The sequence below is a fragment of the Cavia porcellus genome, unplaced genomic scaffold, assembly GCF_034190915.1.
Source record: "Cavia porcellus strain 051 isolate PalLab524CR breed Dunkin Hartley unplaced genomic scaffold, mCavPor4.1 scaffold_36, whole genome shotgun sequence".
NCBI lineage: Eukaryota > Metazoa > Chordata > Mammalia > Rodentia > Caviidae > Cavia > Cavia porcellus.
In genome coordinates this window covers 274,589-346,677 of record NW_026947519.1, presented here as the reverse complement: position 1 = coordinate 346,677, position 72,089 = coordinate 274,589, and the positions used below count along the sequence as shown (strand labels likewise).

General features: G+C 39.3%; 1 pseudogene; it reads left to right on the top strand.

The window, feature by feature from the left end:
• The first annotated feature begins 28,077 nt into the window (after positions 1 to 28,077).
• On the top strand, positions 28,078 to 63,161 carry LOC134474724 (uncharacterized; annotated as a pseudogene).
• Positions 63,162 to 72,089: the final 8,928 nt, after the last annotated feature.

The following is a 72,089-nucleotide window of genomic DNA, read 5'->3' as shown; positions in this document are numbered from 1 at the left end:
TGAGTGCAGGGGACATCCCCTACTGCTTTACCTCCAGTCATTTCTGGACAAAGTTCTTCAGGGTCACACTGGATTCCCTGAGATGCAGCAGTGTGTCCTGACCCTTGCTGGTTCCAGATCATACGCAGGTTAATTCCTGTGTGTCCACTCATGCAGAAATTGAGTGAAGGGGAAACCCTGGGGGCAGGAATGCTGGTGACTGCACACCTAATGAGTGTTCTCTTTTATGAGTAGGGAGAGTTCAGCTAGTGGTGACTCCTACGTGAAAGCCCTCAATTTCTTGGCACTAAAGCCAGTTGCAAAAACTAGAAGACATGTGACTTGCACACTCAGTTTTTGAAGACTCTTTTGAACTCTAAGGCACAATGGGACAATTTCCAAAAACATAAGCACTGTGTTCCTGTGGGATAGGCACAGTAGGGAAAAGGCCAAAAAGGGTTTGATCTCTGTGGTGCTCATCTATTACAGTCTTGGAGGAGAGTGGGGGTGTACTTTGGGCTGAACCATGGGCATTTGGGTACAGTGGCCCCCACACTACCCACAAGAGTGTCCTTGAAATGGGCTGCACATTCACATGGCACATGCACATTTCATTAGGAGTGTTCCTCTCCACAAGCTCAACCCCTACAATAGAGGAAGGGTAAAGAGAAGACAAGTGTATTTGCCTGGCAAGTTCACAATCAGGTGTAACCAGCTTTAACCAGGCTGAGAATGAGCTACTGCTTTACCTCACTGCCCTTAAGGCTAACAGTGACAACCCTCACTGGAAGTTGAAGTCACGGGCCTGCTGTGGTAGAAGACCAGGAGCCTGAATGGAAGTCAGCGAAATCAGCTGGGAGATTCAGGATTGAAAGAATGAAGAACAGAAGGAGAAAGGCAGAGTGAGTTAAAAGCAGAAAGTGAGAAAGCATGTGTGCTGTGCTGAGTACATTCTTGACCCAGGGCTGTTTCAGAGGCTGGAGCACCAGGATTTGTGCCCATGTTAATTTAGAGAACCGTTTCAGGTTTATGATTGCTAAGCTGTCTTGTCTGTATACCCATATACCTTTTTGTGACAATGAGATGACACCCTTATATTCCTAACAACCCCATGTAGAAGGGAAACTTTTGTAAACAGGCAATGAAGGGAGTGCCAGCAAGGAGCAAAAAAAGCATGGGGTCTGCTAGTGCTGCTGTGGCCTCTATGACAAGGGAGGGTGGGCTGCCTGGGCAGAAGTGACCAGGCACAAGCCTGGAAGAAATTGTAGGCAAGGAAGGGTTTTGGTGCCATCTTCCAGACCACCCAGGGTGTGTCTCAAGCCTGAACTGTACCCCAGGATGCTCTCAGAAGCCCTCTAGCCACAGGGTCCAGGACCGGCAACACAGACAGGCCTGCAAAGCCACATTATATTTCTGTCTGTGGATTTGGTGTGCCTTCCTGGGACTTTTTTGGAGAAGCACCCCATGTGAATAGTCACATTCCGTCTGAATGCTCCTGACGTCCAGAGTAGCACCACAATTCAGCAGCACAGCCTGCCTTGCTCCTGCCACACAGTCCAGGAAGACCTCGGACCTCTCAGGAATCTGCCCCACCTGGGTCACTTATAGACAGCAGCTATGGTACCTGCTTACCTGGGTACCTCAACTCTGAGATCCTCAGCAGAAGGGCATGGCCGTAAGTGCAGCTTCAAAGGTCTCAAGGCCTACACACCCAAAAAGTCCTTGTCCTCAGCCCCTTGATGCCCAGTGTGGTCTCCTTGCTCCCAGTTCCACCTTCACTGATGCCTCACTGTTCCCTGATTTCAGGCAGATGACAGATCTCCCTGCAATATCTGCCATCCTCCTAGACAAAGTGCTTCCTTCAGCCACCTGAAAGTTCCAGGATCAGCTGAGAAAGGTCTTGGAGAAGTGTCACCTGCCATTCAGTGGAAAAGTGAGGAGGTGGGACATAGCCTGCCCCCACACTCCACCATGGCTTCCTTCAGCACACCCAGAGAAGACAGGTCCAGGTCTTGTACCTGGACCAGCATTTGGATGAACTGCGCACCAGCCAAAGTACACCCTTAGTGTTGGATGGTCCTTTGGCAAACTGCTGTGCTTCTGCACTGAATTCCTCGTGAAAGCACAACAGCTCAGCATAGCTGGGAAGAAGTTAGGGCTGAATGGCCTGTTTGGGTTTTCAGAACCTATGATAAAAATTGCTGTGTATTCATTTGTACTATTCTTTTTTTTTTTTTTTTTTTTTTTTTGTCTTTTTCTTTTTTATCGGTACCGGGGGTCGAACTCACGACTGCCTGCATGCAAGGCAGGTGCTTATGCTGCTGAGCTAAACCCCCAGCCCCCATTTGTACTATTCTTGCAGGGCTCAAAGCCTCTCTTGTACAGAGGACTACAGGTTCTGGAATTGTGAGCAGGGGGTCCACATCTATGTATCATGGTCGTGGGAGCCTGTCCTGTTCCTCTAGTCTTGGCCCACAAGTATCCTGGAAGGATTGATCCTGCTAGAACTCCCTTCCTTGGTGTATTCCTTACTTCCTGATAATTCCGGTATGCACCTGGAGCCAACCTGCCCATTCAGTTTTGCACAACCTTGTAGCAGACTGGAGACTGAGTCCCCTCTCTAGGAAATATGACCTAGGGGCTAAGAAACCCAGTAGAGAGAAGACTGGGATGCTCTGATGTATGTTGGTGTGACAAGCCAGTTCATCCAGTAACTGGCATCTCTAGCATAAACAGAGATTCCAAGAGGTTCGGTGGTGGGAGAGCAGCATTCTGAAGGATGTGCACAGCAATTAGGAAGGTCTAGGCAAGCACTAAGCCCACAGTGTGATTTGCCCTGGCAAGACTCTGATATACAGGCATCTAACACACTTAGGCCTCCATATGGCTCAGCATCTTTGCTCTCCTTCAGGTTAACCTTGCAGCATGTTCACCGCCTCAAACCACCCAGCTGAAGCATCATGGTACTTGACTTCTCCTTAGGACCTCTTGTATGTGTAGATCTCCCTCATTGCCAGTCAGTGTTTTATATATGAAACCTGTGGGCATGACAAGGCAGGGAGCATCTTGCAGCTTGTGGGGAGCATGCTACAGGTTTTGGTCTACCTTTGAGGCTCAGATGAGGCATGGTGGTAAGCCCCAATGTACATGTCCCACAGTGTGTCAGACAAAGCCATCCTTGTATGCACAGGGGTCATCTGAAGAATCCAGAGGCACAGGCATTGTCCTCCTGCTGCAAAGAGGATATTTATTTATGTTTGGACCTATAGGCATATGGTGTCCCTCAATGCATAGGTTGTCCCAAAGCCATGATTCCTCGATGAGGGTGTACAGAGATGCTGGTCTCCAGTCTGAGGGACCGGGTCTGGCCTCCCACTATGGAAGGGGTGACTGATTTTGAGGTTCTCTCACAGAGACTAGAAAAGAGGAAGGCTGTCCTTCTGTCAATAATCCTACTGAATGCATAATGTCCTTCAAATGACCTCACAGGGATGCAAGCACTCTGTCCTCCAGTGTGTTCACTTATGAGAGGTAACTGTCCAAGCTAAGTAATGATTTCATTTGGGCTCAGGCTGCTTTTTCTTTGACACCACATTTCTCCAACTTGGTCCGAGCTGTGTACTAGTAGGACAAAGGTCCTCTAGGAAGCAAGCTTCTACCCATTTAGGCTTCATGGAAGCACAGGATGTCACCAAGTGCCATAGTTAGGCTTTGGAGTTAGGCTTTGGGTAGCAGAAGGACACTTCCCTTATGATGCTCATGCTGGGAATTCAGGGTACTCTCGAGAACCACAGCACTTCCTCATGGCTACATGGTGCTCTTTCTTTCTTTGGAGTTTCTGGCAAGGTACTGTTGCATGCTGGCTGCAGCACAGGCAGATGGAGGGAAAGTATGAAGCCTAAATTGTACTTGTGAAAATCTGCAGCCAGGAGAGCTCACACCCGCCCCTTCGTGGCAGAGAAAGTAACCTGTGCCTTCCCAAATGTTTCATGGTGTTGTCCAGCCAGTGATAGTTTTGTGGTTCCTAAAATTGGGGATTACCTCACACCTCATAGGAATCCTTTTCTTGTGGGTAGCCACTATGTCAGTGATGCACACTCCCCTTACCTACTCTGCACCTAAAGTGAATTTCCATAAACCCAGACTCTTCAATGTGAGGTGTCCCTCTCAGTTCAGAGGGTGGCATGGATGATTGAAAGGAAAGATCTGCATTTGCTTGAGTTCTGTTGGAAAGAATGTTGGCCAGTCATGCACTAATGCTTCCATAATGTGCAAACTTGTTGGAAACACCTGCCCAGGATACAGATTAATTCTTCTACTACAGCTAGTGGCAGAGGCTGTGTTGTGTTACCCAGCCCTTCTCTGTTTCTCCTGCAGATGTTGTAGATATGGCTTACACTGACTTTTCCTAGACCTTGTACATTTCCTACCCCTATGTCCATTTTGGGACATTCTGGCCACCGCTGCTCTTTGAAGTGAGCATTTGCTGTTCCAGCTGCCCAGTCCCTGTGCTTCCATAAGACACTAGGGCAGAAAGATACTCAGGTGAGTTTATCGGACCTGTGATGGCAAACACAAGTGTAAAAGTGTTTTGTGATAGCACTAGAGAAAGTTTCAAACTGCAAGACCAAACTATGGGTCTCTGTCTTTCAGCCCCATGCTGACCACAACTGTTGTGGTATAAAGCCTGTGACTTTCTTTGTAGATTTTGGTATCAATGTGTTGGTGGTCATTCAGCTAGTTGTCCCACTTTTAGACCAAAGGATATGAGTCCAAGAGGCAACTGACTGGTCTTTGAGATTATTTTGTGTTTGTTTCCATGACAGGTTAAATTAAGTAGTAATCTGGCCTGTGGACCAATCCGTGGGGTGTACCTGGAGTGGGAAGGGGGATTAAATAGTGACATGGGGGAGACAGAGAGAGACTGAGGCAAATTGAGAGAGTCTATCCAAGCCCTGTTTATTCTGGAAGTGATTACATCTTTTATAGTCTAAGGGCAAGTATGGGGATGAATACAACAGTGTCATCATCACATCCAGGTATGTGACATAAGCAGGATAGGATTATTGTTAATATAGGCAGACACATTGTGCCCATAGGAGAGAGAGAAAGACAGGGAGGCAGTAATGGGGCTGTCGCACAGCTCCCTACATCTCCCTTTTTATATTATTTATTTAGGAGTTTAGGCCCTGTGAAGACAGCATCTGTCTTAGGTCAAGGACCTCATTACATGAACCCAACCAGGCCTTACCCGTCATCGGCTTGTGGGACAGCCCTTGGTCCTATGCCTGTCTTAGGTGGCCAATGGAGTTAACATGCATGTCCTAGTTGCCCGTCTCTGACTGCCTGTCCATTGCCCCAGGGCAGTTGGGCAACATTTTCATATGGGCCATTTGTGGGAATTCCTTCCCAGTAGGTCTGTTGATCTGCCATCTCCAGCTGATGATAGTGTACCTGAATGGGCTTTGCCATAAACGCATCTATCGGATGATTAATGAGTGTCATAGTCCTCTGAAAAATACAAGGACTCACAGAAAGGAGAAGCAATAGGGCAGCTAGAGGACCCAAAAGGGGTGCTAGGTAAGGTAAAAGCTCCCCCCCACACACACACATTGAGGAGAAGGGGTTGGAAGCCATTTGTTGTTGTCACTGTTGAAGTTGTTCTATTTCGTGGAGCTTGCCTCCCATAACACCGGATGTAGTCTATTTGGCTGATTTATGTTCCTCCAGACTGAGAAGAACCTCCTCTGCAGTCACAGGGGTTGTGTGCATGGCTTTCAGCAGTTGTTGTCTGTTTGGTGCAGGTCTAAATCCACCATGGGTGTGGTACAGTCTGAGGAGAAGGCTGAGTAGGCAGCATAAGGCTCCGAGGAGTTGTGTCATCTGTAAGAGAACACAGGGGATTGTGCCTCAGGAAATGACATTATTCCTGGGCATTGCATGGGGTCTTGGAAGAACTGTCTACTTGTTTTACAAGGTGCTCAGGTAGCCAATCGAGCCTCTCTGACTTGTTGAGAGTAAACACATACTGAACTGCATCTGCATATGATAACGGGGTCAGGGCCATGTCATGAATTAGTCAGGGGGATTCTCCATAGTACAGAAGCAAACCACTTTTGTGTTTTAGTATGCCAAAAACACATGGCTGCTGACTGTCCAACAGCATCCAAATTTAAGAAAATTAAGAATGAATAAGGCATGAGATAGAATATTTTTAGGTGTCCTCCTTGTGGAGTACCATTTTCCCTTTTTTATTTTATCAACAGTGAGTTTTAGGGAAAGATGTGCCCTTTTAACTATGCCTTGACCTTGACGGTTATAACATATGCCTTTTATATGATAAATATTAAAATGTTGACAGAAACGAGCAAAGGCAGAACTAGCATAGCCTGACCATTATTAGTCTTTAATTGTTGTGGGCATCTCAGAACTGATAAGGTAGTTAACATATGGCTAATAACGTTTGGTAGTTTTGCCAGTTTGGGGAGAGGTATAAATGAAACCACTATAGATATCTATAGTTAATGAACATATTTAAGATTGCCAAAGCTCAGGAATGTGGGTGACACCCATCCGCCACAATGTATTGGGGATAAGTCCTCTAGGAACAACCCCAAAGTGTGGAACTGGGGGGTGCATGGCACAAGAAAGGCAATTTTTTACTATCTGTCTGGATTGTTTTCTAGTGATCTTAATACAGAATTACAGAAAAACAAACAGTAAGAAATCAACAGTTAATAAGTTACATATTGTCATCTTAGATATAGTCACCCTGGCCACAAAATCAAAGCATGCAAAGTGACATTCAAATAGTAACACTGCCAACAGCTCCACCCAATGATCCAACAAAAACCCAGTAACATGTTTATCAGTCCCACACACCTGCGTTCCATCTCAAAGAGGGCAAGATCAACCATATCAAAACAGAACAAAACAGTTTTTAAAAAAAGTTTTAAAGAAATACAGATTTTAAAGCAAGTCTATTGGAGATTTTTACTGTTTATCTAATTGTCTCTAGTTTCCTCCAAACAGCTGTGCCCATCTTTACACACATTAAATATGCACTGCATATTATAGAACTAATCAAATATTTTTTTTTGTTTTTTAAACAAGTACATTTATTAGAAAAGAAGAAAGTTTTAAAATATCCTCATATCTTTCCTTTAGAAATTAAAAGACAGAATAAAACCAAAAACAAATAGAAGAAAATAATAAAGATCTAAAAACACAGTTCCTTATCCAGCTGCCAACATCATTTTTCATAAAGATTAACATTTTGATTCTTACACTTCTATAGAGATACAAAAGACTCCAAATAGTCTAAACAACTTTGATAAAAGAACAAAATTAGGGCTTCAACCCTCCCCAATCCCATGGCTTATCACAAAGTCACATCAATCATGACAAAATGGGATTGATTTGAAGATGAATAAACCACCAAAGTATCAATATAAAGTCCCAAAATAGATGTCCACATGATAGACAATTGATTTCTGGCAAATTACAAATTGTGCTGCTATAAACATAGGTGCACATATATCCCTGTGGTATGATGCTTTCAGTTCCTCTGGGAATATGCCTAGAAGTGGAATAGCTGGAATAAATGGGATTTCCAGTCCCAACTTTTTGAGAAACCTCCAGACAGACCTCCACAAAGGCTGTACCAGTCTACACTCCCACCAACAGTGCAGGAGAGTTCCTTTTTTCCCACAGCCTCTCCAGCATTTGTTGTTGTTGGTTTTCTTGATCCTGGCCATTCTTTCAGGAGGGAGATGGTATCTCAGTGTGGTTTTAATTTGCATTTCTCTAAAAACCAATGATGATGAGCATTTTTTCATGTATTTATTTGCCATTTGCATTTCTTCATCTGAGAATTGCGTATTCATCTCAGATGCCCATTTTTGGACTGGATCTTTGAATTTTGGAGGTCTGAGTTTTCTTAATTCTTTATATGTTTTAGACAAGAGTCCCTTGTCTGAGACAGAGTTCACTAAAATCTTTTCCCAGTTTGTGGGTTTTCTTTTCACTATGCTGGAGATTTCTTTTGACATGCAAAAACTTTTTAATAAGAAGTGGTCCCAGTTATTGATTCTGGGAAGTATTTCCCATGCAGTTTGAGTCCTATTCATGAATTCTCTACCTACTCCTATGTCTCCAAGTTTTCTACCCAATTTGTCTTCCAATAGATTTAGCGTTTCTGTTTTAATATTCAGATCTTTGACCCATTTAGATTTTAATTTAGTACATGGTGATAGACATGGGTCTAGCTTTAGTTTTCGGCAAATGGAGAGCCAGTTTTTCCAGCACCGTTTATTAAAGAGACTGTCGTTCTTCCAGTGAACCTGCTTGGCTCCTTTATCAAAGATAAGGTGGTTGAGTGTGTTTGTAGTTGTGGTTGTATCTTCTAATCTATTCCATTGATCTTCAGCTGTGTTTTGATTCCAATACCATGTTGATTTTACTACTGTTGCTTTGTAGTATAATTTCCAGTCAGGGATTGTGATGCCTCCTGCTTTGTCTTTGCTGCTTAGAATTGCTTTTGCGATTCTAGGTCTCTTCTGGTTCCAGATGAAATTTAGGAGTGATTTCTCTAGATCTATAAGATATGTTGATGGTATTTCTATTGGGATTGCATTGAATCTGTATAAGAGTTTTGGGAGAATGGCCATCTTCACAATGTTTGTTCTTCCTATCCATGAGCAAGGGATGTCTTTCCATTTTCTGTGATCATCTTCAATTTCCTTTTTCAGTGTATTATAGTTTTCACTGTATAGGCCTTTCACTTCTTTTATAAGAGTAATTCCTAAATATTTCATTTTTTTGCTTGCTAATGTGAATAGTCCAGTTTCCCTTATTTCCCTCTCTGTGGTTTTGTTGTTTGTGTATAGGAATGCTATTGATTTCTGAGTATTGATTTTGTATCCAGCCACATTACTGAATTTATTTATTGTATCTAAGAGTCTTTCAATGGAGCTTAGGGGGTCTTCTATGTAGAGTATCATGTCATCTGCAAACAATGACAACTTAACTTCTTCTTTTCCTATCTTTATCCCTTTTATTTCTCTTTCTTGCCTAATTGCTCTGGCTAGTACTTCCAGTACTATATTAAATAGGAGTGGTGATAAAGGACATCCTTGTCTTGTGCCTGATTTTAACGTAAAGGCTTTCAATATTTGGCCATTTAGTATGATGCTGGCTGTTGGTTTGTCATAAATGGCCTTTATTATATTGAGGTAAAGACCATCTATTCCAATTTTCTGTAGAGTTTTTATCATGAATAAACGTTGGACCTTATCGAAGTCTTTTTCTGCATCTATAGAAATGATCATGTGATTCTTATTTTTGGCTTTATTGATATGGTGGATTACATTTATTGATTTGCGTATGTTGAACCATCCTTGCATTCCTGGGATGAATCCCACTTGGTCATGGTGTATAATCTTCTTGATGATTTGCTGGATCCTATTTGCCAATATTTTATTGAGGATTTTTGCATCTGTGTTCATAAGGGAGATCGGTCTATAGTTCTCTTTTTTAGTTAGGTCTTTCTCAGGTCTTGGTACTAGAGTGATATTTGCTTCCAGGAATGACTTAGGAAGGATTGCTTCCCTTTCAATTTCATTGAATAGTTTGAGGAGTGTTGGCATTAGGTCTTCTTTGTATTTCTTGTAGAATTCTGCAGTGAATCCATCTGGGCCTGGGCTCTTCTTGGTGGGTAAGGACTTAATTACATTTTCAATTTCAGTAACCGAGATTGGGTTATTCAACAATTTTACATCCTCTTGATCTAGCTTTGGCACTTCATATGCTTCTAAGAATCTGTCTATTTCTTCTGTGTTATCAAACTTTTGAGAGTAGAGGTTTTCGAAATAGGTGTTGATGATCTTCTGTATTTCTATTGGGTCTGTAGTGACTTCTTTTTCATTTCTTATTGCATGAATTTGAGCTTTTTCTTCCCTTTTTTAAATAAGGTTGGCTAGGGGCTTATCGATTTTATTTATTCTTTCAAAGAACCAACTCTTTGATTTGTTGATCCTTTGGATTGTTTTCTTAGTCTCTATTGCATTGATTTCTGCTCTGATTTTTATAATTTCCTCTCTTCTTTTGGCTTTGGGCTTGACTTGCTCTTCTTTTTCTAGCTGTTTGAGGTGTAGCATCAAGTTATTTATTTGTATTCGTTCTGTTTTCCTGATGTGGGAACTCAGTGCAATAAATTTTCCTCTCAGGACGGCTTTCATTGCATCCCACAGATTCCGGTAAGTTGTATCTGCATTTTCATTTTCTTTTAGGTATTGTTTGATTTCTTCTTTAATTTCTTCTGTGACCCACTGATTACTCAAGAGTGTGTTATTCAGTTTCCATGTGTTTGTGGGATTTTTGCAGTATCTTTTATCGTTAATTTCTAATTTCAGAGAGCTGTGATCTGATAACATGCAAGGGATGATTTCAGCTCTTTTGCACTTGTTTAAATATGTTCTATGAGCTAATATATGGTCTATTTTAGAAAATGATCCATGTACTGCTGAGAAGAATGTGTATTCTGATGATGTTGGGTGGAACATTCTGTATATGTCTATCAAACCCATTTGTTCACAGGTATGATTCAGTTCTGTTATTTCTTTACTCATTTTCTGTCTGGTCGATCTGTCCCTTGGTGTCAATGGCGTATTAAGGTCTCCTGTTACAATTGTGTTACTGATAATTTGAGTTTTCATTTCTGTTAATAATTGTTTTATATAACTGGGCGCTCTGGAGTTTGGTGCGTATATATTTAAGATAGTTATCTCTTCCTCTTGGAGTTTTCCCCTTACGAGTATGTAGTGACCTTCTTTATCCTTTATGGTCATTGTTGGTTTAAAGTTCACGTTGTCTGCAAACAGAATGGCGACTCCTGCCTTTTTTTGGATTCCTGCTGCATGAAGAATTGTTTTCCATCCTTTGACTTTCAGTCTGTGAGTATCCTTCTGGGTTAGATGGGTTTCCTGTAAACAGCATATGGTTGGATTTTGTTTCTTGATCCATTCTGCTAGTCTGTTTCTTTTGATTGGTGCATTGAGACCATTTAAATTAATGGTTATTACTGTTAAATGTTGGTTAATTGTAGGAATCTTACCTCTCTGCTGTTGCATCTTTATCTTTCTGTTCTGTTTAATTATTTGCTTTGCTTAGTGGTTTTTTCCTTTGTGTATCTAAACTGTCTTTCAATATTTTTGCAGGGTTGGTTTGGTGTTCATGAAGTTCTTCATCTGTTCTTTGTCATGGAAGTATCGTATTTCACCATCTATTTTAAATGATAGTTTTGCAGGATATATCAGTCTAGGTTGGAAATCATTTTGTTTTAGAATCTGGGATACTTCACTCCATGCTCTTCTTGACTTTATTGTTTGTGATGAGAAGTCTGCTGTGATTCTGATAGGTTTTCCTTTATACGTGATCTGTCTTTTCTCTCTGACAGCTTTTAATAATCTATTCTTGTGTTGGATTTCTGGGATGGTGATTATTATATGTCTGGTTGTAGTTTTATTTTGGTTATGACTATTTGGAGTTCTATATGCTTCACTGATCCTGATGTCAGTTTCTGATCTCATGCTTGGGAAATTTTCAGCTATTGCTTCTCTAAATATCCTCTTGATATCCTTTATGTTGTCTCCTTCTTTTTCATTAATCCCTATCATTCTTATGTTATTCTTCTTTGCATCATCTTGCAGTTGTTGAATTGTTGTTTCCTGATTCCTTGTTATTTTTAAAAGATCTTTCCTTTCCTGTTCACTAGCTGCAATCCTGTCTTCAAGGTCTGAAATTCTATCTTCACTTTCATTAAGGCGGTTTTTACAACTTTCAGTAGAGTTTTTTATTTCCTGTATATCTCTGTGCATCTGCATTATGTATTCTGTTTGTTTCTTATATTGCTCATTTAGGGATTCTATCTTTTTGTTTAGTTCCTCCAATTTTTTATCTGTGTTTTCTTTAGATATATTTAGAATCTCTTTCACTTCTTTTATCATTTCTTCTTTTATCTGGGATATTATTTCGAGTTTGAATTTCTTTAAAGCTTCCTGGAGTTGCTTGTCAACTTCAGTAGCTATTGTGTCTGATATATGAGGAGGATGGGATATATTTTCTTCTAAATACATAACTCCTAGGGTTTCCTGAGAGGTTGTAATTTGGTCTTTCGTTTTGTCATTTTCCTATATTTCTGTGTTTCAAGTGTTATTTGAAAGCCTCCTCAGGATCTGTTGAAAATCCCCTTCTACGTTTGCAGCTACTGAGACTCTGGCAACACTCTACCCCAGGCCATTGGGCCTGCAAAACCAATGGCCCTCCTCTGCTTGTTCAGAACTCCGAGGTTCCAGACAAGCTGGGCCTCAGGGACATTGTGCACCCACCTGCCCCTTGGTAGATCCACAGCTCTTGGATCGCAGCCGGGTTAGGGTACTTACCACAGGCCATAGTGCCTCAGGAGCCTGTGATCCCTCCCTGCTTGCAGAGATATCCACAGTCCTCCAGACAAAGGAAGGGCCTCCTGCGGGCACTCCGGATCCACCCAGCTCCTCCTCTGCACGCAGATGGCTAGGCGCGGCTGGGCACAGGCCGAGGTGCCTCAGGAACCTGGGATCCCTCCCTGCTTGCAGAAATATTCACTCCTCCAGACAAAGGAAGGGGCTTCTGCAGGCACTCTGGATCCACCCAACTCCTCCTCTGCACGCCGATGGCTATGCGCGGCTGGGCACAGGCCGAGGTGCCTCAGGAACCTGGGATCCCTCCTCCTCCAGACAAAGGAAGGGGCTTCTGCAGGCACTCCGGATCCGCGCAGCTCCTCCTCTGCACACCGATGGCTAGGCTGAACAAATCAAATATTACAAGATGATGAAGGCTCCTTCGGTTTTCAAGATCTGAGATTGGGGAAGAAAATAATAACTACCATAGTGTCTCTCATTCTCCTTTCAGCAGCTGTCCCTATCCTTACATATGCTGAAATTAAACTTAAGAGACTAGACCAATATCACTTTGATCAGTTAAATGAGTCAAAATAATTGACTTTGGAATCTCTATCTCTGGAGTCTTTTTGTAAAATGACCAGTCTATAGGTTTATGCTTTTGAGATAAGAACTGTCCAACTGTAAACCCCTGAAAGGCAGCAGCCACACAAAAGGTGTATATATCCTGTTAGGCCTGTTCTATTATTAGGAGGTCTGATAATGGCCCAGTAGTTGGTGCTGGCGCCTTTAAAAGCCAGCTGTTTAACAAAATCAGTGCCTGCATCAGCGCAGCCAAAGACTCCGCTAGCAGCAGCAATTATACAATCAACAAATTCTGAAAAGAGTTTATCTGGGCCTTGCTTAATGCTAGTGAGAGAGGAGGTCATATTATCTTTTGCAAGCAGCTTTTTCCATGATCGAGTAGCTGCTGTTTGAATTTGAGTGAAAAGTGTTGGACTAAACTCTTTTTGAGCCTTTCTACATGCATAAGCATCTTCCACTATTAACATATTAAGATCTCACCCATTGCCAGCTTGTGTATTGCACCTCTTTGCAATTTTTTGTATATTCTGATTTTTACAAAAGATTATCCCCACCCGAAAAAGTCACTCAGGTCAATCTTTGCCAATCTGTAGGTGTGAGCCAGCCATCAGCCAGAGAATTTGTTACAGCAAGAGTAAAAGCAGCTGTAAGGCCATATTGGACAACTACTTTTAATTCTTTTAAAGCAGCCACTATGAATGGTGTATGAGTCCTAATGACTTGTGGAGCAAGACGGTGTAGTGCCCACACCGTCTTGCAGCTGTGTGGTGCCATCTTGGGGAGGTACATTTGTTTCTGTCATGGGAAATGCAATTTTGGGGAGGGACCCATGCTGATAGGGCGGAAGTGAGGCAAGCATCATTTTAAGAGTGTCATGAGGCCTGCCGGAGGCAGGAGCCATCTTAGAGCCACTATAAGGCTGTGTAGCTCGGAGGGCCTTGTGCGACCATCTCTTCAATCTTAGGAATGGCATGCCGCTGGGCAAGCAGCTCAGAAATTAAATTCCAATATGCAAAGGTGGTCACCAGAACCTTTTCCAGACCAAAAACCCTATAATAATCTTTTAAAGCATCTCTTACTCTTTTCCACCTCTTGGTATCTATAGAACCCTCTAGGGGGAACCGAGGGCAAACCTTATGAATAAATTGAAAATACTGCAACAATTCTTTTGTTCTAACCCTTACCCCTCTTGTCTTTCATGCCTTTAAAAGGCCTCCCACGAACAATTCATGTTCGTTCAATGATTGACCCATGTCTGGGAAAGGCAATGGGGTCACCATTCACTCATCATGACTCGCGCGGTACGTCGGGTAGTCATACGTGCAGGCCTCAGTCCTTGACTTAATGTCCTTTTGCTTTTAGCCTTAGTCTTTAATTTAGTTTGTTTTTCCTTTCGCCGTGGTCTTTGGTTAAATTTGCTTTCACTTTCAGCTGACTTTTTCAAAGGGCTCCCTCATTGACTCCCCTGTGCCAGGAGCCACCACTCTGGGCGCCACTTGATCCGGCCCACAGATCAATCCATGGGGTGTATCTGGAGGGGGAACTGGGATTAAATAAAGACATGGGGGGAGACAGAGAGAAATTGAGGCAAGTTGAGAGAGTCCAAACAAGCCCCATTTATTCCAGAAGTGATTACATCTTTTATAGGCCAAGGGCGGGCTGGTGGGACAGGAAGAGGCTACGGGGATGAATACAACAGGGTCATCGTCACGTCAGGGTATGTGATGTAATCAGGAGAGGATTATGGTTAATGTAGACAGATGCATTGTGACCATAGGAGAGAGAGACAGGGAGGGAGCAATGGGGCTGTTGCATGGCTCCCTACAAAGTCAGCAAATAGTTTCTGCTTTGTGCTTATGCCTGACAGTCCTTTTATTCTCATGCACCAAGATTGTCTTTGTAAGCTTCAGGCACAAATCTCCTTTACCTTTCCCTGGAGACCATTTTGACTACCAGGTGTAAGTCCCCACCAAAAGCCTACATTTTGACTCTTACATTTTGTCCAGACCAACACCTGCTGTCTGTTAATGCTTTGGTTGTCGCCTTTCACCGTATTGCCACAAATCCTCATACTTTGCTTAAACTTCCACCTTTTCAAACCTGGTATACTATGTTAGGCTAAAAAGGTGCTGTCATGTTTTGTGTCTGTGGCCCTCAGGCCTCATGTGCTTGCATTGTGCAATTGTGATCGGTTTATTGTCTAGTGCTTCGATTGATGGTGTCAGTGCTACACTCACAAAGGGGTGGAGCCAGGACATAAGGTAATGGCAGGAAGAAGGCATGTCTTACTCTTGCCAGTTTTGGCCTTGCTGTTTGCAGCTCCATGAACTGCAGCCCTGCCACGCCAGCCTGTCTTGGAGCCAACTGAGCATGGACTGAAACCTCCAAATACTGTAAGAAATAAACCTTTCTTTTCCCAACTTTGGGCTTCAGGCATTTTGTCTCAGCGACAAATAAAAATTAACTAAGACAGGTGCTTTCTTTGTCTGTGGGTTCCTAAGAAGTATGTGCTTTTAAGGGAAGGATTCAGACAGAGGGAAAAAGTGCCAACTGTCTTGGACAACTTTCTGATAATGCAACTATGTTGTGTTCTCATTTCTCACTTTGATATACAAAGGATACCCAAAGTACTGTTTAATACACTGGTGTGTGCCTTGTTTGCTTCTTGAGTAAGGCTAACACCATCTCAGCCCTGCCACATGATTCTGTAGGCTGTAGCCTCTGCCGACAATGGCTCTAGAAGCCATTTTGGGTCTGATTCCAGCAGAACACACCTAAGGGAAGAAAAAGTATCTGAAAGGCAGATAGAGGTGTTTATGGAGATAATGTAAAATTGTTGCTGTGTGGATTTGTGTTTCAATGTATTAGAGAATTACCCCTTTATTTGAGGAATCTGTTCAAGTTTAAAGCCATGTCTAAGAACCTGGTGACTTTCAGCAAGAAATCTTGCTATTTCCTTGTTACAATATGTAGATGACTTTCTTTTGGCTGCCAACACACAGGAATCCTGCTGGGAGTGGATGAAACAACCATTGGGACTGCTGCAGAAAAAGGGATATCAAGCATCTAAAACAAAGACTCAAATTGGTGTTTAGTCAAATAATTTCTCAGAATTATACTAACAGGCAGGACTCATGCTAGCAGCATGCAGAACCTAGGTCATCTGTGAACTTGGAAAGCCTCAAAGTAGAAAAACCCTTACAGAGTTCTTGGGAACTGTTGGGTCCTGTCACATTTGAAGCTACTGGGTATTAAAAGGAGGAAATAGCTACCCACTTAAATGGGGTCCTGAGCAACAATTAGCTGTCAACACCCTGAAGGATCCACTGATTAGTGTACCTGTCTTAGCACTGCCTGATACTATGGAGCCCTCTCAGATGGATTATTCAGGAAAACAAAGGCACTGCATGAGGTGTCTTAGCCCAGTCTATAGCACCATGGTGCTGCCTAGAGGCCTACTAGCCATGACTTTGGACCATGTGGCTGCAAGTGGGTTCCCCTGCTTGCAGGGAACTGCAGCCACCAGGGTTCTAGTCAGAGAAGCTGCAAGATGACTTTGGATCAGAAGTGGGTGTGGAAGTGGGTGTCCCACACACTGTTTAAACCTTCCTGAAAGGCCCAAATGGAAAGCCACTTTCCAGAGCCAATCTCATTCAATGGTAGGGGATTATTTTTAGAAGTCCCTCGACTGATTATAAAAATTGTTCATGTCATTTACACTGCTTAAGGTTTTCCCACGTCTATGGAACCATCTAAATGTATGTGTTCGGAGGTAACTGAGATAGCCCACTCCACACCAGGAGGTTTGCAGAACACACTGCTCCAGAAGACTGAGTTGACTCTGCATTCAGATGGCACCAGATTTACAGAACACTACCTCCCACATCTGTATTCAGATGGCAACAACATGGTGAACAATAGGGTATGGAAGGCAGGACATTGGTCATTTAGTTAGGCATGAAGTTCTGTTCCTCCAGTTTCTGTGAGACGTGAGACATGTGTGAAATAAGATTTACATTGCCACACCAATCAGGGCACAAATGCTGTGATACCATTGCTTGGTTGCCATTTCTTTGTGGCTAGACCCTGAACTTTGTGCACTTGCATGACTGCAAGGTCCTCAGCTGCCAGGTGCAATAATCTTGTCTCCGAGTGCCAGCAGCAGCCAAGTGCCCAGAGACAAGAAACACTGATACTTACAGATGTTGAGGTAGATTTTCCTAAAATCAAACCTAGCACTGCAAACTGAAAGCTTGCTGGTTTTGATTTGTACATATTTAGGTTAGATGGTAGCTATCCCTACTAGGTTCTCCCCACCAGGAATAAAACTTTTAAAGGTACATACAGTTAATTATTCCCTTGTGTAGGCTCACCATAATGTTAGATCCAGATAAGGAATCTGCATTTCTACTGTGCAAGAACCTGGGCTAAAATAAAAACTGTACAGAGCCCATGGATCCCAAAGGTCAGGCTAAATGGAGAGACAAAACAGAGATAAGGAAACTCCCATTTGCTCATCTCTGCCAAGAGAGCAGAGCTGATTGTGTTATTAGGCATCCTGTGGCACTTCTCTGTTCATGGTGCATCCATAGTGGTATGGGCTAACTCCCTTTTAGATGTCTGAGTGACTTTTCCAACTCTTACCCATTTTCAAAGAATTGCAAGAGATGGAAACTTTGGACTTGTTTCAACAAATGAAGACATTACATCAGACATTTAAAAAATCTGAACAAACTTTTCAGAGACATCTCCTGGCAATTCACTCTTCTGGTCATTCTTTTGGACCCAGAGACAAAGTCCCAGTGAAAACTTTCTTTTTAACCTAGTAGGGCAGGCCATATCAAGTCATAACAATTGTGCCTGCACTTAATGTTCCAGGACTTGCTCTGTGGATCCATCTCTTCTGTGAGGAGAGCTGGTTAGAGACCAAGCCAAGGTCAGAGTCTGCTTGGGACCTCTGAAGCAAATGGTATATTTGGGCACTGACAACATGTGCCGTGCCATGCTGAATTTCCGAAAGCATGCCAAGAGACCTATCAAGGGACTGCAGGGCACTAAACATCAAAAGACATGTATAATGAAAAACATCACTTCCTAAAGTAACTTGTAGATGTGAACCTGCCACCTACACACACAGACAACACCAGCTCTGACATCTCCACAGGTTTCACAGGGCTAGAGGCAGACAGAAGGGACATAAAATTTGGCTCAGTTGAGCTGGAAAATATCGATGACAACAGTGCCACCAGTAACTACTGCAACCTGTGGAAAGGTGATGGCAACAATCGATGGGGGCTACTGGTGCCTTCACAGGGGACCTAGGCACCCTAGCCTCTTCTAGGCCACACTCCCAGGACTGTCCATCTGGACAATCATGACAGCCCTCTCTCCTTCTGGTGATGCCAGCTTTGTTGTAGGTCCCCTGGTGTGCCATGCTGGAAGCTCCAGCTCCCACCCAGCCAAGCTGCTAGCCTCTGTTCACCATTTCCACAAGATTATTGAGATCTAATCAATAATTTACTTCCACTCGAATGTTGGGGTGGTTCAGCTATGCTATTTTAAATGATCATTTTAAATGTAGCATTTCAGAGTGTATAGCAAACTTGGAATTACACATAATCCTGATCTTTCTCTCTTTAAACTTTTAGTTCTCCAGCATTTGTCTATCCCTGAGAATTACAAGACCAAAGACCCAACAAAAGTTATTTACTGCAGGGCAGTCTCCTCATCCATGGTTCCCTCCCAGTGCCAGGGTTGGTACTCCAGCTGACACACCTAGAACCTCTGCTTTACTCACAAGTTCAGCTGGTTCCTTTCTAATCATTGTATGCTTGTTGATCATTGGACTTTCTGTCATTATACAGGCATGGAATGTGGAAGGAAACCTGACTCACTTTTATCAGGGGAGAGTTTCTGTGATGGGGAAATGATACAGAAATAAAAAACCCCATACACATGCACTCTAATAAGCTTAGCTGATGCCATTCTAGAAACCTTTCTCACTTTAGAGATACATTTCTGTCTCTAGCTGAAATTGCTGGTTTTTGTAAATGTCAAAATGCCTAGCTAGTCAGAATCACCCTGTGATTTGTCATGATTGCAAGTGATTGTACACCACTTTCCTGGAAATTGCCTGATTATTTTATGTACTCAGAGTCCCTGTTATTTTTAGAAAGTACCTAGACTGTAGCTAGCTTTTGGCTTTCTCTCCTCATTGTGGAACCTCCTCACTTTGGTAGGACTCTGTCTTCATTCTGGGTGGGCTTTGGTGGCACTATGACTTGTTTACCTGTTCTCAGCATTTGTGAGTGTCTCCTGACCTTCTGCCATCACACATGCACAGACCAAAACCAACCCAGAAATTGTCAAGCCCCTCTTTCCTTGAGTTTTAGATGAAGACTCTTCTCCCTGCACTGCCCTCAACTACTCACCTCTGGTTGTGGAACTCCATGCTGGGGCAATCCCAACCAGAGTCAAACAGTACTGCATGTCACAAGAGTCACAAGACTAGAATTTCTAATGCACATCTAGACTTCAGCATTACTGAATACTCATAGACTGTCAGTGACCCTGGAATACGCTTCTGCCCTCTGTTAAGAAACCCAACAGAAAATAACATTGAGTTAAGAACTATGTGATATCAGTGCCACTGTGATTGCCTTCCATCCTGCAGTCCTCAACACTTACACTCTCTGCAGTCTTCTGCCACCAACAGTCCATTGACCCGCCTTCCTGGACCTACAGGAGGCCTGCTTTCTATATTCAGTTGCCTCTGCCTTTGGGGTCCTCCTGGCAGTCAGTCCCTCTGTGCCTTTACGTGGGAAGACCCTAACATTGTTCACAATTTCTGCAAGGATTAAACAACACGTCTATTCTTTTTAGAGAAGATTTCATGGTGGACCTCCCTGGCTTCCCCAGCACAGGATATCTCTGCACCTTCCTCCAGTGTGTTGAAGATCTTATTTTGGTTAGAGACACACAAGCTGCCTGCTGGGAAAGTACTGAAGTTCAGCTACAACAAGAGGCACCAACTGGCTACAAGGTATCCTAGGAAAAAGGCACCAATCTGCAAACAATAAGTCACGTTCCTGGTTTTTGACATAGATCAGGGATACCGTGTCCCTGGACTGGAGTTAAAAGGAGGTCAGCAGGGCTGGGATTTAGCACAGTAGCTTAAGTGCCCACCTGGCAAGCTTGCAGTAGTGAGTTCAATCCCCGGTACCTAAGTAAATGAATTAATAATTAAAATTGAAAAAAAAAAGAGGTTAACAGACTGCCCAGACTATATCTAGCTTTTGGCTTTCTCTCCTCATTGTGGAAGCTCCTCACTTTGGTAGGACTCTGTCCTCACTCTGGTGGGCTTTGCTGGCACTACAACTTGTTTACCTGTTCTTGGCATCTGTGAGTGTTTAACTCAGTTAAACTCAGAGGGTAAATGGAGATAACTCTTCAGGAGCAGAGAAGCCTGTGTTATCAAGGTTTGCTGTGCTTAAGCCCTACACACACTCAGAAGTCCCTAACAATTAGATGATCGTTCCCTTCAGAGTTCCTGAGGTGCCTCAGGAAGCCAAAAGAGTGAGAAAGCCTGATTTATTTGCAAGCATGTTGATCAGAAACCTTCAGTCATTTGGTTCTTTGCCTCTGAGCTTGTTCTCAAATTGAAATTTCTGTGATTGTGCTAAAAACCATGTAGCCACATAAAACTGTGCTCACAAGATACCCTTTGTAACCTGGCATTCAGCTATGCTTATCTCAGTGTATTGTAATTGCCACTTGCTACCTGCTGAAACAGACAAACTTTCTGTAATCAGCACCTCACATTTTGGAGTCCATGATCATTCAGTAAACTCTCCTTTCTGCTCCTGAGCTCCTGGATCCTGTTCAGATAGTTTTCCCACCACAGCATGGCAGGTACTTTGAGACTTGTCGCAGGGCAAGGAAAGTTCTTCTGTGGAACAATCTCAGCATGCAGATTATAGGATGTCCTGCTGTGGCAGCTCCGGCCTTTTCCCATTGTAGCTAATGTCATCGATCCACAAAGATGCAACCCATTGTAGATCTTCAAGTGACCCTTTCCTCTGTTGTGGAGAGTTCCCAGTTTAAAAGTTGGGTTATCTCTGCACTTTGTGCCATCATATATCAGAGTAGCACAGTTCAACTTATTTTGAAATCCATACATTAATTGTCTTCTTCCTGATGGTGAAGGAGTATATACCTGTTTTCAGCCTGGTCTTTCACCCTTATATTGAAACTTTATTGCACACCAGGTGCATTCATGCCAATGGTGAAAAGATCACCAACCTGGAGCAAGGGGTGAGAGCAGTTTGTATAGGGCAGAGTAGGTAGGGGAGGGAGGCATTTTGGGGACCAGAGGTGAGGTGTGTGGCACCACACTTTTGGTCTCTGAGTAGGGGGTTTAACTCCTAAGCCTAGGTGATAGACAGGGCAGTTTTGGGTATAGCGCATGCTGGCAAGCACAGCATATCTCTTGTGGTTTTCATGGAACTAGCTGTTTGCAGATTGAGCTGTCTACATAGGGTAAGTTGCTGGCCTCCTTGTAAGCACCATACCTCCCCAGGTGTGAATAACACATCTTTTTGGAGGAGGCTTTTTCTGTCCCATTTTGGTGGGGTACTAGTTTAGAGACCCATCAGAGAGAAGTCAATTGGCAGCCACAGTAAATGTTTCCCAAATGAACTGTTATGTAGAATGAATGTGTTTTGATCTCCCAGAAACTTCATGAATTTACTGTTGCTGCTATCTCAGGACTGAGATCTTATAAAATATGCATTCATGTTTATATCATTGACGTGACAGTTTCTGATCGTTTTGGATGAAGCTAACCTTCATATTATAGTATTCTCTTAGAATTTTATGTTCAATGTGGAGCATACACTGCATGAAAGATTCTTGTGCATGGATTCTTGTGACAGATTTCCATTGGGAGAAAATTTATTTATATCCAGATAGCTTCCTACATATTTTCACCACCCTTATTGCTTATTGGTAAGTTATGTGTTGGTGAATAAATATATAAATGAATTAAAATATAACCGTGATAGTGATCTACACATTATTTTAAAGAACTATTAATATTTCATTTCCTTTTTGGCACACCATATATACATTTATAGAACAAATAAATTACCACTATAATCCCATTAGGAAGAAATAAGTGCCACTTTCCTGCACTTACAACAAAGTCTTCTGGAAAACCTGTTACAACTGCATGGAGATACTCCAGAGAACACCAGAATCTCAGTAAGCCACTACATCATAATCTGCTGTAGCATCAAAGCAGTTAGACATCTTGTGCTATGGAAACACTCTATTTGAGAAATAAAAGTTCATGAAACCTTGTAAGTAGATGAAGCCATAGCACTTCTCTTTATGAGAGTAAACAAGAGCAGTATCAGGGTTTAAATGTATTTTGTTTTCCATTTTCATCTAAAGGAAGGATTGGTGAAAATCTAAGTGTGTACAAGATATCCAAGATGAAGAGTCACTATGACATAAAATGAAAGCAAGTTACTGCACGAACCTAAGGAGGCGATGGTATAAAATAGGTAAGGGACAGAGTAACTCATGTCTCACATCATTGTCATCTTTATTCCTGCAGGGCATAACTACTGGACCAGCACCAAGAAACTGTCAGTTAAGCATGTGGACCTCTCACATTCTGCCACCATCAACATATGCACACAATGGCAAGTAGTAGCTTATGTATTATCTGGAGTCAGCCACAAGAAGCCTGCAGGGTACTTATTATAAGGGAAAAGTTGCATTTGGATGTAGCAATATGCTCAAAATTCTACAGGTAAGCAAGAGACCTTGAAGAGTACAAACAGAGCTGTATCATTTTAAGTGAGATGAAATTTGAGAAGCATGCAATTTATAAATATACTTTGTAAAGTATAACAGGTGGAAAAAAAATACCTGTATTCGGTTTTAACATTTAAATATAACTGAATTACAACTTAACATATAAACATAAAAATCTGTACTATGAGGGGAAAATTGCTTATCAAGAAGATACTAAAATAGCATAACATAAGTCTTGAAAATCACACATGTCCCAATAACTGTTATAAAGCATATCTTGATATAAAAAAAGCCTAATACGTGGCATCACGTAGCATGCATTTAAAAAATTTTGTTTCTTTTCCTCATTCTGTGATTGAACTTAGCCCTTTCCCACTGAGATCCCTTCCTTCAGCATTCATATTTTTTAATTTGGCATAAGGTTTTGGTAATTTGCCTCTTGATGCTCAATTCAATTTCCTCCTCACAAATTCTGCCACTCAAAGGACTGGAATTATAGGTGGTCCCACCATGCCCAATTTCCACATAGTAAATTTTGAGAAGGTATTATTTAGTTTATTTGACCCCTACAACTAAAGAATATAAATAAAATGAGAAATGGGAGATCAGGAAATAACAAATAGAAAGCAAAATACCATTTGAAACTTTCAAACATGTAGGTAGGGCAGATATTTTCACTCAGTATGATCAATGACTTCGATAGTCTTTCATGATGAGCCTGTAAAACCTGCATGAAGAAACATATAGCTAACTAAAACGATAACTGAAATATGGAGAAAAGTGTTGACCATACAGATAATTTATATAGTGTTTGGATGTTTTTCCCGATTTCCCTTTGGAAATTACATTTTCCTTTCAAGAGGAGTTACAGTGATTTGGGACCAACTCACATTCTGCACTCCCAGATGTAGACTGTTTAAGGCAGTGAATGTGGAAACACCAATGACAGACTTGCTTTGAGGGAAAGTCTGGATTTAATTCCATGGAGGCACAGGCAGCCTGAAATCAGTGATATCAACCGATGGTTTGTAGGAGGAATTGAGATAATGTAGGGCTTGAGGAAGGGATTTCTAATCTCAAGGAATCTGGATGAATTTATGGGGTGAAATTTCCAAGGATGGTCAGTGCAGATATGGGGACATTGCTGGACATTCTTACATATGAAAGCCCTTATGTCCAGTCCTCAATTGCTTTATGGCCAGACACACTGTTTGCTGAGGACAGCCCGGTACTTTAGCGGATTTCCTTCACTGATAGAGAGGAGCAAAGGTCTTTCTCAGGTCAGGCCTGACAGTCCTATCATTTTGTTGTTGTGTACAGAGAAGGAGGTGAAAAGTGAATGGAGTTTGCAGTGGCTACTTTGGTTCTGACAAATGGGGTGGTGTGGGCAGCCTAATTGTGAGAAAATGTTGGGAAACTGAGATGTATCAAGCACTGGTCAGAACCAGCATGGGCTAGTCATAATGGCTTGTGCAAATTCTGTAAAAATGGTGAGGAGTGTCTGTGGAGGCTTAGCCCAAAAGAAGGAGGAGGATAATACAACAAGAAGAACAGCTAGTGCAAGATGCCACAAAGCCAAGCCCCAAGTTAGTCTAAGTATGAGACAAGTGATGTCACTCCTACAAGACAGGAATCTGTTTTTGGGGTGAAATATGACCCTGAAGGTGTGCCAGTTCAACTAGTGAGGAAGTACAAGTAGTAAGAGGACCCACAGAGCAAGAAATCACCTTGTCCGCATGTACAGTATTGGTTGTGATCAGGGAATGAAACCTTTAATCAAGTCCAATTAGTTAGCCAGGTTATCCTCATTGGGGCGAGGATGAGGAGAAGGTAGGAGAAGGTTAGGTCCATTTCCTGTTTCTTTGGGCTTGGTGCAGAATGGAGAGACACTCTCCAAGCAAGGGAGCTGCCCTCCAGACTGAGGTATGGCCCAAGAACATGGTTGTGGCTATAGGAAAGCTCAAAAGAACCACATTTTACAGGCTCTCAGAGCTGGCTCAGACTTGAAGGAGGGCTGAGATATGGGAAAGCCAGGCCCCTTGAAGGTTAATTGTTTCTTTAGTGGGATGGACCTTGAGGAAAGCTGCTAGCTCTTTCTACCTTACTGAATGACTGAGGCCAATTAAAGGAGTGCAGATTTCAGTGGACCCCAAGATGCTCTTGGGTAATAGATGTTGGGCTGTTATCTGACAGGATGGGGGAGGTGGAGAGACCAAACCTTGGAATGACATCAGCCAAAAGAGAAAGTATAATGTCTGAAGCCTTCTGAAGCCTTCACTGGTGAAAGCATCCACTTATCCAACATTGAGTGTCAACCCATTCCCAGAGGAATCTGAGCTTCCACATTCCTAGCATGTGGGTGATATCCATCTAGGCATCCTGAGTTGGGAAGAAGCCTCATGCTCAGTCGTAGTTGAGGGAACCTTGCTTATGTGGCAGAGAGAGCACTGAGCAGTGATAACTTGAAGAAGAGTGTTACAAGCAAGAAAGGGGGTGAAAGGCCCAAAGATCTGATCAGAGATCTATAAACTCTGTGGAAACTGTCACAAAAAGATCAGAGAATAGCATGGGCCTTGGCATGCCACACAGGCAGGAAGAACTTTGCCTGACTTAGGAACCATCCATCTTTTGGAGAAGGTCTTGGTATTATTGGTGATCTGAGAGGAACAGGCCAGTGCTATGCTGGGGAAGGAGGAATATTGACCCTTAGGGGTATGGTATGTGAGGCCTGCTGGAATTTGTCAGTTTTATCTCCACAGGTGTTTCCCGTGGCTTTGGGATCTGGAAGTGTCTGGTGTGTGCTGATCTGGAGGACTCCCACCATGTTGACAATAGGACAGCCTGAAGAAGGGAGACATTAACAATTGAACATCTTCGGGAGATGAAAAATCCCTTTTCAGTCCAGACGGCAGCATGCCAATACAGTATGTGGAACAGGTGATTTGAATGTATATAAATATTAACTTGCAAGCCCTTAGCTAGTGTGAAGGCACTGGTCAGCACCCTTAGTTCAGTCTGCTGAAACGTGGTGGAGGGAGGAAGGGGAGGATGCAGCTTCCATTGTAGAATCCTGGGAGATGATAAAGCATATCCTTCCCCAGCAAGGGTGTTGGAGATGGTCTTGTAAGAACTTCCATGGGTGGAGCAGGTGAGGTCAGGGTTGAGAAGAGGGAGGGTGCAGATGTGTGGGGAAAGGGGAAGTTGCTGGAAGAATTAGAGACATTGGTTACGTGGCTCTGGCCCCTTGAGTAGAGACCAAGTTAATGTCAGAGCCCAAAAGGGATGGTAAGCATGGGAATGGCTATGGAATGTGCATAGAGCTGAATAAGATACGGGGCAGTGAGAAGGTGTGAGACATGGATGTAGACAAGAGTCCTTGATGATTATGGGAGGAGTAAAGTGTGATGGGAGCAATTCTAGTGGCTTTAAGTTCCACTAAGAGCATCTTTCCCAGACACTTCTGTCACAGTCTGAGAGTGGGGTCCAGGAGTGAGTTAGATGTAGGTTGGATCTGGTGACAGAACTCCTGCTGGATACCCACACCCCTGTGTGCAGTAATATAAAGACTGACCGGTTGGATGGAGTCCAAAAGGACTAAGGTGGGGCTAGTTTTTAGGCTTCTCTTGAAGTCTGAAAGCACAGGTAAGGTAAGGCCTTGTGATCCAAGACTCAGCACTGCCTCCACTTATGAGGTTTCAGGGGAGTTTAGTGAGGAAGGCAATGCTGGCAAGCCAGAGGAGAAAGTGTCCTGTTACACTGAGGAAGGAGAGGAGCTATGGTTTGTTAGCTCCTCTACCAGATAGGTGGTAGATGAAGTGCATCTGGTCTGGAGGAATGGCTTGGGTGTGTTTGCAGAGAATTATGCCCTGATAGTGACAGATTAGGAGGAGATCTGATCCTGAGAGCCCCACCTTAGTCCTTTTGGACTCCAGCTGACCTGTCAGTCTTCATACAACTGCACACATGGGTGTGGGTGTGCAGCAGGAGTTCTGTCTCCAGGTCCAAGCTCACCTGTAACTCATTCCTGGACTCCACACTCAGGCTGTGACAGCAGCCCCTGGGAAAGGGAGAGACATGACATCCCTTGGAATCCAGGTGCTGTACTAGTGAGTGTGCTTACAGGATAACACACAGGAGAATGTGTCACAGAAGGAGTCACACAGGACGAGGTCATATGCATATTGTGTAATGTGAGAAGAGTGGGAGTTTAGGAAAGTCCAACATGCACAAGGGCCCAAGAAAACTGGTGAAGATTTTCCTAAAAACTGCCAGGGAAGAGAGTCCAGATTAACACTGAGAGTGAGAGTGTCCAGGTATGTTCAGGTGAGAGGGAAGAGAGGGTATGGGGAGGGGTTCAGGGATAGTGAAAAACATCCATTTAGATGTAGGAAGAGTAGTGTGTGGTGCAGAGAGGGGTGGAGGATAAAAGGGTGTAGGAGTTAGGTACCATGGGATGAGCTGATTGATAATGTGGAGCTCTTGTTATCAGCCTATAAGAGCCATCTGACTTTTGTACTAGAATCATGTGGTTGTCAGAGGAGCTTTTGTAAGGGGCTTTGTCAGGAATTAAAAGACTGTGTCATAGCAGGTGTGAAATAATAGGCTTTATTGTCCATAAATCTGGGTCAAGAATTGGATATTGTCTTTGGGCAGGATAGGGCTTGTTAGGCTTGGGAGGAATACTATGGGGGGGGGTGTTGAAATGAAGCCAGGGATGTGGTAGCAGTGTCTCAAACTCAGGCTTTGAGATGCAGAGAAAGAATGGGAGCCTGGTGGGTGGCAGGGAAGGAATACTTGAGTGGGTATAAAAGATGGCTGTGTCCTAAGGAGGGTCAGAGTAGGCGACAATTTGGGTTAAGATGTCTCACCCCCAAAGGAGAACAAAACAGGCAGGGATGGCTATTAATGAATATGCAGAAGGGGATTAACTCAGTTGTCACTAGATTGGGGGAGTTTTGAAGGGTCTGCAGTCTTTACAGTCAATATCCACAGTAGTCACTGGGCCAAGGAGGTTGGACCCTGGAAGGAAGGCAAAGTGCATTGACAAGCCCAGGAGCAGAATAGGAGTGGAATGGGCTTAGTCTCCACTGTAAGTTATCTGGAGTTTCATATTTAAGATGATCCTACGGGCCATCAGTACTTAATGATCAAACAAAGAAGATCTGGGAAAGAGCCACTCAGGGGGCCCAGGGATGGCAATTGTGGCTGTTAAGGTTGGGCAAAAAATTCCAGTGTCGACTCCCACACTGGAATGATGCAGCTTAATGGGCATAATCAGTGGCGGGAATTCTCTAGTCCAGTGACCATTCTGATGGCGTTTGAGGCATGGCTCAGGAGGGATACCCTTGGGCAGGAAGGCGTTGGAAGCACTTTCAACTGTTGGCAGGAGCATCTGGTACAGCCTTACTTTGGAGGCTAACATTGGAGGCTTACATTGGAAGCTAACATCTAGAGCTGAGAAATGCATTGTTTTTCTATTATTAAAGACCTTCAAAGCCAAAGGGAGAAGGCCCTGTGGTGATGTCTGAGGGCTGGCTTCCAATTTCTGCAAATTTTCACGGATGTCTTGTGCTGACTAGGTAATAAGATGTGCCTTTAGAATAAGTTGTCAGTTGAGCACTTTGCTGAGCTGGGTTTTCATCTGTCACGAGAGGTTTCTTCTTTTAATTTGTCAAAATTAGCTGATGTATGAGCCCATCTTGTGAATTCCCTCTACTAAGGAAGAAACTATATGGTCTCAGGTTGCTATGTCCTTGGATTCTGTCTGATAGTTCCACCCTGCTTTATCTCAAGGGCCAGTTGCAGTGTCACTGGAAGGTTGTCCTGAATGAGATATTGTCTGCTCACATGATAGGGGCAGAGAGGCTAGTTCACTCTCTCATCTGAAGGAAGAGTAGAGCCAGGGATCACACTTTAGTCCAGGTTTGACTTACATGACTGAGTTAAGTGTGAAAACTCCTAGATTTGTTGGGAACACTCTCAGAAGAAGGAGCCCAGGTGTTGACTAATTTGGGAGAGGCCTGTCAAAAAGGGGGGAACATGAACTGTAACTGTCTCCTCTGCATCTCCCTGTCCTGCAGTGAGAACTGGACTCAGGGCATGGGGCTTTGGGCCTGATCTGCAACTCAGATCAGGCATTCAGTGGAAGTGCTCTTTGGGGTAGTGCCCAGAGCAGGACTAGAGGCAAGGGAATATGGTAGGTAAAGGAAGGGAACAGGCAAGAAGCATGGAGTGTACTGGCTGAAGCACTGGGAAGGTCTAGGGAAAGATTTGAGTTGATTACAGTGGTGGGAGATTTCAAAGGAGGAGCAGCTGCATTGGAAGGAGGTTCATGGTACTACCAGGAGAGGGCAAGACCAGTTGGACCTGCTGCCAGAGAGGAGCTCCTGTCTTGTGAAGAGAGTATAGAAAACAGGGAAGAAGGTTTAGACGAGGCCCACACAGTGGAAGTATTATGGAGTATAAAGAATGCCTGCATGTAGTTCTGACCATTTGCTGTCCTCTGGCAGTAATGTTCCATTTTTCATAATTCTAATAGAGAAATCAAAAGTCATTTTATGCACCAGATGGCCAGTTTACACTATGACCATATGGCATGACAGAAGAATATTAGATTCTTGAGCATGGGGTCCAGATAGATAGAGAGGTTTCAGGTTTTTTAAGAGACAGGGTTTGGGGAAGGGGTTTCCAATCTCAAGGAATCTGGTTGAAATACGTGGATTGAGAGTTACAAGGATGCTCAGTGGGGGTGTGAGGACACTGCTGGACATTCCCTCACCTGGAAAGTTGTATGTCCAGTCTTGAATTACTTTGTGGCCAGCTACTCTATTTGTTGAGTGCAGCATGATTCTTTCAGTGAGTTTCTGTTGTTTGTAGATGGTAGTTTGGCTTATTAATGTACTTTTCAGGTTGCCTCTGACATAGACCCATCCAATATTTCCATCCTTCATGTTATGTTGAACTTCTATGCAGCTCAAAAATATATAAGCCTTATATTTTATTACATGTAAAGGTACGTATACTAAAATTTGTAAATTAAATGTTCTATATGCAACTTTACAAAATATAGAAAACTATAATTCACAAGGTACATGCACACCTTATGCCACATTTCCATTGATTTTATGTGTGTATACTTATCTCTGTATGTACATATGCACATATGGATATACCTCATAAACATCAACTATTTTGTTTTGTCATTTAGGTACAGATAGGCAATCTTGTTTTTTGTCTTGTTGCCAGACGAGAAAGACCAGTCAGTGAATCCCCAGCAGCATGTCCCAACCTGTTTCATGTCATCCTGGCAGGCCCATGTTTATGTTGGAGGGGATGGTTCTTTAAGCCATCCCAGAAGCCAATGGATCTTACTATTTTCCAGTTCTGTAGGTCTTTCCTTGGAACAGATCATGGTCCGCGAGACATGCTTAACCCTAGCACAAGCTCTGCTACTGCACTGTACAAGAGATACTCTCTACCACTGTGGAAAATATTAGGCACACCAGCAGCCAGGCGACAGTGAAGAAATCCTTCTCTGGTGCTTTATGTTTCAAACATTAGAACCTTTTCTGGTAGTGAACAGTTATGCTTTCAAATTTATCAACTGTCCTCTGTTACAAGTTCCCAGTGGCAGAATCCGCACACTTTCCTAATGCCAAAACGTGGAATCCTCCTGATACAGCAGAACCTGGGAAGACATGCACAGCCGATGCCTCTAAATCTTTGATTTATTCTGGAACCAAGATCTCCAGAATGGCTACATTGTGGGACCTTCCTTATGGGCATGTGAAGAAATATCAGGATAAAACTGCTAGTGCTGAATCTGATGTAGTTGTCAGCTGAGCCCAGTCAAAAATCCACTTTGGAAAACCATTACTTGAAGAAAGCTGATATAATTCAACTATGGTTACAAACTAAACCTGGAAAAGGAAGATTCTGGCTTGAATACACATTTCCAAAGGTCATCCCCAGAACAAAGAAGGAAGAAGACAAAAACAAATACTGGATGGATACAAAAAGAAGTACAATTAGAACTGGGACACAAATGAAATTTACAACTGCAGGACATAAAAGTAGATTTTGGGCCCAACATGAAATTGACACCTGGTTTCAGGCAGACATTAGTAAAATCAACCAAGGGGCACAAAATATGGCCACTGCTTTTACCCAACAGCACCAGCTCGAGACTTCAGAAGTCAGGTTGGAAACACCACCTGCAGTTAGCACAATCAAACTGTGTACTCAAAGGGAAACTCTAGCAACAAGTCACCCCACAGCTTTGTTAGTTGACACAGCCACAGCAGAGCTGAGGCCTGAATATCTAATACTAGAGCCCACAACACCATCAAAATCTGATGCAGTTGTACTGCTGAGCCAGGCTGAAGCTCTAATACTGAATTGCTGGGCACTGTCTGAAACTGCCTCACTTATGCTATAGACTCAAGCAGAATTCCCAGCACTCATATCCTTGATTGACCCTGTAGCTAGTGCAGTCTTCACACAGACTCAGAATGACTTGCCAGTAATAAGTGCTAGGACTAAGGCTGCAGGAAAATAGTCACACCGTGGGCCCAAATGAAACTGTCAGCAGGAAGCCCCTGTGTATGTAGTACTGGTGATACAGTCAATTCATGGTTGCTGGCTGGATCTCCAGGAGTAAATTCCTGGGTCTTGTCCGAATTTGATCTGGTTTCACTGTGGGCACAGACTGTGGGCAACATTTACATTGGTCAATCACTTTCTTTTTTTTTTTTAATTTTATTTAAGAGGAAAAAGAGAAAAACACAAAACAAAACAAAGCGGTGTAAGGGTACACGTCATACAGAACTACAAAAAAAAAAAAAAAACATAACAGTAAGAAATCACCTGTTAATAGATTACATATTATCATCTTGGAAATAGTTGCTCAAATCACAGTATCAAAGAATACAAAGTGGACATTCAAACAGATAGACTGCAAACAGCTGTGTTCAATGATCCAAAAACATTAATATAGTCAGCTATTTAACACCCTTAAACACACTTGCTGTTATATCTGTTAGAGCTCTTCTTTTCCCCCTCTCTTTTTTATAACAAAATTTACACATTTTGGATTTTATTACTCCTTAGTTCTTATTACTTTTTTGGGGGGGAGAGAATAAAGTCAAATATGGCAAAACAAAGCTGTCAGTCAAAACCAAGGATAGACATAGCACATGATTTAGAACAGAGTACAAGGTTATCAACAATGGTTATCAACGATGTCTCTTGTTTCCTTAAAAAGAATTGTCTATCTCATTAGATATTATAAAGTTGGACAAAACAGTAGAGAACAAGACCAATAAAACTTAGGCATTGCAAACATTACAGGACTTCCAAAGAAGACAATAGTCAAACCAGAATGGGCATCTTAGTGAATCTTATTGCCTTCAAAGTAGTTGCCTATACCCTCAAACTTGATACTATCGCACAGAATGGAACAGAGTCTAATCAGTCAAAACAAGATCGTGGGAGTATTACAGGACTTCAAAACAAGTTAATAGGAAATCAAAAAGAGTTACTATTATATATCCTAATTTTTTAAAATTTTTCCCCTTAATTAAAACAAACATAAGAAATAACTAAATAATTTTTTAAAGAATAAGGGAGAGATTGAGATAAAATAGGACAGAACAATATAACAATACAGGTCAAAGCATGACTGTTTCAGCAACCTAGTGCTTCACCACCAAATAACCCGACTTAATAGTAGTTACCATAGTGTCTGCCTTTTTCCTTGAAATATTTGGATAAAACTTCATATACTATAGCTTCAAATATTTCCATATCAAGAAGCCCAGAATAAAGCCTTTCTAATTAATGAGTGAAAACTTTATAAGGCTTCAAGGCCACATAATGGGGAATCATGATTACCACATATTTTTATATATTTGAATCATTACTTCCATTAGGGAAACTATTTGGTATTCACACATGCGAGATTGATTTATTTCACTTATGAGTATGGTCTCAAGCTGCGCCCATTTATTGATAAATATCTCAATGTGATCCTTCTTTATAGCTGAATAATACTCCATTGTATAGAAATACCACAACTTTTTTATCCATTCCTCAGTTGATGGACACTTGGGTTGTTTCCAAGATCTGGCAATTACAAATTGTGCTGCTATAAACATAGGTGCACATATATCACTGTGGTATGATGCTTTCAGTTCTTCTGGGAATATGCCTAGAAGTGGAATAGCTGGAATAAATGGGATTTCCAATCCCAGGTTTTTGAGAAATCTCCAGACAGACCTCCACAAAGGCTGTACCAGTCTACACTCCCACCAACAGTACAGGAGAGTTCCTTTTTCCTCACAGCCTCTCCAGCATTTGTTGTTGGTTTTTTTGATTCTGGCCATTCTTTCAGGAGGGAGATGGTATCTCAGTGTGGTTTTAATTTGCATTTCTCTAATGACCAATGATGATGAGCATTTTTTCATGTATTTATTTGCCATTTGCATTTCTTCATCTGATATTGCATATTCATCTCAGATGCCCATTTTTGGATTGGATCTTTGAATTTTGGAGGTCTGAGTTTTTTAAATTCTTTATGTTTTAGACAAGAGTCTCTTGTCTGAGAGAGAGTTCACTAAAATCTTTTCCCAGTTTGTGGGTTTTCTTTTCACTATGCTGGAGATTTCTTTTGACATGCAGAAACTTTTTAATTAGAAGTGGTCCAGTTATTGATTCTGGGAAGTATTTCCTATTCAGTTTGAGTCTTGTTCATGAATTTTCTACCTACTCCTATGTCTCCACGTTTTCTACCCAATTTGTCTTCCAATAGATTTAGTGTTTCTGCTTTAATATTCATATCTTTGACCCATTTGGATTTTAATTTAGTACATGGTGATAGACATGGGTCTAGCTTTAGTTTTCGGCAAATGGAGAGCCAGTTTTTCCAGCACCATTTATTAAAGAGACTGTCGTTCTTCCAGTGAACCTGCTTGGCTCCTTTATCAAAGATAAGGTGGGGTCAACCCCTTTCTTGATATTTACATGGGGTGGAAAATGATTCTCCAGGTACAACTCTTTGGAATCAGTTTGGAAGGGATGTAATAAAAAAAATGGACCCACCCTGAATCACCACATGTGTGTTCTGGGACACATCTTATAATCCAGTCAGTAATGATTTGTATCCAGGCTGAATCTCCATCAGTAGATCACTGGACACAGTCTAAACCAGATGCCATAACAATATGGGCCAATGCTGAAATTCAGGCACTGAATCTTGGGCCTCAACCCAATGTGGCTTAGGTAGTCATATCATGCACTCAGTATGGAGATCCTGAAATAAATACATGGTCAGACACATTGTTTGGTACAGACTCCCTGTGGTCTGAGGCTCAATTTTTATCTCCTTATTATAGGTGCTGTCTGAATCTGCAATAAAATGGGCACCAGGTGAGCCTCCTAGGTCCTAGTCTGAACTGCTGGTAGGAGATCTGGGTACATCATTGGTTTTTAATTTAGAAATATCACCAGAGTCTCTATCTAAATTTCTACAAATAAACTTTTGGCCAGAACCACTATTTGATCCATTGACAAACTTCTGGCCCCAGTCTGCATCTCCACCTGAGAATCAATCGGCAGAGACTGTATCTATTGAAATCAATGAATCTGAAGTTCAATTGGTGCATTTGCAGACACATTCTGACACAGTCATACTATCATGTTCTCTTAGTCAGTCTTCAGTATTTGGTGGATGGATACTGAAGCTCACCAAAATAGTGTCTCTAAAATGGGCCCAGGACAAGTCTAATGCAGGACACCTGTGGGTCTGATACATTGCAGGGCCAGACTAGAAGTTCACCACCAAACTTATGGACTCCTCACACATCCCATACAATAGCGTCACCTTGGTACAAGGCTGAAGTTCTAGCATTAAATCCATTGGCGTTCTTCATATTTGATCACATGACCTCACCATGGACACAGCCAGCATGTCATCCAGTAAGCCTCTGGGCATTGCCTAGCTTTAATGCTATTACATCAACCCCATGGTCCCCCTCTGAATGCTTACCAGTTAATCCAAGGACACTGATCATATCTGATCTGATTATACCACTGTGGGCCAAGGTTAATCATCCAGCTTTAATCTGTAGAGCACAGCCTATGTCTAGTAAGCCCTCACCATTAAGGCAACTGTCTGAGATTCTAAGGGCAAATTCCTGGATCCAGTCTGATTCTGGTGTGCTCACACCTGGGCACCAGTTTAGATCAGTGAGTTCTTGGACACAGGTAATATTTTGACATTTCAGAGGCAAGCCAGTTTCCCTGTATATCTGTGGACAACATATGAAAGTGACATCTTTACAGAATGCACCACCACTCAGTTCCCACAAGTAAAGTACCCAACACAAAATAAATCAGTAAACCCCTGGGCAAATCTGAAGCTGACATGATAACAACTCACATCCAAGATAAATCTCCAAAAGACAATTGGCTAGACATTGATTCTAGGTCTGTGGTACCATGGAACCAGGGTGATGTGTTAGAAGTAAAGTTGGGGTCACAGCCAGAGGCTGAGTTATACCTAAAGCAGAAATTCCTGGCACATACAAGGTATATCTAAAATGATCATATTTTGTACACAGCATGAATCTCCAGCTCTCAATTACTTGACAGAGCCAGTAACTGATGTGGTGACAGCACTAGTACAGACCATGCCTCCCGAAATATATCCAAGAAATCCCTAGATAGCATTTCTACTTGATAAAGTCACATTGAGGACACAACCCGAAACTGCATTCATCAATACATGCAGACAAGGTCAAAAAGCAGCTGGAAACCTCAGGATATTGCCTGAATGCCCAGTAATAAATCTCTAGGGGCAGTCTGAATCTTTACCCTTAATTCCCTGGACACAGGCTAAGTCTGACACCAAGGATCCTGGAAGAAAATCCATGGAGAGATCCTGTAATTCTAACCCTAAAATGTATCCACAGTCCATAACTACAACCCTTTTGGGGGGATTCTTTCCCCCAAAAGAAAAATCTAGCAACAGCAGGGACTTATCCTCAAGTTACACAGATGTGTCCCTGGGAGAGAGCTAAAGCATCACAGCTCATTCTTTGGATACAGGCTGAATCTTTGCCAGCAAACTCCTGGGCAGAGACTAAAACATCCATAGTTAGAAAACAGGTTGAATGCCCACATTCAACCACATGACAGGAGTATGCCAGGCCAGAGCCACCAGGTTCAATAGTGATATCCTGGCCTAAGGCTGAATCTCCAAAAGAAGGTCTTGGGAAAGAAGCTTTAGCTTCAGAAGTCAAGCCATGGAACCTGGTTGAATTTCCAGCAGCCAACTGGATAGACTCTGTATCACAGCTTATATATCACACAGGAAAAACCTGGACATAGTCTTCATCTAACCCTGCTGTATTACAGAACTGTTATAAATCTTCAGCAGTCATTTCCTGGATATACCCTGTGTCTGACACTTTTACAGCATTCACTCAAAATGAATTGACAATTTTATTTGATAAAAATCACACTGTGGGTCCAGGCCGTGTTTGCTTCAGACATGCCTTGCAAGAAAGCCAAATCTGGCATAGTAATGCCTGTGACTCAGGCTGCATCTCTATCCATAGTTTCCTCTATGCAACCTGTGTCTGATGTAGACACTCCAAAGTCCCTGGTGAAATTCTGGCCACACTTAGAAGGATACTGCCTTTATCTGATACTCTGATACAATGGATGTACTTTGGATTCCCAGGCATCGAGATTTGTACTGAAATTACAGCTTCCACAGTTACACAGTAGCCACAAGCTGGATTCCTATTTCAGTGTTTACACATCAGCTTTTATGCCCACAGCCACCATGTGGAGACCAAGTGCATCTCCAGCCATGAACTTTGGTTCAAGAGCTACAGCAGACACATTCTCTACCTCAGCACTGCATGAGTCTTCAGAAGTCCAGCCTTTGTCAGCACTTCAGGCTTACATGGCCGCAGATTGTAAATAGACTGAGCCTTTGGGTGTAAATGCTTACACACCGATTGAAACTGATGTAGCTATATTTTCTGAAATACCTGTAAAACCCTTGATTCTTCCTGGTTTTGAAGTTAATATATTCATACTGTCTGTGCAAACTCAAATTTATACAACCCAAGTCTTGAATGAGATGGAAACTCAAGATTATATTCTGAGGACACATCAAGATGAAGATGCTTATATAGGGACTTTGTCTAGAATTGGAGCACGTGTGTCTGAGGTGTTGCCTGCAAGTCAAGCAGCCGGAGCTTGGCCCACACTCAATTCTCATTATAGCAAGAGGCTGGTTTGAAATTCAAGCAGAAAATATCCAACCATGGGCTCACCCAGATTTTCAAAAGTGTACCTCATTTGAAACCAGAAAAATAGATCTGTGGTCCAACACATGTTTGCTTCATTCACCTCACTGATCCAATTAGAAGTTGATATACTTGATCCCTAGACATCCACGGTTGGTAATATAGCAAGGTCCTTGACCACTGCAGTGACTGAAAATTCACCGCTGATTCAAACTGAATCCAAGTCAATCCATTCCTGGATCCAGCCAATGGATAATATAATCCAACCACATACCCAAACTGATTATGAAGCAGTTAGGCACTGTACCAGGATGCATGTGATATAGCCATGCTATCATCCCAGGTTGAAATGCAAGAACCAAAACACTTGATCCTACCTGACAGCTATCATGTCAGAGTTATGTTCCAGACTCAGAAGAATGCAGTACAAGGAAGTCAACTTGAAGCTCAAATGATTACTCCCTGCATCCAGGCAGAATGGCAACCCCCTGAAACTAATATGATCAGAACTCCATCTCAGGCTAAGTGCAATATAACCCAAACTGGGCTCTACTCTGAAACAAATTCAGTCAAGTTTTCGGGCTCTTCTGAAAGTGATAAAATACTGCTTTTGACCCAGACAGAATGCCAAGCGATGAGGAACTGGCCAGAGGACGATTTGGTCAGACCTTTTTCCCTCACTGAAAATAAGGCAATTAGGTCTTCATTCTTCACTGAGTCTCAAGTGACACATTTTTCTGCCCAGACTGAAGCTGTTATAACTGATTTTTGGCTCCTGTACAAAGCTGGGATGGTCAGACATGGGACCCAGTCTGAAACTCTGGAAATTATTCAACAGGCCCAGCCTGATAGTGAAAGAATACTGGTTCAATTCTCAGATAGGTTCCTTTGGATCCTGGAACCAGCCTAAACTAAACAGATTCTAATTTGGGGCCCAACTGGAAATGAAGTAGTAAAAGTGTTAAACTGGGAGGAGGTTGAGGTTGAGGGAGTGATACTTTGGTTTTAGACTCAAGACTGTTCTACAGTTTGGATTCAGCCTGACTCCAAGCAGTGAATTCTGAAATGGAGAGTAAACTTGGTATAACAGAGACCCAGATTCAAGAAAGTGATGCTCGGAATCATCCGGAAATTCAAGCAGTCAGGCCCTGGCTGAAACCTGAAGCTGATTAGGTCAGCTCTTGGTTCCACATTCAAATGATTACAGGTAATCCACAGTTTTATCCAGACTCTCAACTCTGGAGTTCCTTCATTCATCCTGAAGTTGGCCAAATCCATGCCTAGATTCAGCCTAAATCCCAAGAAATCAGACCAAGCCTAAAACTAATATGGTCTCGAACTTTCACAGTCAGATCTTGGTCTGATGTTATAGTTCAAGTAGCCATACCACAGAATTCACTAATCAAAAGAACACCCATGGAAGGTATTCAGTCTGAAAACCAACTAGAGAGATCCTGAACCCAATGTGAAGGTGGCATTTTAGCATGAAGTGCTATCCATAAACCTAAAACTGTTAGAATTTGCCTTCAGTATGAAATAGTAATCCCTGGCTCCTACTAAAAACTGGTACAATAGCTTCAGTTACTTCTCCTGAATTAGAAAAAGATGGAGAAATCCTATTAATAGGCAATTTTGGCATCTGACAGTCCTAATTTGTATACTTTAACACCAGTAGATGCACTTCCTCTCTGAATCGTTATCCTATAGCTTTGCTAACTCTACTTACCATGGCATGAGATAGATATCATAGAAAATGGAGATTAAAAACAATTATCTCTAAAGCAGTTAGCTCCTAAAAATTCTATTTCTTACCCTTTCAAATTGATCCCCAGAACTTGGGGAACAAATTGAAATTTACTAAGACAAAAGGAGGCCTTGATGTCTTATCTGCTTTCCTAAGTACTTTTTCTCTTACTGTCCTTTCTTATTTCCTGTTTCTCCTATCTCCATATATATCATTCCATTCCTAGTTGCTCTTCCTTTCATATATACTCTCTTCATTGTGCATTTGCCTTTCTTATGTCACATCCCCTCCCCATCCCCACCCACTCTCCTTTCTCCCTTCTCTCCACTTCTTGAACATTCAAATTCTGATAGTCTGCTGCAGGAAGTACCTTCTTTCAAATTTACTGAAGAGCCCTTTCTCTCTTACAACATTTTAGTACTGCATGGCTCTCCAGCCACAGTTGCAATTAAAGAACTCAAGGCTGGATCTCAGTTTGAACCCTAATCTCAGTACCAGCCTGGACAACAGACTAGCAATCATTCAGAACTCAAGATTTCTTTGGCTCAGTGTCACCTGGGTTTACTATGGCAAGAGAATTTTCAGGTTCTCTGGCTTGTCAAAACACCTATTTTCACTCATGCTGCCATAGTAGCTTTATCATTGTCATGTGTCTGAACTGATAACCTTGGAATACAGGTTCTTTCTGGAGGCAAAAGCCTAATTTCTGAATAAGGAAGATGTGATGTTTTCAGAAATGTAAGTCTGAAACTTGGGTGATGGTTTCATGCAAGACTAGACTACAATTAATGGCATAATGCTTGTGAGATGAAAATACACAAAGATGATTTTGTTTAGTCAGAGTGTACGTAGGACCTAAATTTCTTGAGTGTAACTGCATCCAGAAATCAACACTTACTTCTTTAGAAGTGGCTCATTATTTAGCTTGAGGAAATAAAAAGGCTTCATATTATCACTCAGAGAATATATGCAGAGAGCCCATTTCTCTGCCTAAGATTGTGGGAAGTTAATAGCACACTTCTAGGTGTACTGATAAATTTGAAGATGCCAGATTTTTAGATATTTTCCTAAAATTTAAAGGTCAAAAATAGAAAAGTTAGGGTGATAGCAGTAATGTTATCCTGTCTGTCACTTCCTTTTTCAGAGTGTGGGTTATGCCCAGGCTTTGTTCCTTGCTGTCCCATCTGCTGGAAGGCAGAAGTGGGTGAATATCCCTGTATGGTTTCTGTACAACTGTCTTTCTTCCATTTCCATGCTGACTCAATTCAGAATGAACAGTGGATCCTTACCTCCACTAGATGTGCCATCTGTATTCAGATGTATGTGAGTAAATCAAATCAAGTTTAAGGTATCATTACAAACTGATGAAATGTGTGATATAATTTATGGTTATCTTTTACTGAACAAAGCAGATTATTTTCCTTTCCTTCTAGAAATCAGATTGGTTGTGTTTCCATATCTATTATATTTCCTTAGCTCATAGGAAAGTGTATCTAAAGCACCATAACAAAGGATTCTAGGATTTTGTCATAAAGTTTACTGTTTTTTGTTTTATTCAGTTCCTCTCATGCAGGTCCATATCATGTAAGTATTTATCCATTTCTTGGAGGAATAATCTAAGTTTTCTAATCAGTACATTCATAAGTTTTAAAATAATCTCCTAGTTCATAAATTTTAATCTAAATGATGATGAAAGTATGCTGTTTAAATCATCACCTGTAAACAGATACTCTTTGATATTTGGTCTACCTTTCATGTACTTTTTAACTTCTTCTAATGAATTGATTGTAAAGTAGGATAAAAGTAACATGGATTTTGTAGGAATTATACATTTTGGATGTTAATCTTTTGTAGTAGAAATAAAATCTGAGAATTTCTTGAGATATTGAATCATGCCAGTTATCTGTAGATCCATCAGCTGTGCAGAAAAATAAGCATAAATAACTATACTTTCTATAGTGTGCACTTTGTGGGTGAGATTTTTGGTAAACTTTGGTGTTCAGTAGACTAGGTGTTTTAAGTGTATCTTCAACCTTATAACATTTTCAACTTCTGATCAGTTTATCAGGGTATAAAACCATGATGATTAGCAAGGCTGCTGTCTTAGAATTCTTTTTTTTTTTTTTCTTACAGTTCCAGGATGCTTATCTCTTTTATATTATTTTTGAGAATAAATTCAAATCAAACAAAATAGAATTAAGCTAATCAGAACAGAACAATGAAAGTGATACAGAACTTCAACAAATTAGGAAATCAGCAGTGAGTACCATAATGTTTCTCATTTCCATCAAAATAGCTATCCACAGCATTAGACATAATAAAATTGAAACAAAACTAATCAAAAGAATGAAAATATTACAGGATCTCAAATCAAGATAATAGGAAATCAACCATAGCTACTGTTATAAATTTCTTTCTCTTCAAAATAGCTGACTGTATCATCAGACACAGGAAAAATCAAATACAGCAAGACAGAATAAAAACAACCCCAACAAAACTATGAAAAACAACATAGGAATTCAAAACAAGATAAGAAATTAACAGTGGTTTCCACTTCCTTTTTTTTTTTTTTTTAGATGTTTCTTCTCCTATCATTTTCATAATGTCTTTTGTGCATTTTGGATCCCACTAACTCAGTTTTTTGTAGTAGGAGAACACAATGTTTACCCATATGAATTTCAACCATTTCATCCATGATCATGATCTCCAGTTGTATCAATTTATCTACAAGAGGCTCAAAATTATCTTTATCTATATCTGAATAGCTTTCTATTGTAAGAAAATATTGTATCTTCCTTATTCATTCTGTGGTTGATGTGCAAACTATCCCTATTTTTTTTCTGGTTTCCTGTCACATGGAACACTGTTTTCCTCTTTTGATTTTTAGTCTATGAATTTTCCTTTGAGTTAAATGTGTTTTTTTGCATACATCAATAATCCACTCCTCCTGTGTTTTTTTTTTTTTTTTTTGATTGGTGAATTAAGGCCATCTACCTTGATAGTCATTACTGGCAGGCACTGGCTTTTGTCGGCCATACTATCCTCCTGCTGTTGGCCTTTAACTTTTCTCCTTTGTTCAATGGCCTACCCTATTTGGAAATTCCTCTCTGCTGCTACAAGTGCTGGAATCATTGTCGTCTTTATATCTGTAAAATATCTTTCAGTTCTCTTTGGAGGTTTTGTTTCATGTTAATGAATTTCTTCAGTTGTTCTTTATCATAGAAGTGTCTTATTTTTCCATCAGTTTTGAAAGATGATTTTGCAGGATACAGTAATCTAACTTGGAAGTTGTTTTCTTTCAAGATGTGGAACACTTAACTCAAAACTCTTCCTTTTTTGATGGATTTGCACCAAGAAGTCTGCCATGATTCTGATTGGTTTTCCTTTATAAGTGGTCTGTTTCTTTTTTCTAACAGTCTTTTATGTTCTCTTCTTTTGCTAAATTTCTGGGATCTTATTTATTGTGTGTCTTGGTACACATTTATTTTGGTTATGTCTAGCTGGAGTTCTATATACCTCATTTATTTTATGTCAGGTCCTTTGCATGCTTGGAAAGTTATCTGCTATTATTTCTGTAAATAGTCTCTTTATCACATTTGTGTTGACTCATGTTTCTTCAGTGATATCTATCACTCTTAAATTATTTTTCAGGTCGCATTGCAGCCACTGAATTTTTATTTCCTGGTTCCTCATTATTTTATTTTATTTATATTGTTTTACTTTATTTTCTGTACCAGAGTTCAAACTTGTGACTTTGTGTTGCCAGGCAGGTTCTTTTGACACTGAGCTAAATCCCCAGCCCACCTCATTATATTTTAAGTTTAATTTTTTATTTTAAAGGAAATAAAACTAAATAAAATGGAAAAGAACAGAACAAATTAAATGAGAATAAAACAATTCAAGAAAGAAAGCACTGCACAACAAGACAAAGGACATCAACTGTAGTGTCTCTTATTTTCTTGAAAATAATTGAGCATCCCTTCACACACAATAACAACAAACATAAGAAAATAGTGTAAAACTATTCAAAAGAATGAAAACACTTCAAAAACCAATAACAGGAAATGAATAATGGCTACTAAAATATGTCATTTTCCTCAAAAATGATCATACCATTACACATAATAAAGTAAAATAAAATAAAACACAACAGGTTGTAAACAATCAAAACGGAAGAACAAAAGCATGATAGGACTTCAAAGCAACATGATAGGAAATCAGCAATGGCTACTATAATGTCTTATTTTCTTCAAAATAGCTGTTCATACCCTCACGCATAATAAAATCAAAACAATAATAACAATTAAACAGATGAATAAAAGAATTATAAGACTTTGAAGGAATAAAATTGGAAGACAAGATTATCATAATATATACCACTACATTCTAAATACTTTCCCCTATCATCAGACAGTAAAATCTGACAAAACAAGACAGAACAAAGTCAAGCCTAACAAAACTGTGAAAACAATATGTTACAGATTAAGAATTGGTGGTCAACCTAACGCCAGCTGGGTACATCAGCATGGCACTGAGTGAAGATGCTCCACCTTAGGATAGTTGCCAGCATAAACAGGCGCAGAAGAAGGAAGGAGTTAAGGCGTTGAGGCATTAATGCATTGTTGCATTGAGGCGTTGTGGGTTCTCCTACATCTTGCTGTTTGAGCCATTGGTTCTTCTGGAGAAACTCTGGTCCTCACATTGAGCATTGCTTCCTAGTTCTGGAGGGAAAGATGTGTGCTCTTGGTCTCCAGGATGAACTCATCATGCTGGCTTCCTTGCACCTACCCAACTGTGCTTGTCTTCAGAGAAGCTCGGGGCCTCCGTGTGTCTGAGGATGGCTGAGGTGCTTTCAGAATAGCCCTGGTCTTTGTTGTGAGGGTGACTTCTTGTCTTCAGCATAGCACCCTCAACCCATCAGCACAGCTCCGTTTTCCTACTGGCATAGACTTTCTGGCTTCCACTGCTGACCTTTGGACCTTCCTGTCATAGATCTGTAAAAGAAATTGGTGTGAGTCCTTCTTGTGGGCTCTGGACCTCCAGTTGGAATCATGCGAGGCTTTGTCATGAATTCTGGATTTTCCTCTGGACTCATGTGGGACAATGCTGTGGGATTTATGCCTTGACTAAATATTCTATGTCTTTGGTGTTATAGATAGATTTCCTGTATTTTTTGTGCTAATTCCAAGTGATCATTATAAAAATAAAATTATAAACTCCATGTCCTGATTCTAGTTGTTCTCTGCATATAACCCCTAACTACAACACAATACAGGAGTTCAAAACAGGACCATAAGAAATTAACAGTAGTTAACATCTTTCCCTCCCAGATGTTTCCTCCCCTATGACTCTTACAATTACTATTTTGCTTTTGGATCCTTTGTTTCTTATGCTAGGGTTCATGCATATGACTTTGAATTGTTTCACCCATGAACATGATTTCAAGTTGGGTCCATTTACATACATGCCTAGAGAATATTCTACTTTATAGCTACGTACCTTCCCTCTGCATGAAAATACTGTATCTTTCTTATCCATTATGTGTTTGATGGTCAAATTAATCTTGCTTTTTTTCTGCTCTCCTATCACTTGGAATAATTGTTTTTTTCTCCTTTGATTCTCAGTCTATGCTTTTCTTGTCCAGTTAAATGTGTTTGTTGTATATAGTATATAGATGGATCTTGTTTCTTGATCCACTTGACCTGTGTTTCTTTTTATTGCTGACTTGAAGCCATCTACATTAATGGTTACAATCAGCATACACTGATTTGTCTCTACACTGCTATCCTCCTGTCCCTAACTCTCCACTTTTCCCCTTAATTCAATTGCCTGTCTTCTTTGGGGATTTTCCTCTGCTGCTCTTCATGGAACCATGGTCATTTTTATTTGTCTTTAGAAAATCCTTCAGCACTCTCTGTAGAGTTGGTTTGGTCACCAAATTCCTTTAGTTGTACTTTATCATGGAAATATCTTTATTCTATCAATTTTGAAATAGTTTTACAGGGAAGATCAGTCTGGATTGGAAGTTGTTTTCTTTCAGGATTTGAAACACATCACTTCATACTCTTCTTGAATTGCATTAATAAGTTTGCTGTGAGTCTGATTGGTTTTCCTTTGAAGATGATCTGTTTCTTTTCTCTAAAAACCCTTAATGTTCTGATATTGTGCTGAATTTCTGGGATCTCTATTATTCTGTGTCTAGTGTAAATTTACTTTGGTTATGGATAGTTGGAGTCCTATATGCCTCACTCATCTGCATGCCAGACCATTTCCCATGTTGGAAAGTTTTCTTCTATTATTTCTGTAAATAACCTTTTAATTTCATATGTGTTGATCCCTACTTCTTCACCAACAACTGTCACTTTTAAGTTATGCTTTTTTTTGTTTCCTTGCAGCCACTGGGTTGTTATTTCCTGATTCCATGTTGTTTTTAAGAGAACTTTCTTTTCATGATCTTATCTTCAAGGTGTGAAAGCATATCTTCATTCCATTTCAAGCAGTTCTGCCAGATTTTGATTGAATTTTAATTTCCTGGATCTCTCTTTGAATCTGTTTCCTGTGTTATAATTCCTTTCTATATTCATTCTAGGTTTACATCATTTCCCTATGCTCCTTTTTTGTCTGTGTCTTCTTTGGACCTGCTGAACAATTCTTTCAGTATGTTTGTAATGTATTCTTTTATGTGAGACATTATTTTTGATTTGACTACTTTACAATCTCTTGAAGTTGTTTATTGACTTTCTTGGAGATTTTAGTGTGTAACTTCCATTTTTTTTCCAAGGCTATATCTCCCAGTCTTGTTCTGTTTGTGCTAGAGATCTGAAATTGTATTTTTCTCCTTTGTTCCTTCATTTTCTTGGTTTCCTCCAAACAAGCTGGTTGTGGGGTACTTTGTACATTGAGTGCCCCTCGATAATGTGTGGGAATGGGACAGTCATCTGGCTTCCTCTAGCCACAGATTTACAGGGAGCTAGCAAGGCATGTAATAGGCTTCTTCAGACCTGTGAAGCTACACAGGGCATCCTTGATGATAGGAGTGCATGATTAATATACAGTTGACACCAGCCAGTGTGTCTACCCTGGTACTCCTGTGATTTTGGCAGACACAGGGTATATTTGTCTGATTCCACTATTGGGTGATGGCTACCCAAGGAATCAGGGGTGTCTGATGTTCTACACATACACAAGGCTTACCTGGCTATGTATTCCTGTTCCTCCTGGCCACCTGCAGGAAAGAGCCTTATGTTGGTAGCTCCCTGCAGGCAGAGGCAGGTCTGATGGCTCTCTCTGTGCTGGCCACCCTGGGAAAGGACGTTCAGGTGGCAGTGCCTAGCAGGCAGAAGCAGATCTGTCTGGCTCTCCCATAGGAGATGCCTTCCAATGGCAGCACCCAGGAGATAGAGGTAAATCTTTCTAGCTCCCTCTTCCAGTGCTGTGGGCCCATAGTAAAGGGCCTATCAGGCAGAGGCAGAGCTTCTGGCTCTATCTGACTGTGCTGCATACGCATTATAAAGGCCCTTCTGGTGCCCAGCAGCCTGAGGTGGATCTGTCTGGCTGTCTCTGCCCATGCTGGACACCCATAAGAAAGGGTCTTCTGGTAACACTTCCCAGCTGGCAGAGGTGGGTCTGCTGGCTTTATCTGCCTGCCTTGTGTCCCCATAGAATAGAGCCCTCTGATGGAGCACCTGGAAGGCAGAGGTGGATTTACTCGGACATCAGTCTCTTAAAATAATTTTACTCATTTTTATACAGTACAATCCACATGATGAAATCATTCATACTCTAACATTTAAATTCTTGTTTGTATTTTTTTTTTACTTTATGGAAGAACAGTAAAACACATTTCATTAAAATAGGAGAATAAAATGGTTAATACATTACACACTGTAATCTGCAAAGTAATTAAGGTATCAAAATTGCCCCAATTTATATTAGCCTAAACCTTCCTTTTCAATGAACTCCGAGACACTACTAGTACAAATGACTTGTATGATTTTTTCCCTTTCCATTCCTTTTCCCTGTTTCTTCGTCCTCATTGCTTCTTGGCAATACTGCCAGTGAATTAGATTGTTTGCCTCATACCAGCACTGTGCTGGAATGCAGACAAGAAAGGCCAGTAGCTAATCTGAGCTTCAGATCAGTGGATGTCAGTTTGCTCATTTGTTCTGAAAGTAAGGTGAAGTGCAGCAAGCTTGTCGCTTTTGAGCTGAAAGCCATTCCCACATTTCTTCCATTTTGCTAAATGATCATATACACTATGGGGTCTGGGTCTCCCAGGACCCAGGCTTTTCTACACAATGGTCTTCTTGTAGTTCTTTTCAAGGTAGAGGGAAAATCTCTTATGTTCATCCTTTTTGGATCCTCACTGAAAACACTTGCCACACATCACATACTCAGTAACTGCCATTAAAATAGATAGTAGTGTTTTCAGTGCATGGTATAGCAGTGGATCCTGTTTAAAGAATTAACTCTCCAACAAAACAGCCTTCTTTTCACACCAGATATTGTTAAACCCATGTTTTCCTCTTGCAGAACTTGCATCATCGATGAAGTCCTCATGAACCAGGTTAGGTGTGTGGATAACTTCTACATTAGGGCTATGGAGCAGTACGTGGCTTGCAGACCAAGGAGTTATTATAATGAATGTTACATGCTTGGCCACTAGCACCACAATAATTGGTTGAAAGGCTTTTCCGTTTACATTGAAGTAGGGCTCAGACACTTCCTTCAGTTCTGTTGCAGATATGGACAATTCATTCTTAAAGTCTTCATATACACCATTCAAGTGTCTCCAACCCAGTGTAAAATGATCAGTATATTTCTCAACTCTCTGCCTTTTATTACAACAGCACACCCCTGGGGTCATTTGAAGATACTTTGGTAGACAATACACATTTCAAAAGGCAAGTGTTATGCTCTTCACAAGCTTTACATAACAAATTTGCATGTGAGCATTGGCACACAACCCAGGGAGACCCCACACATGTGGAGCTGGACCCTGGGTCCCATGGCCCAAGGTGTGAGCCACCAGCCTCTGAGAGCAGGCATGCAGCCACACCACTGCTACAGCTACCAGCTTGCCATTGTGGCACCAATCTGAAAGAGGCAGTGAGTGGTGTATCTGCCTCCAGCCCAGCTAGACTTTCATTTTGCTCTTTCAGTTTTCTCACACAAGGGAGACAATGTGATATTTACATATGTGAATCTGGTTTATTCACTTATGACTATGGTCTCAAGTTTTCTACATTTAACTTACAGAAGCCTCAAGTTTATCCTTGTTTTTGGCCAAGTAGAATTCCATTATAAAAACAAAACACTGCTTTTAAAAATCCATATTTCAGCCGATAGGCATTTCCAATATTTAGCTATTGCAAATTGTACCCATACAAATATGACTGCATACATACTTCTGTATATGATGTTTGTACTCTTCTGAGAAAAAACTCAAAAGGTGACTAGTTGGGTCAAAGGGAACCTGCAATCCAGTTTTCAAGGAATCTCCACACTGATTTGCACAGTGGCCACAGTATTCCACACAGCCATCAAAAATGGAGAAGGGTTTTTTTCCTCTCCAGTCTCTCTAGAACTGGTTACTGGTTGATTTCTTTATGACAGCCATTCTTTCTGTTGTGATTTTCTAACTTGCATGTATCAAAATACTCATGATGTTGAACATTTTTTCATTCATTTATTTATCTTTCATATTCCTTTATTTTTTAAAAAAAATATTTAAAGAAAAGCAAAACAGTAAAAGGTATAAGTAATACAGAACTTCAAAAAATAAACAGTTAAAAACACTAGTTAATAGATTATATATTGTCATCTTAGAAATACTTGTTCAAGTTACAAAATTAAAGCATACACAGTGGACATTCAAACAATGAGACTGCAAACCGTTCTGTTCAATGATCCAACAAAAATTTAGGAATATGGTTATCTATCTTATACACTTAAATATATATGCAGTTAAATCCTTTAGAGCACTTTCTTTTTTTTAAATTTTTTTTTACTTAAAAAAACAAAACAATATAACGGTACAAGTAATACAGTATTACAAAAAAAGGCAAGAAATCACTAGTTAATAGATTACATATTGTAATCTTAAAAATAGTAGTTGAAGTTACAGGATTAAAGCATACAAAGTGGACATTGAAACAGTGAGACGGCAAACAGTTGTGTTCAATGATCCAACAAAAACTTAATAATATGGCCATCTATCTTAACACACTTAAACACACTTGCAGTTATATCCTTTAGAGTACCTTTTTTCCTCTTTTTTACAACAAAATTTACACATTATGGGTTTTATTACTCCCAGAGTTTGTATTACTTTTTTGGAAGAGAATAAAACCAAATATGACAAAACAAAGCAGTCAGTAACAAATGATAGACATAGCACATGATGTAAAATAGAATACAAGGTTATCAACAATGGTTACCATAATGCCTCTTGCTTCCTTAAAAAGAATTGTGTATATCTTTAGGTGTAATAAAATTAAACAAAACAGTACAGAACAAGACCAATAAAAACTAAACATTGGAAACATTACGGGACTTCAAAAGAAGATAATAGTCAAACCAGAATGGGCATCATAGTGAATCTTATTGCCTTCAAAGTAGTTGCCTATACTGTCAAACTTGATACTATCCAACAGAATAGAACAGAGTAAAATCAGTCAAAACAAGATAGAGGGAGTAATACAGGGCTTCAAATCAACTTAATAGGAAATAAAAAAGTTACTATAATATACCCTGCTATTTTTTTTTATTTTTTCCCTTAATTAAAAAAATAATAAAAAAATAAATTCTTTTATGAATAAGGGGGAGATTTAAATAAAACAGTACAGGTCAAAGCATAACAATTTCAGCAACCTAGTGCTTCACCACAAGATAACCCGACTTAATAGTAGTTACCATAGGGTCTCTTTCCTTGAAATATTTGAATATAACTTTGTATACTATAGCATCAAACATATCAAGACAGTGTAAAACCATTCAAGTGGATGAAAGTATTACAGGGTATTTAGAACCAGCTAATGGAAAGTGAACAATGGTTTCTATATTATCTCTTTGCCTATAAAATTTTTTATACTATCACATATAATAAAATCCAGTAAGATAAAACATGATAAAAACAGTGGAGACAGAAGAGACAGAAAACAGTTTGGTGAGACTTCAAAACAAGATGGTATTAAATCAGCACTAGCCATCCTGATGTCTTGTTTTCTTCAAAATACCTATTCATTTCATCACAGGCAATAATATCAAACAGCCCAGAATAAAGCCATTCCAATTAATGAGTGAAAACTTTATGCGGCTTCAAAGCCACATAATGGGGAATCATGATTACCACATACTTTTATATAGTTGAATCATTTCTTACAATAGGGAAACTATTCAGTATTCATACATATGAGTTTGATTTATTTCACTTGTATGGACTCAAGCTTTGTCCATTTATTTATAAATATCTCAATGTGATCCTTCTTTATAGCTGAGTAGTACTCCACAGTATAAAAATACCACAACTTTTTTATCCATTCTTCAGCTGATGGATACTTGGGTTGTTTCCAAGATCTGGCGATTACAGATTTTGCTGTTATAAACATAGGTGCACATATATAAATGGTCTGATGCTTTCAGTTCTTCTGGGAACATGGCTAGAAGTGGAATAGCTGGAACAAATGAGACTTCCAATCCCAGCTTTTTGAGATATATTCAGACTGACCTCCACAATGGTTGCACCAATCTATATTCCCACAACAGAGCAGGAGATTTCCTTTTTCCCCACAGCTTCTCCAGCATTTGTTGTTGATGGTGTTCTTGATCCTGGCCATTCCTTCAGGAGTGAGATGGAATCTTAGTGTGGTTTTAATTTGCATTTCTCTAATGAGTAATGATGATGAACATTTTTTCATGTATTTGTTTGCCATTTGTGTTTCTACAACTGAGAATTGTGTATTCATCTCAGATCCCCATTTTTTTGACTGGATCTTTGAATTTTGGGAATCTGATTTTTCTTAAATTCTTTATATGTTTTAGAAAGAGACCTAGAGGTCTGAGGGACAGTTCACTAAGAATTTTTCCCAGTTTGTGGGTTTTGTTTTCACTATGATGGAGATTTCTTTTGAAGTGCACAAACTTTTTAATAAGAGGAGGTCCCAGTTACTGATTCTGGGAAATATTTCCCATGTGGTTTGAGTCCTGTTCATGAATTCTCTATGTCTTCAAGTTTTCTACCCAAATTGTTTTCCAATAGATTTAGTGTTTCTGTTTTAATATTCAGATCTTTGATCCATTTAGGTTTTAATTTAGTACATGGTGATAGGAATGGGCCTAGTTTTAGTTTTTGGCAAACGGAGAGCCAGTTTTTCCAACACCATTTATTAAAAAAGACTGCTGTTCTTCCAGTGAGCCTGTTAGGCTCCTTTATCAAAGATAAGGTGGTTGTAGTGGTGGTTGTATCTTCTAATCTATGCAATTGATCTTCCGCTCCGTTTTGATTCCAGTACCATGTTGATTTTACTACTGTTGCTTTGTAGTATAACTTCAAGTCAGGGATTGTGATGCCTCCTGCCTTGCCTTTGTTGCGTAGAACTGTCTTTGCTATTCTAGGTCTCTTCTCACTCCAGATGAATTTTAGGAGTGATTTTTCTAGATGGGTATGTTGATGGTATTTCTATTGGGATTGCATTGAATCTGTATAACAGTTTTGGGAGAATGGCCATTTTCACAATATTTATTCTTCCTATCCATGAGCAAGGGAGGTCTTTCCATTTTCTGAGATAATTTTCAATTTCTTTTTTCAGTGTATTATAATTTTCCCTGTATAGGTCTTTCAGTTCTTTCATAAGAGTAATTCCTAAATATTTCATTTTCTTGGTTGTTAGTGTGAAGGGTTTGGCTTATTTCTCTCTCTGTGATTTTGTTGTTAGTGTATAGGAATGCTATTGAGTTTTGAGTATTGATTTTGTATCAGGCTACATTACTGAATTTATTTATTATACCTAAGAGACTTTCAATGGTGTTTAGGGGATGTTCAATGTAGAGTATGATATCATCTCCAAACAATGATAATTTAACTTTCCCTATTCCTATCTTTATCACTTTTATTTCTCTCTCTTGTCTCATTGCTCTGGCTAGTATTTCCAATACTATATTAAATAGGAGTGGTGATAAAAGACATCCTTGTCTTGTGCCTGATTTTAAAGTAAAGGCCTTCAATTTTTGGCCATTTAGTATGATATAGGCTGTTGGTTTGTCATAGATAGCCTTTATTATATTGAAGTAAAGACTATTCCAATTTTCTGTAAAGTTCTTATCTTGAATTAATGTTGGACCTTATCGAAAGCTTTTTCTGCATCTATAGAAATAATCATGTGATTCTTACTTTTGGTTTTATTGATATGGTGAAATACATTTATTGACATATATGTTGAACCATCCCTTCATGCCTGGGTTGAATCCCATTTGGTCATGATGTTTAATCTTCTTGATGATTTGCTGCATCCTATTTGCCAATATTTTATTGAGGATTTTTGCATCTGTGTTCATTAGGGAGATTTGTCTATAGTTCTCTCTTTTAGTTGGGTCTTTCTCAGGTTTTGGTACTAGAGTAATATTTGCTTCCAGGAATGACTTAGGAAGGATTGCTTCCCTTTTCAATTTCATTGAGGAGTTTGAGGAGTGTCAGCATTAGGTCTTATTTGTATTTCTTGTAGAATTCTGCAATGATTTCATCTGGGCCTGGGCTCTTCATTGTAGGTAAGGACTTAATTACATTTTCAATTTCATTAATAAAAATTGGCTTTTTCAGCAGTTTTACATCCTCTTGACGTAGCTTTGCTATTTCATATGTTTTTTTAAAATTTAATTTTATTTAAAAGTAAAAAGAGGAATAAAAAACAAAACAAAGCGGTGTAAGGATACAAGTAATACAGAACTACAAACAACAACAACAACAACAACAACAACAAAACAAAACAAAACAGTAAAATTCACCAGTTAATAGATTACATATTATCATCTTAGAGATAGTTGCTCAAGTCACAGTATCAAAGCATACAAAGTGGACACTCAAACAGTGAGACTGCAAACAGTTGTGTTCAATTATCCAACCAAAAAGATTAAAATGGTCAGCTATTTAACACCCCTAAACACACTTGCTGTTGTATCCTTTAGAGCACTTTTTTTCCTTCTCTTTTTTACAACAAAATTTACACATTTTGGGTTTTATTACTCCTTAGTTCTTATTACTTTTTTTGGGGGGGAGTAGAGAATAAAGTCAAATATGGCAAACAAAGCTGTCAGTCAAAACTAAGGATAGACATAGCACATGATGTAAAACACGAGTACAAGGTTATCAACAATGGTTTTCAACAATGTCTCTTGTTTCCTTAAAAAGAATCATCTACTTCATATGTTTTTGTCTATTTCTTCTGTGTTATGAAACCTTTGAGAGTAGAGGTTTTTGAAATAGGTATTGATAATCTTCTGTATTTCTATAGAGTCTGTAGTGGTTTTACCTTTTTCATTTATTGCATGAATTTGAGCTTTTTCTTCCCTTTTTAAAATAGGGTTGGATAAGGGCTTATTGATTTTATTTATTCTTTCAAAGAACCAACTCTTTGATTCATTGATTCTTTGGATTGTTTTCTTAATCTTTATTGCATTGATTTCTGCTCTGATTTTTATAATTTCCTCTCTTCTTTTGGCTTTGGGCTTGATTTGCTCTTCTTTTTGTAGCTATTTGAGGTGTAGCATCAGGTTATTTATTTGTATTCATTCTATTTTCCTGATGTGGGTATTCAGTGCAATAAATTTTCCTCTGAGGATGGATTTCATTGCATCCTACAGATTCTGGTAAGTTGTATTTATATTTTCATTTTCTTGTAGTTATTGTTTAATTTCTTCTTTAATTTTGCCTGTGACCTACTGGTTACTCATTAATGTGCTATTCAATTTCTATGTGCTTGTGGGATTTTTGAAGTATATTTTATTATTAATTTCTAATTTCAAAGCACTATGATCCGATAATATGCAAAGGATAATTTCAACTCTTTTGCATTTGTTTAAATATGTTCTGTGAGCTAATATATGGTCTATTTTAGAGAATGACCCATGTACTGCTGAGAAGAATGTGTATTCTGATGTTGTTGGATGGAACCTTCTGTATATGTCTATCAAGTCCATTTGTTCACAAGTGTGATTCAGTTCTGTTATTTCTTTGTGTATTTTCTGTCTGGTTGATCTGTCCCTTGATATCAATGGTTTGTTAAGGTCTTCTGTTATAACTGTGTTACCGCCCCTTTGGTTTTTCATTTCTGTTAATAGTTGTTTTATATAACTGGGTGCTCTGGAATTTGGTGCATATATTTATAAGATTATTATCTCTTCCTCTTGAAGTTTTCCCCTCACCAATTTGTAATGACCTTCTTTATCTCTTTTGATTATTATTGTTTTGAATTCATATTGTATGCAAACAGAATAGCTATCCCTACTGTTTTGTGGGTTCCTATTGCATGAAATATTGTTTTCCATCCTTTGATTTTCATGTCTGTGAGGAGCCTTTTGGGTTAGCTGGGTTTCTTGTAGACAGCATATGGTTAGATGTTGTTTCTCGATCCCTTCTGTCAGTGTGTTTTTCTTAATTGGTGCATTGAGACCATTTACATTAATGGTTATTAGTATTATATATTGGTTTATTGTTTTTATGCTATCCTTCTGCTGTTATATCTTTTTGTTTCCATCTTTTTGTCTGCTTTGCTTAGTGGTTTTTTCCTAAGTGTATCTAAACCATCTTTCAGTATTTTTTTTTCAGGGTTAGCTTGGTGATTATGAAGTTCTTCAGCTGTTCTTTGTCATGGAAGTATCTCATTTCTCCATCAATTTTGAAGGACAGTTTTGCAGGGTACATCAGTCAAGGCTGGAAATTGATTTCCTCTAGGATCTGAAATTTCACTCCATGCTCTTCTTGACTTTATTGTTTGTGCTGAGAAATCTGCTGTGATTTGGATAGGTTTTCCTTTATATGTGATCTGTCTTTTCTCTTTGACAGTTTTTAATATTCTATTCTTTTGTTGGATTTCTGGGATGGCAATATTATATGTCTGGGTGTAGTTTTCCTTTGGTTATGGCCCTTTTGAGTTCTATATACTTCACAGATCCTGATATCAGTTTCCAATCTCACATTTGGTAAATTTTCAGCTATTACTTCTCTAAATATCCTCTTGACATCCTTGATGTTGTCCCCATCTTTTTCATTTATCCCTGTCAATCTTATGTTATTTTTCTTTTCATCATCTTGCAGCTGTTAAGTTGTTATTTCCTGATTTCTTGTTATTTTAAAAAATCATTCATTTCTTGTTCATTAGCTTCAATCTTGTCTTTGAGGTCTGAAATTCTATCTTCACTTTCACTGAGGTGGTTTTTACAACCTTCAATGGTGTTTTTGATTTCCTGTATATCTCTTTGCATCTGCTTTATGTATTCTGTTGTTTCTTATATTGTTCATCCAGGGATTCCATCTTTTTGTTTAGTTGATCCAATTTGTTAACTAAAGAACATATCTTCTTTAGATATGTTCAACATCTCCATTTTTTTTTACCATTTCTTCTTTTACATAGGAGGTTATTTCTAGTTTGAATTCCTTTAAAGCTTCCCAGAGTTGCCTTTTTATTTCAGTCATTATTATGTCCAATATTTCAGGTATATGGCATATACTTTCTTCTATGTACATAGCTCCTAAGGTTTCTTGGGATGGGCTGGAGGTTTGAGATTTTAATTTGGTCTTTTGGTTAGTCATTTTCCTATATTTCTGTGTTTTAAGTGTTATTCCAAGGTTTTCACGGTGCTTGTTGGAAATCTTCTTCTATGCCCTCAGCTCCTGGGACTCTGGCTGCCCAGTTCCCTGGATTAAGAGAGGGTCAATGGGGGTGGGGCAGGCTGGGTCAAGACCTGCTGAGCTGGTCCAGTGCAACAGGAAGCTGTGAAATTCTGTGTCCCAGGCCAAGTGAGGGTACCAAACTAGCTGGGTTGGGGGGATGGTGTGCGGACACTAACGCCAGGCTGCCCATCCTCTGGTAACAATGGTGCTGGCCTATTTCTTTATCTTAGAAGTAAGTATTCATATAAGATCTGGTTTTCACTGGATCTTTGAATCAGTGAATTTTGGTGGTGTTCAGTTCTTTTTATGTGTACATATAAATCCATTATCTGAGGAGCAACTGGCTAAATATTTTCCCATTCTGTGGGATGTCATTTTGTTCTGTTGGTGATTTCTTTTTATGTGCAAAATCTTTTTGAGAAAGTGAGAGCCCGGTTTTTGATTCCTTAAAGTATTTCTAGTGCAGTCTAGGTTTGGTTTATGAGCTCTCTCCTACACCTATGTCTTTGGGATTTCAACCTGTGCTCTCTTCTAGCAGATTCAGTGTTTCTTTAATTAGTATTAGAACTTTGAGCCACTCTGACTTTAGTTTCATGCAAGGTGACAGACATGGGCCTTATTTGCGTCTTACTTACATGGAAAGCCAGTTTTTCCAGCACCACTTATTTAGAGTGTATCATTCATCCAGTGACTATGTTTCACTCTGTTGTCATTAAGGTAGCTAAGTGCATTTTTAACTGTATCAGTATAGTGTAATTTGTTCCTGTGATCCTCAGAACTGTGTTTAATTTTGTTTTTCCTGGTTATATTCTGATTTTAACAATTGGCTTTGTAGAAATTTCCACTCAGAGGGCTGGCAATACAGCACTGGGGCATCAGTGATTGCCTACCATGCCTAAGGTCCTCAGCTGGATTCCTGGCTCCCCCCAAAAGTTATTTTTAACTCAGGCATTGTGATGCCTCCTACCTTGTCTTTGTTGCCCTGGATTTTCTTTGCTCTTCTACATCTCTTGAAATTTAGAAATATTTTATATTGTCAATAAGGTATACTAATGGTGTTTTTCAGTCCCAGAGACTGAACTCATGACCTTGTGTTTGCCTGTCAGGTACTTATGTCTATGAGCTATATGCTTAGCCTTGCTAAAGTCATCTTGATTGGGATTCTGTTAAATCTGTGCAACAGTTTTATGAGCATGCCCATTTTCACTATTTGGTTCTTCTTATCCATGACATAGTGATATCTTTCTATTTTCTGCTATCATCTTCAGCCAATTTTTCAGAATATTATAATTTTCTGAATATATCTCTTCACTTCATTTGTTAGAGTGATACCTAAATATTTCATGTTCTTTGGATGCTATGATTAAGGATGTGGCTTCCCTGCTTCACATCTTGGCGCATTTCATTTTTTGTGTACAACAATGCTACCTGCTTTTGAGTGTTGATCTTGTATCTATGATAAATGAACATGTAACAGCTAACTAAATGGACAAAAACTGAAAGCTTTCAATTTTAAAATTACCAATAAGACAAGGATGCTTACTGTTGCCACCTTGCATGGGAAACTTTAGCCAGAGCCATTAGACAAGAGAGAGAATTAAAAAAGAAAAAAGATGGAAAAGAAAGAAATTTAGTTATTATTATTGGCAGATGACTTGATACGCTACATACAAGAACCCAAAAAAGCCACAGAAAAGACTTCCAGATTTAATAACCAAATTCAGTTGTGTAGCTGAATTTTTTTTCTTTTCAAAAGTGTGGTCAACACATTAGTTTACACAAGAGAAATTAGGCTCATGGATGTCAAAGCATCATTCTTTTTAGCCGATTATTTCATTTCCTAAATTTTAATGTGTATTACCTTTAATTATTAAACACCATAAAAATTAGAGAGTGCAACGATAAAGTTGTAACACATTTGTGGCTGGAGAGAGAACCCAGAAGTTTATTTGTGAAGGGCGAATGCTCTACCACTGAGGTGCATTAGTGGGCCTCATGTCAGAATTAACAACAAAGATTGATTGCATTGCAACGTTAACATTCCATTTCAAAAATGTTTACCCTTGTTGGAATTAATAATGCCTTACTATAGCTAATAATGCTTTGTATTTCTAAAATATTTTCTGGCAACCAGTAGATTAGGTAATAAGAATAAATCCATGCATTTATTATGAAGCCATTAATTCATGTGACATCTGAGTTTGTTTTTCAAATTACAATGGGGAGGTAGTAAACACATTTTCTTCCAGAAAATTCAGAGGCCCTAATCATGCTGTAAGCGGGGCTTATTAACCTCCTGGCCACAGACTAAACTCATATTGTGGGTATTCACCATGCCATGCCCTATATGGGTTCCCCAGGGCTGCTAGGACCAAGCCTGAACTTTCTGAAAGAGCTGCTACATCTCCAACCTCTTGTGCTTCCTATTTGTCTGGATAACAATTTGGAGCAAGAAAAAAATAAACAACTGTATGACTGTTGGCTATCAAGCTGGTCTCTTTTGAGGGGTAAGTACTATAAAGGAAGTGGGGTAGGAGGAAATGATTTGCTGGTAATCAGAATGGCGTTCTTGGTCTTATTACCTCCCTTTGCTGCCATATTTTTCCCAAACACAGTCTAAATTTCATCCAAAACAAATAGAACAGAAAACAAATAAGCCATTCTTCTCTCTTGCTAACCAGGAAGACCTGGAATTTGGCAAAAAAGACACTGAAGTGTCCTGCAAGCCAGCACTTGTGAACAGTTTTAGCCCATGACAAGTGAATTTACTTTCTGTGTGGAAGCCAAGAAAGCTATTGGGGAAGATGACTGGAAAGCAACAAATTCAGGGCCTATGAAATGCATGGGGTAAACCGTTGAACACTCAAATTACTTCCAGAATTCCCCAGGTTATCAACTGAATCACTTCTCTATTTCCTACAGGGTGACCCTTGGGCACCTTTGGTGTGCTAGCTACCATGAAAAAACACTTGGGTGCAGGTGGGAATATTGAGAAACTTTGATGAACATTAAATAAAGCCCTATGTCTTCATCCAAGTGAGACCTTTCATTTTCTGGCTCCATGGAGTAACACGGCTCAGCCTTGCACTTTGATTTCAGCAAGAGCCCATGATTACCTGTCTTTCTGCCTCCCCATCAGTCACTATTTCTATTAAAGCCTCAGATTTTACTGGAGATTCAGCCTAACTTCATCTGTCTACCACAACCTCAGAGTCAGTCACAAGACAATGGCAGTAAAGAAGGTATGAGAAGGAAATGAAGAGGATGGTGAAAATAGGAAAGCGGAATGGAGGTAGAGGGCAAGCTAACTTCATGAATAGTATGAGCCTTTCTATATGTTTAAGAAATGTAACATGAAAATACTAAGAAGTTATGCCGTAGTGAGTATTGTGTAACTGTCATAATACCCTGGGTAATGGAGATGACAATAGTTATTTTAATAAACTCTCTTGAGACCCTAAAAGGTGCAAACATCTATCACATTCTTAGAAGCAAAGGAGAAAAAAAACCTAATGATGTGCTTAAATGTGTTATTCTGAGTTTTTCTTTGCCCAGTAGCTTGCATATCTAGTAAACCTATTATAAAGCATTAGTGTTGGCCAACTAGATAGGTGGTAGCTATTTGTCAGTTCCTGTATTAATCCAACTTTATATGACACTGTGGTTGTCACCTTCCTTCTTCTCTTGCCTATCCTAAATTGTCTCACAACACTTTGTTGGCAGTTTACATTTCTCTGCTTATCCTTACTTACTCAGGCATCCATTTCAGATCTATGTGTTACATTTTTACCTAAGTAAAAACCATTTATCAGCTGCCTCACATAGAGATGACTGTCTTTTCTGCCTAACTGAGGACATAAAATTTCTTCACTCAAATCTTGAGCCATGGAATTTTTCACATGGAGAACGTGAAACAGGTTGTCTTGAAGATCCAAATCATGCTTGAAATTTCAACTACATAGTGATACCTCATTTTATGGGAACTTCTCTTTGCAAATAATTTCATTCCAAAACGCACTGGCAAAATTTTGTTTCAGATAGAAAACTTCATGTTGGGTGATGAACACAATCCGGGCCATCTTCATCACAAAAGCACACATGCAGTCATCTGCTCCAAACTATAAAACAAGTTAAGATTATAAACTGAGGCACCATTGTTTCTTCTGTTCATTTTTAATCAGCCAACAGTGGATAATATTTGCTGCTTTTCTCAACGTGTCCATTAACCACCATTCAATAAGCATGTTGCTATTTGAAGAGCTCTAAATTTTGCTTTGTACTTTTATATTTTAATTTAAAAACAAAAAAGAAAGCTTAAAGTGACAGATAATTTCAAAAATAATATAAGAAAGTAATAGTAGTTAATGCATTGCATATTGTCATTTAGGTGCGCAGGTTACAAGATTTAGACATGAAAAAAATTATCAAAGAATGAAAGCACAAAATGTTCTACTTGATGGACTGAGTTTAGTAGTATAACTATCCATTTTGTGTGTGTGTATAAATAAATGTATAAAATTATAAAAATTTAAAAGTTTTGTGTTAATATTCCTATATAAATTCAAAATCTGACAACTCATCAGTTTGGTTTGAATATGTGAAACTTTCCAACATTCAAGCCAGAATTTCCTATTAATTCTGTTTACATTATGTGGACTATAATAGTAAATTATCTCCGTTTGCTCGCTGTATAGTTGTGCTAACTCCAAAACTTTAATTTTTAAAATCATTTTATGCATAGCTATGCTCTACTTACATGCCCAAGTGCAATAATAAATTCTAACATGCTAAGATAATAGCTATGTAAGGTTTACAATTAGAGAGAAGCCTGGATTTATTACTAACATTTGGATTGAGGTAATATAATCTGAATCTTAAGGAAAAATGTACTTGGAACACTTTTGTTTTCTCAGACAACTCACAGACAAATTGACAGAGAGCACTATGTCAAGCTAAGTCACATTCATGATGTCAATGTGTTTAAGATATTAGTAACTAACTCAGGTGAAAACATGGAATATCAATAAGAGTTCACCAGCTACATTTCTATGTTTCTCTCAGCTTTGACAGATCACATTTCTCTTCATTATGCAATGCCTTGGCAGCCTGTTATCATAAACTACAACAGTTAAATCTGCCATGGTTCCATTATTAGCAACTCTTGGATTCTCACTGCTGCCCAGTATGTCAGAAACATGTAATCTCCAGCTTTTCCTCCACTTATGTCATATTATTGATTACATGTGAATCAGATTGGTGTAGATTTCTTCTGGTAAAAAAATCCACAGTACCTGAATTATGTCTCTTGTTTCATGACATCTTGCTTTCCAGCAAGCCAATAAATTCTTTCTGCCTGGTTGATTGGTACTTCTGTTATTTAGTTCCTCTGTGGTCCTATTATCTGTGAATGCCACGTGCTCCATAGAATTCTGATTTGTCTGGCAGAAAACTAGGGACTCTCTGTGGAACAGTTAAAGGAATACCTTTGAAAACCTAGTATGATTTGCAGGTTCAAATTTCTTAGTGGGCCTATTTTAATTAAATCTTGCCTATATGTGTAGGAACCCTGAAGACTCTGCTGTAATACTGGGCTTTAAGCATACTGGGAAGCCTCTGAGAGTTGCTAAGGTGTCACATATTCTACTCAATGAGAGATTCTGGTTCGTGAGTGAGGCAGCAAAAAATGAGTGAGCATTGCTGCTCCATCAAAATGCACAAGACATCTATTCAAACATTAGCATGTTTGGATCATATAAAGAATCTAAGCAACTCAGAATTTTTGCTGTCTGGACTACAAACTCCTAAGTCAGGTTAGTTGTTTCTTGTCTTTTTAGGGCAGTAATTCTAAACCATGTGAGGCCATTGCACTTTGGTATTAGAGTTTAAGGAAAGACTCTAATTGTAAGTGTCCAGATTAGTAACTTCAGAACTATTATGATTTTCATCCAAAACAAGAACCTGCATTTTTTTAATAAAATAATTTTATTGATAATTATTCCATAGGATTTTAGTGGTCAAAATGTAATAGGAAAATCTATTTATTGCAACAGTTTATATAAAAAGAAGAAGTAATTTATGTCTAAATTCCTTGCTTGCTTTGAAACTGAAGAAAGAATGGAGTTTTATTTTACTTTGTTTTTTGCCTGATGAGGAAAATGAAGATTGATTTGAATTTGAATTTGGAATTTTACAAATCACAATGTACTTCTAAATTTTGAATAAGTGGTAACATTGACAATAAATACATTTTGTTTTAAAGAGACTTTGAATAACTTAAAGGGGAATGGAATAATTTGTATAACAAATTGCTAATGATATTACAAGCAAAACACAGTCTTCTCGCATAATAACATGGACATACTGGCTTATGTAAAAAACTAGGATATAGTGTTATCTCAAGGTTTGCTGCTTCAAAATAACCAATATCTCAAGATACTGATGTTCCCTCTGTTACCTCAGGACATACAGATGAAAATCCAGAAACATGGCAACATCAGCTTGTGCCCATCTACAACCTGACATAGATGGTTCCATAGTTTGCTTCATTTCTAAGGCCAAAGGTGCTGATGCAAATATGGTGAACCTCACAGGATTTTTTAGTTTTCTCCTTCACAATGTTGTACACTTATCTTTGTCAGTATCTAAAGAAGTAGACACCTAACCTTAAATAATAAAATGCATTGAATATAGTGATGCCTTACCCTCTGAAATTATATGCTTTTTAGTCACAGATTAATATAGAGGTATATGCTGATAATTTTGACATACATGATTAATGTTACTTTTCCTTTTTTACTTTACATGGTAGAGTAGATTTAACATTTATAATACAAGTTGGGCATTTCATATAATTGACTCATTTTAAAATGCTGGTCTTACTTTTTATGGATTGGTAAGTCTAATCTTTTCTACTTCCACAGTGGCAAAACACCATCTTTTGGTGTAATCCATAAAGATTTTCTTGGAATGGTACATTCTAGAATATATTGAGCAGTAAGTGTGATTTAAAAAAAAATGAATCAGCCTTAAATCCCCCCCTTTAGTGAGTATTCATTCTAACCTATTGGTCCTAGCTTGAGTAAGAATTTGGGAAAATGATTTAATGTAGTTCTACTTTTGCCTTTGCAGGATCTAGTGAGTCAAAGAAGTGCTGTCATGTGTAGAAAGAAGTCTGCAAATGGCAAATTGATGCACATAGGTTTCACCAGTGTCAAGGCTCTAGCTACAATTGTGAGTCCCCATTTCTCCTGGATTTTGTCCAGTTTGGTATAAGCTGGTTCTCCAAGTCATAATGCCTGTGTTGAAAATCCCCAGTCCTCCAGTCTCCTCAAAGAGTCAAGTGTATTCCACTTCTTTCAGTACTGATTGTTGCAACCCAGAGAATTCTGTAGTCCAGTAGCTACAGTTAGAAGTGTTAGTTTTCCCAAAAGATAAGAGAATGAAAATCACCAAAAAACAAAGCTCGACTTATGCCCTGTGTTATATACTTCCTATGTTTTGTAGTTTTCGAAAGTACAATTTTCCTCCCTAGTGCCTATCATTCTCTTATAATCTGCTTTATTTACTTTCTTCTTGCATGGACAACTTAGCCACAATTTAAAGAAGAGCAGTTGATTCTGGTTCACAATTTGGAGTGGTTTCCTTCCATGGCTGATTTCATCTTGGTCAGGACTAGGGAATCACAGTTTTGTGGCAATGGAGAAAGAACTCATGACATGGCAGTGAAAAGCAAGGGTCCTGAACAAGGGAAAACAAGTGATACATTACTTCCTGGCCACAGTGACCCAACTCTTTCTACAGGCTTTATGTCCCAACATCACACCCAGATATAAACCCATTATTTAATCCATTGTTGAGGATCACAGTCTTGTGGACTTCTCTTTGCAAAATGCACTTAGCCCATCTGTAAGAGATGCCAAAGTCCTGACAGTTTCTCACTTTGCTGAAATGTCCAATGGCCACATCTATTCTGAGATTTATGGCAAGCTTCTAGAATGAGCCTTTGTAAAAAAAATAAAAGTTAAAACTTCTATTGGGTAATGTGGTATAAACATCCCTATACTAAATGGTGGAATTAGAATCCTAGCAAGGAATGGGACTGCAGTAAGGCAGAAATCCAGCAAGGAAGACCAAAGCCCCATAGGTTTTTGACCAGTTCTGAGGCACTATGTCGCATGATGTGAACTTTGAAGTGCTTGGTTGTCCATGAGTATATGGCACTATAATTATAGTCCTCATGGACTATATAAAAAACATATATCACATATTTTACTCATATATGAAACTCAAGAAAGGTATAGAAAGCATAAAGGAAAGAAAGACGTGTGGGAGAGGAGGAAGCAGAAGTGTGTGTGGTGGAAAATGGAAAGGCAACAAGGAGTAAAAGAGGATGATGGGTTCTTTTGTATGATCCAAGTACATTCAGTAGAAATCTCCCAAAGGGAAACTATTAATCTGTAAAATTAAAGTGTACTAATAAAATAACATAAAATAAACATATAAAGTTTATTTTTGTATTTGTACAAAAAATAGATTGAGACCTGATCCTTTACACTGAGTTATAGCCTCAGCCCATTATCTATCTTTTCATTTTTTCCCCTTAATTCTTTTTCCTTTCCCTTTTGTTCTTTGCTTATTTCCCTATATTTTACATAGCAATTATTTCAACTTTTAATATATGTATGCATTTTTAGTTTTTGCTTGTTTCTTTACATTTTTTGTAATATTTGAATCTTGAATCTTCAGTTGTTTAGGATCACAAATTCACCATTACTAATTTTAAATACTTCCTTAAGGGATAAACAGAGGCTTGGATTTTTGGCATCACCTTTTTAAAGATATTCCATTAGTTGCTTAGGGCTGGCACATCCTCTTCTACCTACTAAGATAAGACCAGGTCTACTCAGATTAAAGATAACTTCACTGCAGCATCATTCTCAGCCTAAGATCTTCACTGCCCTGTGAGTCACCTGACAACCTCCTCAAATCTTTTCCTCAAAAATGTGAGGTTCTGCCTTCCTGCTGGACTTTTGTTCTTTGTGAACAACTGGCTCATCATGGGTTCTCATTGTAGTGCCATTTGTCTCTTGGTCTTTCTTTTGTTTCCATGTCCCTCCCTCCCTCCCTGCCTCCCTCCCTCCCTCCCTCCTTGCCTCCCTCACTCCTTCTCTCCCTCTTCTTTCTTTCTTTCTTTCTTTCTTTCTTTCTTTCTTTCTTTCTTTCTTTCTTTCTTTCTTTCTTTCTCTTCCTTCCTTCCTTCCTTCCTTCCTTCCTTCCTTCCTTCCTTCCTTCCTTCCTTCCTTCCTTCCTTCCTTCCTTCCTCCCCCCTTTCTGTCCCTCTCTCTTTCTTTCATGAAAATATGAAAAGGAAAAATTTTGTTTTGCCTTTCAGGAGAAAGAGATTATTGATAGCTCTCACAGAATGCTCAATAAGCCTTAAATGTACTTTAGTGTCAACATTTTATACTTAACAAATATTAATTCATGCTTCTACATTAAATTGTTTCAATAAGATTAAAATGAAATCTCCTTGAAAGAAACTACCCAGTAAGTACTATGGAAATCCAATAGGAAGTTTATAAATGATAAATATTTGCCATCCCTTTCATAGTTAGATGTTGTGGACTGTCCTGGCTTCAAAGGTTGGCTCATGCTTGTGCTGCATTTACTTTCTCCTACCTCTGCCTCCTCTACCCTTTACATGCATCAATGCATCTTCAGAAGCTGTAGCATCAGCTTCTGAAGAAGCCATCCTGAATAAGCCAGTACCACATTAATAGCTTGTGACTCATTTTGGGATGTTTCTTGCATTGGGTCTTGGCTTAAAAAGTGACAGTTTATGAAATATTGTTCCTTTAAGCTTGTGGTCCAGACCACATGTTTGAAAATGAATTCATTACCACTATTTGTTGGATGGAAGTCCTTCTAGAGATCTATCAAGTCCATATGCTCAGAGGTGTGATTAAGTTCTGTTATTTCTTTGCTGATTTTCCGTCTGGTTGATCTGTCCTTTGGTGTCAATGGCGTGTTAAGATCTCCTGTTTAATTGTATTATTGCTTGTTTTAATTTTTCATTTGTATTAGTACTTGCTTTTCATAATTGCTTGCTCTGTAATTTGGTGCATAGTTATTTAAGATTGTTATCTTTTCCTCTTGAATTTCCCCCCTAAATAGTATGCAATGACCTTCTTTATCTTTTCTGATCATTCTTGGTGTGAAGTTCACACTATCTGCAAACAGAATAGCTACCCCACTTTTTTGGAGGCTCCTGTTGCATGAAGTATTGTATTCAATCCTTTGACTTTCAGTCTGTGTGTTTCCTTTTGGATTAGATGGCTTTCTTATAGACAGCATATGGGTGGATGTTGTTTCTTGTACCATTCTGCCAGTGTGTTTCTTTTAATTGGTGAATTGAGGCCATTTACATTAATAGTTATAACAATTATATGTTGTCGTCGTGTTATCTTTCTGCTGTTGCGTCTTTATCTTTCCATTGTGTTTAATTGTCTTCTTTGCTTAGTGGGTTTTTCCTAAGTGTATCTAAACTGTCTTTTAGTATTCTTTGCAGAGTTAACTCAATGATCATCAAGTTCTTCAGCTGTTCTTTAGAAAACCTATTTTAAATACACTATTTAATATAGAAATGAATAAATGATACAAGTTATCAATGAATAAGTGGTCAACTATTAGCGATGCTGGTAATTGATTCATTTTTCTTTAAAGATTTGCATAAACCAAAAACAAAAGAAAATAAAACAAAAACTACAAACAACACGGCCCTCTGACCATGTCTCTAAGGTATACTTTGTTTTGAAAGCCCAGTAACTAAATCTTCTTTTTTATTCCAGGTGATGAAATGTGACCTATTTTTTTCTGGACTTTTGCTTGTGACCTCCTGTGTGTGCATATTTAAAAGAATAATCTCTGTAAGAAAATCTTGCTATTTCATGTGTATGGCTAAGTTTATAATACGGACTGTCAAAGCATGACTCTGTTAATGATGGAGGTTACACTGATGAGAATATTGACATGAGAATCTCATCATACATAAATTATATAAGTAATCAACCTCGAGTACAGTTAACAATAAAAACATGTAGGCACCAATAAGTTTCTATATATGCTTTTTTGATGAAAAAGTAATATATAAAAATATTAATTTACAATTTGCTTACTACCTGTGTCTACATTAATTACTGGCTGGAAAATCTTCCATGAGTTTGTTGGTTGATTACCCAAGGCCCTATGAATTACCTTCACAATTTCCAGCTCAGAAATAATTCTTAAGTTTTTAGGCTCTTCAGTCACTTGTGGATTTCCATCCCATTCTTTGCATCCTAATTGCTTTTTTTTTCCTCATAGCCTTCATGTTAACACTTGTGACTGGGCCTGATAACACACTACAAAATTTGCTTATAATAGGTTCAATGAATATTATAGGAGTAGCCATATTTTCTACCTTTCTGTTGTGAAAAGTAATCTGAAAGATCTACTTGAACTACTACTCACAAATAACATGTGGAATATTCATGGAACAAGGCAGAAACAGCCAGGGCTTTCCTCTTTGCCCAAACTGCTGCTTTTAGCTCTTGGGGATTCTTGCAAGCAATGTATATATCACAAGTAATGTATTACTTGGTTTTAGGATTTCTCAGTTTTTTAGGGAAATGCAACGCAAAACAACTAAATTGCTTACATGGAAGAATTATGAATAATATATTTATATATGTTATTTTTAAAGATTACAGAATATATTAAACATATTTTGGGAGGAGACTCCCTAAGATGTAAAATAAAAAAAAATTGAAATCTCACATTTCTGCTTCTAGAAAGTGAACACAATGGGTCTGCCACAAATAAAGCAAATAGCTCAACTGATTTCATAGAATCTAACATTTTCTGAAGAGATACTCCATCTCCTATGATATCTTGGAGTTTGCCAGAGATATTAGCCTGGAGACTGCTATAAACAATCATAAGAAAATAAAAAACACTATCTAGGCAGTACTGAAAAAATAGAGTAAGACTATAAAGGAATAAAACAAAGTCAAGAGGAAAGAAGAGGGAACAAGATTGATGTGATGGTACAAAGCAAATTGCCTTTAACAGGCAATTCACATAGGAATTTACCTAATAAAACAAAGAACGCTGGTGTTAGCAGTACAATGATTTCAAACACACAAAAATAACATTATCAAAATTGTAAAATTAAGATTATGAAGGTATTTAATGTGATATTAGCAAAACATTCATAGGAAGGAAATTACAGTTGTATGAAATTAACTTATAAGAATAAGAATTTAATATTGTGTGATGTGGATGGTGGAGCTCTTCTTGATACTACTTGAGTGAAGTATTTGAGAACATATATGAAGGTAGTGAGTTTAAAAGATTTTAATGAACAACTTTTTGCAATGAATGATAAATATATTCACTGGTTTGAAACTGTGTTTAGTGAGTTAGAAAGGAGACCAGTGTGTTAAACTTTGTTGGCCCTTCTTCCATTGAAGGACACACAAGGGGGTGAAATTTATGCAGTAGAAATCCCTCTCCAGGTATTATATTTACTGGTCCAGTTTATGATGCATTTCCAACCCTGGGAATGTATAAGAAAGATAGGTAATGGGGTGTTTGTTGCCTCTGAGAACCAAACATCCTAGAAGGTAGATCCTGCTGACTATATCTTTGGATGATTTCCAGGAATAAGAAATTTGCTCCACGGGCCTTGACTGATTGCTGACATCATGATAGGCTTGCAGGAGATCCAAGACCCATAAAATTTACATTCTCATTAGATCTCCAGAGCTCCAGAATAAACTCTCAATCTCTTCCCCTCTAGCTTTACTGATTTATGCACACTGGGCTTTCTGTATTGTTTGATCAACTCCAAGAACTTACTAGACATGTGTGTAGAGATATCAGCTTTATAATCAGCAGAGATTAGTTATCTTGATTTTTTGGGCTCTGCTTGAATGACAAGTGCTATTCTCTACAGAAACAAAGACATACAAACATACACATTTACATCTACAAACATATGAGGTATCACATAAAGAGAGACCCACTAATGTCAGCAAAGGTACAATATAGGCATGTGATCTTATCCAGTGCAGGTATATGAAGAGTCCTATGATCCAAATCCTATCCATTACCCTCAATTAAGAGGTAGAGTATATAAACTTGCCAGAATAATGGAAATCAACCCTAGAAGAGATATTAGAAATATCTGTAATGCAAATCTCATGCAAGAAGCAGCAGAACCTTCTCCAATAGAAAACACACCATTCACCAAATTGGAATATGGGAACTCAACTCATGAGATTGGCTGATAATTTCTCCAAAATTGTGAAATAGTGTGAATTAGCATCATCCAAGTTCTTAGACAGAACCAAAAGTCACATGAATTTCATCTTTTCTATGGCACCTGTACCTATGGTACAAAGTATTGCCTCACAAAATTTCTCTCCTTCTGATTCTTTGTCATTATTCCTACATAAACACTAGAAAGAATAAATATGAGGTAATGGCAGTATTGGAAAATGGTGAAAATCTTTGATCTCTGATAGACTGTGTAGTTCCATAGGTAGCCACAGTAGTGGGATGCCAAAAGATATGTGGGAATATCGATTTTTAACAAGGAGTGAGACCATGAGTGATACATTTATATTGTTCTGGGATAGGTCCATGTTCTTCAGAGAGGGCTTTGCAAGCTCTTTAGCAAACAGATGCTTAAGTGTGCATGAAACATAAATATACATGGATATTATTAGAGTGGTTGGATATGTTCACTAAATATCCATCAATTGTGGTCCTACAATGTACTACTAGTCCTCACATTTGAGGTAAGTTTCAATGCAAATCATGTTTCTGCCTGCTTTCAAGAAAGAAGTCACCCACATTAATTGCTTCTTACCCTTCATAATATGCAGGAGATGGATGCCAGCTAATTGATTCTTCATGATAAAGTCTATCAACTTATGGTTGGTTTCATCCCAAACAGATGCCATACATGGATATGATTAGTGTTGAATTTTAGTCAGTTAATAGGTATGACATCTAGTAAAACATGTAGAAGGGAGAATGTGTTTTTATATTATTATGATGCCCCTATGTTCCAATTTTTTGATCCATACAGCACAGCATAACCCATAAAAATGGCTTTAATATAAAGTCAGCAACTCTGCACACCAGGCAAAATTCCATAAGAGATACAATAGGTTTGGAGGGGAGCAAGCACAGACTAAGACATAAGACTTGCAGTGTAACTAAATATCTCTGTTATTGGTGGTCAACCTCATCTTCTTCCAGATACTTCTGTCAAACAGATCTTTCTCACACTAATGCACAAGTGGTATTTTCAGGTATGTAATTTCTGCTTTCTTGTATTCCAGTCCTTCCGTTGAAGTGAAAGGAGTAGATCAAGTCTTCTGGAAGAAGCACCTCTATAACAAATTTTACCACCTCCACTCTGCTGAGTGCTAAAATGGTTTCTGCTGCCTGCTTGACGAGATCCATCAAGTGTAGTCCTACAATGTACAACTAGCCCTCATCTTTGATGTAAGTTTCAATGCAAATCATGTTTCTGGCTCCTTTTAAGAAAGAAGTGAGCCACATTAATTGCTTCTTGCCCTTCATAATATCCATGAGATGGATATCAGCTTATTGGTTCCTCACAGTGAAGTCTACCAAACTTCTGGTTGGCTTCATCCCAAGCAGCCATTAGTAGGTCAGGAAGTAACTTTTTGGGGTATAGCTCTTAAGACAGTGAGATCTTATTTTTAGATATCTCTGCCAGGGCCACTGATCTGGCAGAATTCCAAGCTGTCCACTCAGATGATGGGCTAAGAAGAGTGCTGATGTGGGTAGAAAAGTATCAGGGAAAAGAGGCACAAAAGACAGACTGAAGCCAAGACAGGGAGTTTTGCACTTTTCCCCTGACCAAGACCAGCATCCCACCTTATGCTTTGTGAGATTCTGCAATATAGACATTTGACACTCTGTGGCTTTATCACACAGATCTCATGGGAGGGAACTGTGCATAGCAGGGAAAAACTGAGAGATGTATCATAGCCTTAGTTGACCCACAGGAGCTCCCCACTGACCAGTCAGAACAAACTACAGCCAACAAAGACAGAGAGGCAAACATGTATACCCACGATAACAAAGCACTCACTCAAATAAAGAAACATAGACACAACTTTAACCTTCACACAAATACATGCTTGTAACTGAAGTCAGAGTCTAAATTTTCATGGTGTGCCAATATAAGTGCACTGACACCACACTTTCCAGGAAGTAGACTGTACATAGTATCCATACAAATTTCATCTTCCATGGCTCCTTATTTTTCAAGCATTGCAAATTCTTTTTTTAAAGGTAGTAAAAATACAAATGAACAAGACAGAACAAAGCCAGTTGAGACAATAAATGAGTGAGATACAAAACTTCACAGCAGGATACCAGGATAACATAATAGTTATCATATCTCATTATCTTCAAATAGTTGTCCAGTCAGTCAAGTAAAGCAAAATCAAATCAAAAACAGAAAACTCCAAAGTCATCCAAAAGACAATATTGAATAGGGTAGTACAATTAATCATATTGAAAACAGTGAAAAAAAATTTGCCCAAACAGAAGATGGAAGGAAATTTCCCATATTTGTTATATTACATGCAATCATCCCCTCAAGATGTGCTCAGAATTATGTCCACAGTTGCTAACCCAGGCGGTGGTTGTAATGTTTGATTTCCAGCCCATATGCTGGTAGACTCACGGGAGGTACTGGCTCTCCTCCTGGCTCATGCCAGAGGGAGGTGCTTACCAAGAGGCAGGCAAGTTAAGTTATCATCTTCTGCAGCCACTTGGGTTCCACCACGGATGATTCTTAGAAGGTCCCAACTGGATCATCTCCTGGCTGCACCAGTGGGAGTTGCTTAAGCATTATAAATTCTAAGAGTTTCCTGATGCATGCAAAAGAAGAATTACTTTAAATCTATACCTCTATCTCTAGGCAATGTTGCCTTAGAATATGTAAAACTATAGTTTTCAACATTATTTTACATTCTTACATTAAAAATGATCCTATAGTATTTAAAAGATATTCCTTTTTGGAAATGGTTATTTACATATGCTCCTATACTCAGCTTTTCATGTAAAACCATATGGCTAAAGTCTTTGAACAGCTGACACAAAATCTTGAAAAGTCATATTATAAAAGATGCTGCAAAATTCACACAAACACATGGAAACTGAATAACACACTCTTGAGTAATCAGTGGGTCCCCAAGGAAATTAAGAATACCTACAAGAAAATGAAAATT